The 58,872-nt window shown below is 37.7% G+C and overlaps 2 protein-coding genes across 4 annotated transcripts; both read right to left on the bottom strand.

Annotated features, from left to right (window-relative positions):
• Positions 1-357: 357 nt before the first annotated feature.
• On the bottom strand, positions 358-28,746 carry SLC30A9 (solute carrier family 30 member 9). The gene is given in 20 exon segments (XM_042811855.1): positions 358-3,490; positions 4,900-5,013; positions 7,211-7,340; positions 9,218-9,383; positions 10,670-10,777; positions 11,255-11,326; positions 11,753-11,792; positions 12,149-12,284; positions 13,542-13,597; positions 15,428-15,530; positions 16,405-16,472; positions 17,503-17,561; positions 18,761-18,843; positions 19,232-19,324; positions 20,010-20,109; positions 21,412-21,474; positions 24,554-24,730; positions 26,321-26,526; positions 26,528-26,893; positions 28,673-28,746. Coding segments are annotated over 20 exon segments (2,259 nt in total). The 3' UTR covers positions 358-3,445.
• A 7,323-nt stretch (positions 28,747-36,069) lies between these two features.
• On the bottom strand, positions 36,070-45,147 carry TMEM33 (transmembrane protein 33). Of its 3 annotated transcripts, XM_042812025.1 has the most exons (8): positions 45,130-45,147; positions 44,979-45,043; positions 43,925-44,019; positions 43,290-43,477; positions 42,050-42,117; positions 41,134-41,267; positions 39,419-39,502; positions 36,070-37,855 (listed from the first exon to the last, which is right to left on the bottom strand). In XM_042812025.1, the coding sequence occupies exons 2-8, from the start codon at positions 45,033-45,035 to the stop codon at positions 37,726-37,728; spliced, it is 756 nt and encodes a 251-aa protein (XP_042667959.1). In that variant the 5' UTR covers positions 45,036-45,043; positions 45,130-45,147; the 3' UTR covers positions 36,070-37,725. The 3 variants fall into 3 exon arrangements, with proteins under 3 accessions (XP_042667959.1, XP_042667958.1, XP_042667960.1); XM_042812024.1 differs by lacking the exon at positions 45,130-45,147 and having other exon boundaries at positions 44,979-45,109; XM_042812026.1 differs by lacking the exons at positions 44,979-45,043; positions 45,130-45,147 and adding an exon at positions 44,210-44,827.
• Between the last annotated feature and the right edge of the window lie 13,725 nt (positions 45,148-58,872).

Raw genomic sequence — 58,872 nt, 5'->3', positions numbered from 1 at the left:
ATGCTTTAGAAAACGGAGGCTGTGAGCCACACAAAAAACTGAATTCCACAACATATAAACAATTCAAGCTTTAAACAGATTCATGGGAACAAAGATACGCGCTTCAAAATTTCATCCTTATCTTACTGGAAAACAAATTCTTAAGGAAAACATGTATCAGCATCCAGCCAACTTTGACTTAAAATACATTATGATCACTCAGTATATAGGAATACTAAGACAATCTTTTTCAAATAGCACAGATTTTACAGAATTCTGAGACACAACACAACAACTGAGCGAACTCACAAAGCAGAGGGCAGCAGTGCTTTGAACACAACTTGTAAAAATAAAACCCGTAAAGGCAGCCAAGAAAAATACATTATTTAGAAGACTAAACATTTATTGAAAAAAAACCTAGAATATAACTTTGCTGTAAGCTAAATCCCCACTCCTAAAGTACTGCTTAAAAGCCATCCGAAAGAGTCATCATGTGGTTGTATTTCTGATGATGAAAAAGAAGTCCGCTCCTCCACACTTCACAAGTTTTCTTCAATTCTGAGGATTCCATCATATAAATGCATTCATAAAACATTTTCCACCACAACACTAAGCCAAAAGGAAATTAAGCACTGGACCCACATCCCTCAAACTTGTTTTCTTCAAGTAGTAAAAATAGCAAAAGTTTCAAAAACAGATTGCAAATCATTATATATATATATATATATGAACATAACAACTTGGAATTATCTTATGTTTCCCATCTGGGAAGCTCAATGAATCAATGGTTTCACCCAACTACAAGATATATAAGCTCATAAAGAACTGCCAGAACTTCCCTGCATTTTTGTAGTACAACACCATCCAGATCAGCTTTAAAAAATGGAAATAGATCCTCAAACTATCATCTAACCAGACCATCATGTACTAGGTTCTTAAATTTAACACATTGTGCTCATATATTCAATAACACAACTGGGACAGAAAGACCTGCAAATGGTTCTTGCAATGCAAACAAAAGATGTGTACGTGGCTATGCTTCTGACTCACATAGAGGAATTCAGTTTAAAAACTAATATGAATTACACTCTGATGAATAAGAAAATATTTTTACAAGCTGTTGGAGCAGATGTACCGTAAGAACATAAGCTTATGCGTGCTCTTTAAAAAGATACTGGAATATTTCAGTATTTAGGTAATGTTTACTAACTTAGTGAAATTTCTATAACAAAGTGGCACACTGTAACATTTCTATCCTGCTGGCATCAGTGATGCCAGCATAGAAATCATTTACATCACATTGACTGCCTCCAATAACCTCTCCACAGAAAGATGATTTTCCCAGTTTTAGTCCTCTTCAGGTTTTTAACATTTCTGGAATAACAATTTAAGTGTTTATTCAAATTCAAAATCCAGAGAGATATTCTAGGAAGTAGGAAAGAGGTTATGCATTTATCTGATTTCAGTGCTCCTCATGAATAAGACTAACATCAGCAGAGTGCATAATGAGTTGAGATGAACTTCACACCATAGAGTGAGGAGAAAGGTAAATGATTTAAAATGTGCTAAAGTAAGTAGCATTTACTTGATACGGTACATCTGCAGAATTACCTTTAAAATCTTTCACTAAACATATTTCAAATCATCAGGCTTCAATATACTAATGGGTGCTACAACAGGAGCAAACAGGTAAATGGTGTCTTCTGGATTAGCCATAAGAAGCTAACATGCTACGAAGAAGCCACTGATGAAGAGGAATTATGGGACAGAGATACTAAAGAGACCCTTTACCCACAACTGCTGTATGGGAAGCTTCATCTTTAAATAAGCTCTGGAATGTTATTCTACATAAAATGACCAGCAAGCAAAGTGCTTCCCAGTTGCAGAAAGGTATGCCACTATACATTCTTCTAATTCACTGGTAAATTGCATTTAATATGAAAAAAAATTAAAAGCTTTTAGGCAAATCTCTACTTACTTGTTTCCATGATTATTCTTTACTGCAATGCTTGTAACTTCATCTTAATAAATTGATTTTTAAGGACCTGCTTCCTATCAGCACCTCTCCTCTCAGTCCGTCACTGCTCAGTAACAGAATCAGTAGGAGGCTCTTAATCCCACCTCTCACTCATGAGGAATTCTCAGTTTCCTGAAATATTTTAAAGTGCAGAAAAGATTTTCCTCACTTATTTATACTCAGTTATTTCACTAGTATTTCCATTTGAATGATCACAGCCTCTATTAAACAACCGGTTCTTGAAGAATCTGGTATGACTTGGGTGCCCACTGCAGAAAGCCTTTAAGCTGATTTTGTATACTGCTAGAATTGCAGATTTCAAAGTTATGAAGTCTAGGCACTTATCTCATGACTGTTGAGGACCACTGATGTAATTCTGTCTCAGACAAGCATGGGCAATTCTTAAAAAAAAAAAAAAAAAAACCACCACAAAGTATGTAATTCAGAATTCAGATAATGGAAAATACCTACAAGTAAATAAATAGAAAATACAATGTATTCACGTGTTTAATTATAAATATTTCTAATACACTTTTGACTATTATTACTTCCAAATACATTTCTTACATCTTCTAGCAATGACCATTTTTGGCAATACTGCTTATTGAAAGTAAAAAAAGCCAAAAATGCCAAGTAACTTTCAATATACACTACCGTAAGTGTCTCCCAGATTACATCTGAAGATATTTACAAAAAAAAAAAAAAAAATTGAAGAAGTAGGGGAAAAAAGAACAGAATTTAAACAGAGGAAATTCACTGAAACCTCTACATTTTTTCTTCACAGTAACCCAATATCCTCTGGCTGGCCACATACAGCTGACTCCACCAAGGAGAAAAACCTGATTTGTTTTTTCTGAAGTGCTGTTGGTAATCACAACGGTGGCAAAAAGGTTTCCAGGTCACGGTACTTGAGAGCAGGTCAGTGCCTGTTTGAAGGAATTTATCTCATAGAAAAGAAAAACTGTGAAACAATCACACAGCTGAAATATAACTATTAGTTTAAGGTTGGCAGGTTCCACTGGAACAAACTCATCGTAGCTAATCTTAATATCTCCCAAGAACCTTTAATGATATCTTGAAAGAAACTAAGGAAGTGCAAACTGACTGCAAAGGGACACAAATGGAAAAACTAAGTGTGCTGCATGTTTTCAGGCAGTTACGTTTGCCTATCTAAACTTCAAGTCTGAAGTTCTGAATTGCAGTAAATAGACAGAATCTCCAGCAGAATTTAAGTCAAGCAGCTTTTCAAGTGGATTTGTCATGGAACTTTTTGACTGCAAGTCTAATGCTTTTCCAGAAAAAGAAGCAGTCTAAGGATCTAACAGTCCGGGAAGCCTGCAAACCAAAGCGAGGTATGCTGCTGAGGTCACTGTAATTTCAGAAGCTTTTCAGCCATTTACATGACTTCTTCCCAAATTGCTATCAACTTAAAGATTTCTTCTGCTGAGCTTATAGTATCTCCAAATCCACATGACGAACATCAGGATTTCGTTGCTGAAAATAAAATAAAATTACATTTTTATTGAAAATATTCAACATTTTCACACCTAGATACAAATAATAGATTTCTAAAACGATGCTGGCAACTGGATAACAAATTCCTTTTTCTGGTAACATCAATGATTTTCAATTGAGGAATAGGTTCAACAAATATAATCATTACCAGGAGCTATTCTGAAGACTAGGTCATCTTTTTATTTGATAAATACTTCTAAACTTCACAGCTGAATTAGCTCACGCTTTATAAGATATGAAAGAGCAATTACAATACTTAAAAGGCAATTTGTTTTTACATTAAAAAATCGCCCAAATAAAACATACTTAAAGCAACATACTTACATATAACAAGTAATTTGCAGAACAATGGATAATTGCTGAAATAATTTGTCATATGTCATCAAAGCTATTTGACTCAAAATGCTGTTTCTATTTAGACATATGCATTTTCCAATATTGTGCTTCATTACATGGATTGTATAATCCACGACAGGTACACTGAGAGTCACCAACTTCAAAGCCATGTGAATTCGAAATCCCCAACTATACCAAATCCCAGTATTCATGCTAATAAAATAATTAGTCGTGAGCCTGCCACGCCTTAAAAGCCATGAAGAACTTGATCTGCTGATGCAATTGCATCCCCAAAATATTTTGATTTATAAACAGCACCACTCTTAGGATATAAACTAAAACTAGAATATTAATCAAAAATGATAGACAAAGATAGATACGCTCTTGAGCAGAACCTCCAGATTAAGGGAAAAGATGGCCATAACACTAATGAATATGTCTGGCCATGAGTATACATGCAGCTCTATATTTGTGCCAGAAAAGGTAAAATTAACAACCACAAAATAAGTAGAAACTTAAAAATGGCAACAATTTGTTGCGTTAACCAAAATATACTTAAATCTTAGAATAAAAAAAAGAGATGTAATGATAAGAAAGTTATGACAGGCCTGTAAGAGCAGTAAATACTGTTCAGTTTCAACATGAGCAGAATAAGTTGAGTAATCAGAGCTCTCACCACACAGCTATATCAGTTTCAACAGAACGCTAAGCATCAGATTAAAAATAAAAAATTGAAATTTCCTTCTTTACAACCAAAACAAAATTCACTGCCTGTAAATAACCTGACATTATGAGAATACTCTAGCATTTAAAGGGGCACAGGTCTCACTTTCTGAAAGCTGTGTTCTATAAATAAAACTGAGCCAAATGCAAAACAAAACACAGGTTTGCTGCTGTGCATAATTCAGTGAAACTACAGCAAGACAGTTGGCATTAAAATCAACCACCTCTTTTCCTCTTGTATTTACGTACACAATCCCAAGAAGTAAAAGCAGTGATACTGTTTGAAATATATCAGAATATACATTCTGTACTAAACAGCTAAATTTTACCTTTAGGTCCTTCTCAAGTCTGTCTACTTCAGCTCCCAGTGTGTCAATGATATTCTCACCATGCTTAAGCATGAATGCTTCTAATTCTTCTAGAGTCTTCACTTGCTGAATTTCCTTGCAAGAAATCAAATTCAAGAGGTTGAGTAAAGGGTGGGGGAGTGGTGACAGTGTTAGAAATAACCCTGCAGAGGGTTCTGATATATTCAATAGGAATGAAAATGCTAAAAAAATTAAAAAAAAAAAAAAAAAAAAAAGTGTGTGCCTTTGCTATTTCCTTTCAAAACATCACCTACTGACATATCAAAGGCACAGAAGTATATCTATTTGATGCAAATAGCTGGCTCATCATTACACCTCCATTTGACATATAGTTTTCTTTTCCTCCTTTATTTGCAAACTAAGCCTAGAAAATTTCATTCATTTTCTGGAAGCTTCTGGGGTATCACTTTCTGGCAGAGAATGATACTGTATTTTTTCATTATTTTCATGCATTCCTGCTTATGCATACACTGCTTAGCCTGGGAGTCATATTACCAACTGATCTTCAATCCCACAACAATTGCTGTGAAAGCTGCTGTAAGGAATGCTTCTCAATAATATGAAAAAGAAACTCAAAGACAGCTGACAAGAACTAAGACCAGGAGATCAAGTGTATAACAAACTGAAACAATAAGGTTAAGGAAGACAGGATGTTACACTCCTTGATTTCCTCGGAGGTCTTACAACCAAGAACCAAGCTGACCAGAAGCCATTTGTCCTCTAGTATCTCAGCCACAGAATGGACGATACAGCTGCAGTATAGGACAAGTAGGTGATCTGTAAGACTCAGTAAAAGAGCCAGTTCATCATCTGTATACAACTACAAAACAACAGCTTTGTCTTCAGTTTTAGAGTAATGGGACAGAAGAGACTAATAATGTACCAGAACAAGCTTAAAAAATATCCCCCAATCCCACTGATGTTGGACTATCACACGGGCAAGTCTAACAAGCAAAAGAAGTGAGATTAACCTGAGTGACAGCACTTCAACTGATAAATTTTACTACTTCAGAATAAGCAGTGTTGACACCATTACAGGATAAGCTAATAATTCAAAGAAACACAGACAAAAAGGCAAGCATTATGTCTGCCCTTGATTATGGATGACTGAGTCCTACTGAAAGTGGCTATCTTTTAATGATGTTTTCACAGCTGACACAAGGGTGCTACTGAACAGCCGTAAGAGCAACACAAACCAACTCAGACTTGGCAATATAAAAATCAAGCAAGCCTGTGTTACCTGTTGCACAAATCTGATAGCTCTCTTCCTTCCAAAAAGTATATTAAATTGAAATCCAATACATGAACAGATCCCTTATTGCTCGCTCTCTAAACATACACACACATACACTTTTATTGTTATTAAAGGGCAGTATGTTTTAAAACTTGAGACACGGACTAATGGCTTAAACATTTGCACTAATTACACACAAACTCAGACAACTGCTAAGTCATCTTTAATGGACACACATACAATGTAGACCTCAAACTTTCATTTTGAAAGGACAGCAGAGAAAAATCTGATAGCTACACAAGTAAATGCATATAATAAATAGTTACTTGTGAAAATAGATGTGTCAGCAGATTTTGCCTACTTAAAATTCTCCCTATAGTTTAGATAGATTATTCTTTACTACAGACTTCATAGCTTTACTATGCAAAATTAACCCTAACTCAGTGGGGTTTTGCATTTCAATACTGAAGGGAGGGATTTAAAAAAGCTTTCTGAACAACTCTAGAATCAGAGACATCAAGGATGGTTAATTGATGAATGCGAATGCTGTCAAAATGCTGAATCACATCATGCAAACAATCCATATTCAAGTCTAGCCTGAAAGGCAAGATATATACAGCCATTGCATCTTTAGCACCCAAGGCAAATACCTGTGCCAAAAAGCATGCTTTTGCTTAGCTGACAGCCTTCTAGCGCTGCCTGAAGTTGTTGTAATTTTAAAAAAAAAAAACCATTTATTTGATGAGCTGCATTCTCACCAGAACAATTTTAGACAGATCTGCATTTTTCTAAGTTGATTTAAAAATCTGCCCTCCTTTTTACTCAAGCCCTGCTAAGCCCAGAAATGGGTCTATCTCAGCAGCACGTTATTACAATTCTGCATACAGATACACTAACACAAAGTAAAGACATCTGCAAACGTTCAAAACGAAGAAGTCATTTCAACATCTCATCTACTTGAAAAAATTTTAAGTATACTTGAAGCTGCAAAGCAAAATCAAATGCTGGAAGTAACAAAATCACTTTGTTTAAACATACTTGTAGCAGCTGTTCAATGTCCTGTTTTTCCAGGTAAGAACGTGTAACAACCCGTCCATCAAAGTCTACTTCTGCCTTGAATCTCACTTTGCTCATTCCCATGTCTGTGGCTTTAACATCGTGAATTGCTCTGAAACCATAATTTTTAAATTTGAAATTACTGAAATCATGTTGTCATCACGCACTTCCATCAAATACTGGTTTACATTTAACTAGTTAGATCACTCCCACAGGTACCTGCTACGCCAACACAAGCATCCCCACCTATTAAAGGGATGGCTACAACAAAAGGCAGACTGCAAGAAGCATGGTAGACTCAGAACTACATTTGTAGTATTTGAGAAAGAATTTTAAAATAACCTTTTAGCTTTTAAGTACAACTTATTTGATACCACATGGAAGGTTTTGTGCTTTCTACCACTCTGAAACATAATTCATTTTGGAATTAAAAAAAACATACATGCAGCTACTTAAAAAATCTTTAAGTACCCTCAATTCTGAGGTAAGGAACAATGAGCTGATTCATCACAGTAGTTACTGGAAGGACTCATTGCAATTACAGAAATGCACTTTCCTAGCTAAATGCACAATTTGTAAGGGTGTGATTTGGAGAGTTTTCTATTCCAAGCTACATTTAACACAAGAAAAAGTACTGGATGTTGTGTCTGGAACTCATTTTTGATCATACTGAATAATTGATCATGACTAATCACAGTACAGCTGTTTGTAATTGGTGACAATATTTATTTATTCAAAGGTCCTTAAAAGATGCTTCAAGATAAATGTTGCAACATTTTGGACAACTGAATCCTTCTGATTTTTTATTGTATAGCTTCACTCAAGTTTGTTAAGTAAGTTCCATGATGCACAAATAGAAGCAATAACCAAAAAGCCCTATAATTTTCAGGGATAGGATACAAATAAACTTCAGATCGAGACACACTGTAGTTCACTTCAGCAGTTCAATACTTTAATATAATAATAATGAAACTCTTTTACCTTTATGTCCTTAGTTAGATTAACAAAAACTTACTTTATCCTTAACACAAGTAGAAATTAAAATTGTCACTGCATATTAAGTTTCCACATTTTTCCATCCAGGCCAGAAAAAAGCAGACTAAAATACGGATTGAATATGAATTGCAGAACATTCAAATTTCTGAAATTTGTTCAGACATTTCTGAAACATTCCTGACAATGCAGGACTTAAAAGACAGGAATAGCTGAAAGAAATGAAAGGTCTTTTTTTGTTTGTTTTCCTTCAGACCTTGGAACTGACTACAAATAAATAAATAAATACCCTAAAATATTGTAGCTGATTTACTCAGAAGCATATTCACAACTAAAGATCAATAAGAAAACCAGAAGTGTTTTGCTTCTAAATTAAGGCTAATAGGGTTGAAGAAATCCAAAATAGCTCCTTAAAAACCATTTATTCAAGATTTCTGAATTACAATGAGCTCTAAGTTTGCTATTTCCAATTGCAAATCTCCAAAGAAAGAGAAATTAGCATCGTGTTCATTCTGTAAGCACCTAACGTGCAGAATCTATTATACCACAGCATTACTGCAGCACTACAGTGGCAGCTGCTACTGAGCTCCAGACACTGAATATTAACAGTAACACAGAATTAAAACAGTTAAGCCTGATAAGCTATAAAAGCAACATGGCAGCATCATTTCTGTGCTAGTATTTCATGTATTTGAAGTCACTTCTAAATTTGTCACAGCCTTCTCAATTAAGTCATGTGGAAATTCTGGGAATTAATGTAGCTGTTGTTACACACATGCAGTTTCCTTTCAGCTGTGGAACATCTGGGAGGTAGAAGCATTCACTTATTACATTTTTAGCACAGAAGTCAGTAACAACTAACATTCCAAAATCTCAATACAGAAGATCGCACCTTAAAACCAGAAGACTTTTCTTAAGTGCTCTAATGATTTTCCCATAACGTTATTTTCCTGCTTTTGCTGCTCAGTAGAATTTTTGAGTTGCAAGGATTCTCACCTTACTACAGGATCACTTTCCAGTAACTCAGTAAGTCGCTGCAGTTGTTCAGGTTGAATAGATCGTCCCAGCAGGGCTTCAGTGTTAGTGTAGATCAGAAATGCTGACACAGTTCCTAGCAAAGTTCCAACGCCAAGAGACCCCACGCTGTCATAGTATGGGTTTCCTAAACAACACATCTCAAATTAGTTTATGGTACATTTCTAAAATGTATCAGGTAATTCAGATTTCCCACTGAAAGGAGCTCTCAGTTTGTTTGGGTATGCATTTTTGTTTTGGGGATTAGCAATTCTTTACTACCAATCAACAAGAGGAAGCTAGAAGAAAAAAGTTATCGTTAAGATAAAGCCTTAAATCCCTCCCTTCTCCCAGATAAAAAATATCATATATTCCTTTCTACTACAATACTGATAAATGAGCATGCTGTTCGGTTATTTGGGTTTCTGGGTGCAGATTTAAGTTTATACATTTAAACATATGTAACAGCACAACCAAACATCTTTGTTCTTCTATCAGTGAAGCAGAATGCTTTATGAAGTTAATTATATAGCTATAATTTTGATGGAAAACAAAACAGATTTCCTGCATGATCTTTCCTATCAACTCAAATGTTCTCAAGTATTAACCATTTCTGGAACACAGTATTTATATAATGGATATTAAACGTATTCAAATTGGTAGAAACATCATTGTGTTTGAAATTTACAAAAGAAACTAGACTTGGAATTAAAAAAAAAAAAAAAAGACTTCTCCATAACAAATTTGAACTTGCAACTTATTCGTTAAAAGCCACACACACAAAATTGCTGTACATTTTTTAAACGATTATTTTAAAAAGTCAAAGCCTTTAAAAGGGGTAAATAAATAACATTCCCTCAATACATTTTAACTGTGCAAAGACACATTTTGAACCAGTTGCTATACAGATCATGCACGATTTGGGTCTGCCACATTGCTCGAGAACACTTATTACAATCAGAATATAATACTAACACCATTACATATCAAAAGGAAGGAAAGAACTGCTTCCTTAAATCCCACTCCAACGCGCTCATGCAGCTGAATACCACTGATTACAGCAGCGCTAATTATGTAGAATACGTAATTTAAATATATGACTATAACGAGCATATTTCTAAAATATCTTAGCTTGTCCACAAAAACAGCTCAAGAGAAAGTTAGATCCATTCGTGGACACATACTTTTTCAAGCCTAATCCCTTTAATAACAAACATAAGGAAAAACAGACTTAATTTATTTTTTTTTTTTAAATACTTTTAACTCAAATTACTGGAAACCAGCACAAATTTCTGAAAGCCCACATAAGTTCAGGGACCAGAGAAGAGTAGAGCTGTATTTAAGTCAATCAACGCAAGCCAAATACTCTGTGTTCATATAATTAACGGGAAGAAATTCATACTCAGTTTGCCTCAATTTGAGGCAGAATTTTACCTGTTAAAGAAGTCAGACCCATGCACGTAGCAGCTACAGCCACACTCAGAACTGCTGCAGCATCTTCCAGTAACACCACATTGGTACTTGGATCACGACTCTGCACAACTGCATACACAAAAAAAATTAGACTGCTTTGGAAATCTTAGGTTTACAGCATTCTGCATAGTATTCTATGAACAATGTTAACATATCAAATTAGACAAAAAGATTCCTTCACTAAATAGTTGTAAACTGTGAATTCTATACACTTTCACAAAGCATTCACAAATGAAGAGAACAAACCCAGTGCATATCATGGAAGCAACTGTGGAAGATTCTCCTGAACATTTCAAAAGTGTACAGCAGAATTTATTAAAAAAAAAAAAAAAAAAAAGTACTTCAGTAAGAGTATTTAAGTACTGCAACTTAAATCAACAGGTTATCATCTAATTTGTAAAATGTCCTTCTTACTAGAATAGAAAACAAACCAATAAAGCAGGGGTAAATTGGAAGTGAAGGGACAAAATTATTTCTATATGCAAATGGAAACAAATAGGTTCTGTTTTAAATAATCACATACCTTACTGCTACAAGGACACATACCATATTGATAAAATGACAGACCCTTGGCTCGAGCGCTCCTGCGGATTTCATTTATAGCAACAAGAAGGGTAGCTGAAACAAGACCAAAGTAGCTGCTGAAAAAATTAGAGGCAAAAAAAAAGTGTTCATTTTGAAAAGGGGGGACTCTCCTTCGTATCATCACAACAGATCATCAAGAAAGAAATCTGACTATTTATTGATTGTCTGATAAAGCAGAAAGTATCCTTTTCTACACACGCCTCCCCGTACACATCATCAGTTAATCTACATGCATAGTTAAATATCAAAAAGGCATTTAGATATACTTTCAAATGATGCATTTTTCAACTTCTTATTACAAATAGATAAGCAAAGTTTTCCATTTCTTTTGTTTAGCACAGCTGTCACCAACAGAGTTCAAAACTTTACTGCTGTGTAAGTAAGGACTACGTATAAGCAATTACTCAGAATAGAGCGTCAGACATTATTCTAATAGAAATACTGCTTGGAGCTACATACCTCCTTCAGATACCAGTGACCCTGCCAAAATGCAGTATGCCTGTATGGGGTGGGGACAAAAAAAAGAAATCTGAGTTAATGTCTATTGATCTCTTCACCACAGACTACCCTAAAGCTGCATTCCAGAATGTCATTAGACACCTTGCCACATAGTTGTTCATAAACAGAAAAACAAAAGTGATCTTGCAACCAACAATACTTGAAATAAACAATATATTGTAAAATAGAAAAGGATCCCAGGAGGCGAAACCTCAAAACACGGTCATTAAGGATGGTTTCAGTTAAGTGTGCTGGGATTCAAAATGACTCAAGAAGTGAATTTCAGAGGGTGCCATTACTTCCTATTAAGTCAGCAGTACCATGTACAGATATGATAAGAAAACAAGATTAGCTTACCCAGAGTAGAGATTCTATAGGATGAGGGTGGAGTAAACCCATGATCCCATGATACCAAGAAAGTCCTGCACCCATCATGAAAATGCCCACCCCACTAATCAGGGAGGCAATATAGCGCATGTTTGTGAAACCATACCTAGAGATAAAGAAAGAAAGTGATTTAGGAAAATAAGTTACCACATCTCCGCAAACACGTCTACAAGCTTTCTCTGTGACCACGCAAACAACATTATCAAGTACATACTAAGACATCAAGCATAATCTAATTCCTTTATAACAAACTATACTAGCTGTACTAGGTCTTAGAGACTGTTTTTTTTTCTAACTACTGTAAAAAAGAAAAAATCATGTCACTTTTACATTATATTGAAATGCTACTTCTAAACAAAAACCTCTAACCTTATAGGCAGTTAGTCTACACATTTTTTTAATGCTAATGAAAAGGGAAGAAAACTTTGACACTTTTATTTCAGAAACCTTTAAAGCTTGCAGTCTTTATGAGCAGAGGGAAGAGGCAATGCAATATCACAGTGTGCCTTTATTCCTTATACTAACTGCTACTGCAAACAGTACATCTCTCAGTGACATTTAAATAGCAGTGCATAACACCAACACGGAAAAATGTGATTGCTGAAACATTCTTGGCATCTCTTTCCAGTAAGTTACTTAATTAAGATTAAATTTCTTCAAATTACTTGAAGCTCTTAATGGTGAAAAAATGAAGCTATTACGTAAATGAGACATATATTAAACATATATTAAAATATATATATAGACATATATTAAAATTGTTTACAATTAAAACTGACTTGCTCAAATATGTAAACTGTAAAGCATGCAAAGACCAAGAAACCAATCATGGAGATGGTAGCTTCAGATGTTCATGAAGAAAGGTAAGAATGTACCACTAAAACCTGTTACTTAGCTAAGAGCAAACAGTAATTTGAGTCAAACACCTCTTCTTGAAATACAAGTACGCTTGCAAAAAAACAGAAAACACTCTGTTGGGGCTTGGGTGGTTTTTTTTGTTGTTGTTGTTTGTATTTTAAATGTTAATGTTAGTGTAATATGTAAAAACAACAAATCTAACCACTGGTAGAGGCAGAAGAGTTCAGAACAGCTTAAAAGGAATAAAGCCAATTAAAACAGTGCACATCAAAACACGTATTAACCCAACAAAAAGCATTAAATATAATACGTATCAAGCCACCGAAGCTAGAACTCCTGCAGTTTGGCAGAAATCTTTTTGCTTTTATTTTTTCCTCATGTTAAAAATAACAAGCATTTCAGGAATGATACAAAAATGGCACATATAAAAAGAATAAAAACTGCACAAAGCTGATCTTACTCCTACATATGATTATTGAAACCACTATTTACTCCAAAAGCTTACGGATGACTAGGGTCAGGTGTCCTTGCAGACTGACTGATGCCCAAAGCTAGCAATGCCTATTTAAGACAAAATTTAAAAAAAATACATTAATTGAAGAAAATATCAGCACAAAACCATGACAATTAGTAATATTCTGTTTCATGCGAACTTGACAGAGAAATAAAAGCAAATGTAATATGCTGATTTGCATCTATGTTTTTGTTCTTCGTGTTTTATTAGAACTGGAGCATAACCTTTAGTAACTGTTAATCAAATGTAACCTTTTTCCCCCCCACAAAATATTGTTAATTATAACTGTAAGAGATTTCAGAATTGTAACCTGAAGTGAACACCACATGTAATCACAAGTGTTGTCATTCTGCTTCAATGTGAAGAAGCACGGATTTTCAGGAAACAAAACCACTTAAATAGATCTCTTTTGAAGAGGAATTATACAGAGACTATGGCAATGGAATATAATTTTAAAGCAATAATTTCATAATTCTCAGCATTATTTTACCAAGCAATGACTAAGCAAACTCTATCTTTCTATTTCCATACCTGACGTGAAACGTTTTTCTACTTAACATTCAGATAAAATAATAAAGAGGTATTCTTTGTACACCAGCTTTGTTTCATGTCTCACTGACGACACATTAACTAGATGAATACAGTTCTAATTACTGTAACTCCTCTTTCAACTTACTTCTAAATAAACTTTCAGAATTCACATTCTGACTTGTCTCATTCTTACATTAACAGAGATTAAAATTTAACTGCTGAAGTATGAGGACATGCATGCAATAAAAATTAAGATGATTAATATATCATGCTTGTCCAGGATGAGCAGAGATCAAGGCAGAGAGGGGTGATCACATACACTAAAATTCAGGTATTTGGCTCTGATTCTGCTTCCAAAAGGTAAGACTGGTTACATTATGCATATGCATAGTGACAAACAAGATGAGGAATAAGTCCCAGGACAATCTGTGACTAACATTTTAACCTGTATAAACTTTGTCAGTGTACTTTCATCCTATTATCTGAAGAAAAATTAAGTAGCAACTGAAATAAGAATGATGAATCATATGAAAAAAGTAACAGCTTAGAAGGCTGAAAGTAATCACGGGAGAGGTAAAATAATATGTATATATACTACAAACAGAATTATCAGAACATAAACACTAGCCCAAATATTAAAATGGGTTTTTATTTATAATCAGAGATAAATCTTTCTAGACTCTGCAAATACGGGCTCTGGGTCTTATTGACTTGGTCAATTACTCCACTGCTGGTTTATGAACACTCTGCCAAATTACAGACGTTAGTGTAAAGAATAGGAGAGCAGCCAGATAAGCCTGCAGCAATCACTGTATTTGACAAGCGAACGTGCAACAGAGTAGCAACAACACTGCACTCAGACTGCAGAACAGCAGGAAGAGCCCTGGGTTTTGCAATGTTTCTGAAGTAACCAGCATTTCCGACAAAACGTGCCCTCATCAGCCTACAATTTGGTAAGAACTATACACAGTAACAGTATGTTTTATGTGATACTCCCCCTTGCCTCCAGAAAACTAAAAATGCACTTATTTATGACTCATATGCAGTGAAGAGTGCTCCTCCTGCATGTGTGCATGCATAGCTTGTCACACCATGGGCAGGCTTCGTAATCTGAATGATTTAAATCAAAATGTATTTAATCATTGAGAAGAACACAAAAAACACGCTCTCTCAGATGTAACTGACTAGTCAAATAAAAACTAAGACGACTTCAAATGGCCTTTAGACTAAATACTAACTAGTACACTGAATAACTGCTTTCCAGGATGATAAAAAGTACTTACTTTTGTTCTTAAAAAAAATAATTACAAACACTAAATGAAGCAGCATGAAAAAAAAAACCTCACCTGGTTGCATGTGTCTGCTAAAGAATGTATAGCTTCTGAAAACATACTTGCAGAACCCGTGTAAACCCAAGCAAGTAGCTTAAAGAAAAAATTCAACCCATTTCTGAAAATGAAGAGAAGAAATAAGCTAACAAACATCTGAATATTTGGTCTTTAACATTTTCAGCAAAACTAGAAGCAGTGTATAATCATGCAATCCCACTTCCCACTTACTAGAGGAATGTCCAGGAAGGACATTCAATCAACTAAAATTCTTGAGGCAAAAAGGCATGTCATTTCAAAAGAAAACTAAAATAGCTAAACAAGTATCTTTGCATAAGTTTCCATTTTGCTCCTTTGTATTAACAATGTCTTAGTAAAGAAATAATTCATTTTAAATATATATTTTACAGATGTACAGGTCTTATGAGATATGAACGGTAGCCACCATTAAGCCACACTTAGGAAAACTTCACATATTTTCATGTATGATGCCAGACACTCTCTATGTTCATTTCCTTTAAAACTGGATTATCAGTGCCATTTTTTTGCACTCCGACTTTTAAGACACAGTAGTGAGTAACAGCAGAAAGAGAAAACGGTGTCACTTGCTGCTGTCATATGAAAGATCTTGAAAATGTACCTGAAATGATCTTTAAAACAAAAGCTTCCTATCACAAGGGAACAAGGACGAACAACTTTAAACATCTGCCTCTGCATGCCCTTCATAATCTTGGTTTTAGCTTTAATAAATCACTTAATCATCTTCAAAAAAATCTGCTCTTCTCTGATCAGAGAGATACTTTCTGTCTTATCTCCACACATTGATGAATGTATTTACTGAACGTCTTTCTCACCAACAAGAAATAAACAAGTCTATTAACTCCAGTTACAGAGACAAAGGTATCTCCAGCACACAGAATGTTCCCCTTTCCAGGATAATAAAAACCAATGTTTTTCATCTTCGCACAAACAAAACTTTTCCTTTTTAAACTTACATGCAAATAGCTACCATTACCACTTTCCCTGGTCCCTTGAAAAACATAGCTGATGCACTGGAGCGTGGCTGTAAAATTAAATAAGTGAATATTAAAACAAGTTACTAAAACAAAGCAGACAAATCTTGAAGAGGATCTCTGAAAGTATTTGCTGAACAAATTACTCAATAACATCTTAGTCCTCAAAAAGTGAAACTGCAGGCCTTGAAGACTATTAATTTACTACTGAATGTTCACTGAGCTGCAGTGAGGTCTTACACATTACAACAAATAGAGGGCTATAAAAAAGATAAACAGCCAACAGAGCCTCCAGTCTCCACCAGGGGCCACTGCAACCATAACAGCAGAGCCAGCTGTTCAGCAGGAAAGTGAAGAAATCAGTCCACCATGATGGAGTACCTGGATCTAGGGAAAATATCTGCCTAAGCAAAGAGGCAGCCAAGAGTAATGCAAGAACTGGTGTGATGGCTTTTTTCCCTTAAGAAGCCCATTGCATTTTCTCAAATTAACAGCGTATTTACTATACTACACATTTATAGACCATAGGTCAAACACATCCAACTCACAGCCCACTTTTTAACAATACATGCTTTTTGCATCTGTGAACAATTATCGTCAAGGATGAAGTGCAGGAAGTCATATTCCAACCAAAATCTCTGATGAAGACCATAAGAGCACACTAAGGTTTGCAACCACTTCCATCAAACCAGGCATTACTTTCACAAAAACAGGGTCAAATATCCCATTGTTTTATGTTTTTTATGCACTCTGTTTTTTAAGCTTTAATAAAAATACACAAAAAAAGTTTCATTACTTATATACATTAACTATGGTACATTTTATATAAGGCCTGAGACACTTGTGGTTTGCTCAGTGAGGAGCAGGCAAGCCAAAATGTTGGACACTCAATGATGTAGGTAAAATCCAAAAAGACACAATTGTGTTACCAAGAAGGCAACTGACAAAAAAGAAAGAAAAACTTACACTTACAATAATATTTAGTTTATGAAACTGTTTCACAACCTTTTTCCCCTTTAAAAACTGTCATAGTACATCCCATGATATTTTTCTAGTGAAAAACATTAAAACAACACTTACCTTAGTATTTCCAAAGAACTCCCTGTATTCCTTCAATAGCCTTTGGTTTCTAAATAAATCTGCAGCACAAAATTGTTACCATGAGTACTTTCTAGTTATTAGATGTTTCGGGAATTTAAGGTTGTGTGGATTTGTTCCTTCCCCCTCTCCATATAGCAGCTGAGTTCTAATAAAAGCTAGATAGTCTTACCCAATTAACATCTCCTAAAGGGATTTTTGTTTGTGAAAAACTGCCCCCAGTATTGTTAATCAGAAATAAATATTATGACCTTACACGAAATGCTGAATAAAATCTGCTACGATCCCATACGTTGTCACCATTTCCACCAACAAAGGATCACATACAGAGAGAAAAACTCAAAATACAGTTTTTGCTTTCCTTCCTTTGCCTTTATGTTAAAAAACAAAACAAAAAAAAAACCCCCAAAACAAACAAAAAATAAATGCCAACACTCCATAACTGAATCCAGGGGTTCTACACTCCCAATCCTTTTTGCCACAAAAGGGGAGAAGAGAGGGTGCTTCATTGCATGACTCTTAACTTCTGTATTTTTTCCCACCCACTAATGTGGTTTGTTAACTTCAAAGTAAATATTCCAGAGGCAACATTGTTTCAACAATATTTAAAAAAAATTCTGATTTTAAAGTAAACTAAAGTAAAGTAAAACTCTGATTTTAAAGTACTTACAGGAGGAAGTACTTTGAAGAGGTATTACCTCTCATGAGATTTAACTGACCAGATGGATCCAAATCCATTACAAGCTATACTGATTTAACTGTAGCTGCAATTGATAATACCAATACAACAATAATTTTAAGGAAAAAGATTATTTTAGTATATTTTTACCCGTTCTGAAGCAGAAGGGCACTGAAGTTATTTCAGAAGAAAAATAAAGCAAAAATTCAATTTAAAGATTCAGATGAGTTTTACATCTTTGGAATACTGTCAGTAAGAAAAATCCCAAGCCTTTTTTATCATCCAGAAATGAAAACTCCCCACTAGAAACAAAGTATGACAACAGATTTCAACTGAATATACGTTCTTGTTATACCACATGATTAATAAACTATAAGATAGTAACAGAATATTACCATTTAGGTAGTAATGAGTTGCACTAACAATATTCCATAAAATCTTACTCGGTAATTGTCCAAATTTGTACATTCTCAACGAAATAACAAATACATTGCCCATTCTAGTGGATTTCCAATCATACTTTGTTGTTTACTTACATTAATTTGAAAACTCTGTACTTACTTTCTCTGTACTTGATCTCTGCTTCTTTGCGCCGTTTTCTCTCTCTAGCAAGAGCCTCTGGACTACCCCAAACTTCAAGAGACCTGTGCAGAATAGAAGCTTCTTAACAATGGTTCTATTTATGCAAGTAACACTCAATGCAACAGCAGACCTGTAACTGCTTTTTAGTTTAACTACGTTACAAATGACTTTCCTAAAAACAGAAAATCACATCATTCCCTCTGACAAGAAGTCGTGTATTACTTTGCAGAACAAAAAACTGGGAGAGAGGCAGCAGGGGAGAAGAATTTCACCATTGAACACATGAAACATAGCATCCATGAAATCAGTTACAGCTACAAAAATTAAGAAATAAAATGTAATTCAAATAGAAAATGGAAAATATTGTCGTCCTTTCACACTTTTAAAAGCTCTCTCTCATACAATCCATTTTAAATGAGCCAAACATTTCCTTTACAAAAATTCTCTTACTTTGCCTCCACATCCGATCTCAGGTACACGGTGAAAGTCTCAATGTCATCATGGGGGCTTCGTCGTTTGATTTTCCGCAGTTGATCCAAATCACTGAGGAAAGCGGACAGTTTAGTGAAGCTTGTATTATTTTAAGCCTAAATTTTGATCTGAGTGCATTTTCACAGTCAAAAGTCCAGATTATGTAGTCACACTATGAAAATACAATACATTGAAGACGAAGTAATAAAACGTTTCCAATGAATGATCTGCATGTAACTGACTGTATACAAGTGCTGTATAAGAGTGTTCACAGCTTAGTCACCACCATTTAGAAATATTATGCTGAAAAAATAGTATTTTTTAGCTGAGAATTTCCTCTATCAAACAACGTAATTCTGTTCTTTGTATCTGTTGTAATTTCCTTGGAAACAAATAGGAGGCATTACTTTTGGAGTTAGGCTGCAGAGAAGCAGATCATATTTTACTTCAAATTACAGACCTCACACAACATGAAGTTTTCAGTGATTAGCTGCTCTACACTCCTCAGCCAACTTTAGGGTCATATAAATACAAGTAAATTAATTTAGGTAACCATTACAGAGACATGCAAACTAAGTTCAGATTCCTAATGCACTGCAATGGTAAGTAAACAAGAGCTCACGTTAGCCACTTAGCACTATATACACTGCAAAAATGCTCAGAAAAAGTTGCTGTGCTGAGTCACTCTAGAATAATTCATTATTACTTTTGATGCAAAAGTATTCACTATTTAAATTTCAACCCAAACCCACCTTACCTGGATTTGAGACAAAACTCATTAATTGCTCTGACTCCAGTAATGAAGTTGTTCTGGGTATATTTTGGTCCATACTCTCTTTTTTTGAGGACTGCTTTCACTTAAAAACAAAAAGAGGTAAGATTGAAGCAGAAATTGCAAAATGCAATTCAATTTGATATCAAATTGTGATACCTCTAAGAGGAGATCCACTTGTGGGTGAGGCATAAGATGTGTAAGAAAAGACAGGAACGTTCACACTTTGGAAACAAGTAGCAGTAGGATCATTCTATCTCCAAAAATGTTACTTGACTAGTTCAATGATCTCAAACATCCTACACAATTAATGGTTGCTGTCAGCTATATATCCAACAAGTTCAATGTCAGAAATGCTGTCTGGCTGCTAATACAGCATTCAAGTACAGCAGTTTGGAAAGCCTTGTTCTGACAAATGAAATGGCATCAAAGAACTCTGTTTTTTTCCCCATCACCTAACAATTCCAAATTCTGTAGGTAAGATCTGTAATCTTTGCAGACTGCACAGGACCTCACCTTGCTAGCGAGGAGCACTGTAATCTGATGGGTTTTGTTTTTTGGGGTTTTTTTTGTTTTTTTTTAACTGGGAAAAGACAGGAAGGACTGTGGATAGAATTTGTGTTCTCAGTTAGCTTCTCTGCAGAAATACTTAATTTGAAGGAGTTTAAAGAGAAATTTCTGTTTTAAACAAGTTCTTTTCCAGGAGCTGATAGCATAACTCACAACAACATAATAAAAACTTAAAATACAGATAGAGAGAAAGCAAGCATGACAAATTAAAATGATGAAAGAAAGATATGCCTTTATTTTATCCAGTTATGTTTTTAAACAACGTAAAGACAAAAGACTATTTACTACAAGCAGAAATCAGAACACTACGGAACTCAGATTAGGCAGTTCATGTGGTCAAGATATATTTAGAAACCACACTGATTAGATTAACTCAGCAATAAGAAGGAAAGGAGGAAGACTTAGAATAAGGACTTGGGGAAGATCAAGTATTTCAAGTATTCGGCTCAGCTGCACTAAATCTGAAATGGTGAATGGACATGCCTAAAAAGATACAAGGAGGACAGACTGTCATAGCAGGTGAGAAAAGTTCATTTTTTTCCCTGACAAGTTCATTAGCTTGAAATCAGTAATTAAAAAAAAAAAAAAAAAATTTATAGACAAGGGAATAATTAGAAGTAATACTCCTGTGCTCTACTTTTTCAGGAGTCATTTTCAAACAACTGGGTAGCAAACAAATCTGATATACGAGTATTTTTAAAATGTTATTCACACTAGTTTTAATGTAACTGAAGAGAAGACAGCTTCCCCACAGACATCTTTATTTTGACCACTAGTTGACAGCAGTAAAGTTACATTACATGAAGTATTTCTTTACCTTTCACTTGGATGGGCTCTTTAAGGAAAGTCTGCTTTTGATCTGTATTGCCAGTATCTCGTCCTGTAAAATAAAAAAATAAAGCTCACTGCAAATGTGGAAACAACTAGAGTCTTCTTTTTTTTTTGTATAATAGTTTGTTCAACATAAGAACATAGCTTAACATTGCTCTCCATAATGATAATTTGTAAAAAATCCTGGACTTTCAACATTTAAAACTCTCAAAACATGAAGCACGAATAGCAAAACATTCAATAAAACAGAAGACATTTAACATAGTACTGATCAGTAAACTCTTACCAGCTTGAAAAAGAGCACATACATGTAACATATAGCAGAATATATCTTGATTTTTTAAAAAATATTTTAAGAGTGTACTTACAGTTTGGGGCAATTTTAATACAAAACTTTAGACTACTAAGCACAACTTCGATACAGCTTAAAACTGCTGATTAACGTGCAGTCAAATTTTAAGGGACTGAAACTTTGAACTAGCAAAAAGCCCTTGCTATTTAAACTAAATAATATTTAAACTAAAGGCCACAACTTTGGTGTCACAAATTGGAGTTATATTACCACCAAGTATTTTAGCTCTTTCAGAAGTTTGAAGTGATGACTCTAGAAGAAAACAATAAAATATAATTTGCAATACTGTGAAGTGAATCTTATTACATGGAAATTAATAAATTCCAGTAATTTAAGTGATTTTTTTAAGAAGAAATTTGAAGTACTACATAAAAATTTACAAAAATACTGCATCTTTATCTCATACCTCTTGACATAGCTTTCAGAAAAATAATCTGACGATTCTGATACCTTGAAGCAATGAGATACTCCTATCTTGATGTGATACTCAAATTATGCAGAGGTCAGATATTCTTAAAGCTTAGACTACAAAACTGTCTTTTCATCAGACAGTTACTTATTGCCCTACTAGCAACTAACGACTAATGCTATTATACTTAGTAAATTATGAGTAAGGAAAACAGAAATTTAGGAAACCAGTCTTATTACATAACAAACAATGTTGGACCATAAACAAATAGCATTCTTAGAACAGCCAACTCTATTAGTTATTGTTTGACTTGAAAACAAAAGCGAAAGTGCTTTCATTTCTATTCCTATCTGGTTTAAAACAGCAGGCAGCTGACAAATTAATAATTATTATAAGCTTCAGCTAAGATTGCTTACAAGAAACTGAATAGAAGTATGGCAGCTATCCACGAGAATTTTAGTAACTCTGCATGAAAGTGTTTACCTCATTAAACACATCCTACCAGCACTAACAATAGGCAGATTCATAAAATTCCAGGGGAAAAATAATAATTTATACTCAAGCACAGAGATCTCATCAGTTACCCTCTTACACTTCACAGCCTTGGCCTAGAGACTGGAAAAAAACACCACAGTAGATCAATTAAAAAATATACATCAAATACTTCAATTCACTTTGACTGTTTTGCAAGCAAGCAGAGCTTGATGATGGCAGTACTTTCAAGATGAATACATTCTCTTTTTTTTATTTTACATATCCTATTAACAGAAAAAGTAATTCACAACTTTACTGATTAAGAAACTGAGGCCAATGAAAGATCCATTATTTGGCAAACATCTAAGTTACTGGAAAATTATGGCAACTGTTATATACAGAACACTATCTTTGGAGAATTGTATCAAAAAGTAATGCTACTTTTAAAACAAATAGTGGTAACATAACCATAATGCAGAATGAATTTCCCTCCTCTAGGCCCCAGAAAACACTCCCTATATGAAATGTGACTGTAACAATATGCATTCCAAAGTGAACTTCAAAGCAAAACATGGACATAATATCTCTATGGGGCGGTTTCAGGTGCACTCACCCTCAGCAACAGGTGAGTCTTACAGTGGCCATATGGCGCAGCTACCCTGAGGCTCAGGAGGATTTAAGGCCATGCTACCACCAAGAGCAATGTCTCCTCCAGATCATGCAGAGACAATGTGCAGGATCAGCTCATCGATCAACCTGAACCTCCACAGAACAAGAAAGCAACTAATTGTATACAAAACCAGCCTGAACATCATTAATGACAGCACAGTCAGAGGGACAGGACACTCGTTTGGACAACAGTCACCAATTACATAAGTTCACAGCAATCACAAAAGCAATAGAGCTGGACTAAATTCCACGTGTCCAACTTCCAAGAACACCAATAGCTGCATATTAAGAACCCAGAAGACACCAACAACTATCACTGACTCTACAACATTTTCCTGTATTTCAGCAGATGTTTTAGCAAGATTTTCATCCTTCAGCAACCATCTTCAGATCAAGATATTCCAAAAAACATAAATGGGAGAAGTATTATCCTATTCTAAAATTTGATTACAAACTTTGGAAACAATATCTAATTGTTACACTTATAACAGCATCTAAGACCTACTTCTGTAGTTCCAAGCATTAGAAAAATAATACTCTTAGCAGACTACGCTTACTAGCTTTTCAAGACCACTGCAAAGCCTCAGGAATTTACAAGTTACTAAAATAAGAACTAATACCTGCTAACATGACATATGTGATGCTATGGCAGAGAAAGCACAAGACTCTGCTGAATTTCTCAAGTACCTAACTAGCACAAGACTGAAAAGTAAGCAGGGTCAAGGCATGTCTGTTACATCAAGTGTTTAATGTGAACGCTGCAGGTGTGACAGCTGCAAGATCAGAGAGCTTTAACATATGAAACAGCTCCAATCACCTATGCCCTGATCTGGCGAAGTCCCAGTGTGCAATATTTACAATCACCCAATCTGCATTACTAGACCATTTCACACAGCAAGCCTGCAATAGTATAGAAAAAAAACAAACACGCAAAGCGGCCAAAGAAAATTCATATATTCCATTTGTTACCCAATCCCTGCTGATATTCACATTTTAATTTTGATTACTCTGAACCTAAATCCTTTAAATATTGCAAGGATAAAGGAGTAAATTTCAGCATTCCTTACCATTTACATATTTGAAACTTCTATATAGATTCCCAGAAGAAACAAATACTAGAATTCTGCAGCTCTAGTATCACAGTGGAATAAAAAGAATCAGTTTTTACACACAATTTTTTTTTTCCCATTTATATAAATGTTTTTTATTTCAACCCAGTACTACCTGTTCCAGCTTTGCGCACAGCGTCTTCAGGGGTAGATACATTTCTATCTTCTGATCCGAGATCTTTTTTCTGACCATTGGAGGTATAAACTCTGACTTGACTCATCAGCTGCACAGGCAGACGATTGCACGGCAAAGCACAAAACAGGCTCCCACTTTTCATTGAAGCTTGCCGTCCTGACAGAGGGAGGAGAAAATGATGTTTCAGACAACAATTTTTAAAGGAAAACGGTCCGTATATACCAACATAGGCTATGGGAAATTAGCTTAGAAGTACTGATTTGTGCTTATTTTACTAACGCTTAGGATTCATAAAACAGAAGAACACCACAATTTCCTCACCCCTCTTCAACACCCCTTTTAAATTCCAGTCAAATACTTGTTTGTGTTTCCCTATACGCTCTGGCAAGTACCTCTAGATGAAGTTGGGACTCAGATACAAAGTTATTATAGAAGACTGGCTCACTGACGCATTAAGTCCTGGTTCCAGCCATACTGCTTCAAAGTCTTAACAAACAAATGAAGAAAAAACCCACCAGTAATAGTAAACGAACAAAGGCAGACCACTACAAAACTATTAGCCAGTGCTATCACTGTGTACACGCTCTGTATAAACTGTACATTACCAATTAACGTGTTACATAGCTCAACTGAAGAGCAACATGCTAATGAAATCACCTGCGAAAGCGTATTATGTTTTATAAAAAGCCTTAGTGAAAAAAAATCTTCAATTCCACAGTATTTACAACAGACAAATTACAATACAAACATGCAAACAGCCAATAAGAAGCCACGCTGGTGGGCAGCCTTCAGGCTGCCTGCATTAGCAACAGATTGGCTGAGGCAGCAGAAAGGGCACAGCGTTCCTGTGGAAAAAATGCATCAAAGGAATAAATAATTTCACAGAACGAAAATAGTCAAGCAGTGCTGGTAAATCAGGTCGTGCAAAGTACGATCAACCATGCATGAATAACACACCTTGCAATACAATGACCATTTCATAGAACTGTGTATTCCATAAAAGTACCAACAACTTCACTCTTACTTTTACCCTCTATAGCACACACTTGACCATGCGTGTGTGCACTGACTTGAACGTTGCAGAAAAAAATACCAAAATTGTCAAATAAGCTCTCATTCTCTCTTAGATGTTGCAAGTGTACAAAAGCCTACAAAAGCCCAGGAAATGAAACTCAGTGACCTTACTGATAACAGCTTTTAGAAGACTGCAGCAAATACGTGACATAACGCAGGCAGTGCCGCCGCTCCCTATGCTCCTATGAAACAGGATTGCTCAGAAACTGTTTGGTACGTTTAGATGGTAGCCTTCTTTGCTGTATGCACACACCATCCCAAAACGGTTCGCAGACACAGCCGCTACAGAAGAAGGCCTGTGTTGCAATACAGCCCTAAGTAACAGTAAGAAAGCTGCTAAGAATTTCAACCTTGCAGAATCTGCGGCCCAAATGGAAGGCCTGGCCTTGGTTTACAGACTAATACGGCCCTGTAAGTCCGCGCTTTAGCTCATGAAATGACGGTAAACAAACCACGCGCTACGTTTTTGCGGGAGGCCGACGATGCGCTGGGAGACACACGCTTGTCACGTACCGTCCCAGCGAACACAGCAGCACCCCGGGCACACCTTACTGCAAAGCCCCAGGGTCGGCCGCAGCCCCAGCCCTGCCTCAGCAGCACCCGACCTTGCTCTCTTTCGCCCCCAGCCCCACGCAGGGTCACGCCGCGCTCCCGGACAGGCCAAGCACTCACCGTGGCAGGCGCGGCGCAGCGGGGCCGCCTGGCACCGCACGTACAGCCGGTACAGGCTGCGGCAGCCCCGCCGCGGGGCGGACAGGGCCGGCATCATGGCGGCGACCTCGGACGGAGCGCGGCCGCTCCCCGCCGCACGCCAGCGGCCACCGAACGGGCGGCGACGCGCATCGGAGAAGCCCGGCCCGGCGGCGCGGCACCCCCCCGACCGCGGGCGGCAGCCGGCGGTGGGCGGCGCCGCGGCACCCGGATGTGCGCCGAGCCCAGGGAGCGCCCGGCGGCCTCCGCTGACTCACGGGCCGCTCCCGAACGACCGCCGCGCATGCGCCGCGCGCGGGTGAGAGCCGTCGCTTTTCGCCGCTTCTCCCACAGGTGGCGGCTTCCGCAGGTAGGCGCGGCCGTGGGCTCGGGCTGAGGCGCGAGTCGGGATGTAGTAACGTCTCCTTCCTTCGCCGGCGGCGGGCGGTGAGTGCCCCACTGCCGGCCTCCCGGCGTGACACCGCCTGTGCTGCGCCCCCAGCGCCGCGCCTGATCTGCCTCGGCGCAGGCGGTGCCACGGCGGCGCCTTGCACGCTGTTATAAAAAGCGCGTTGGCAACTTGAAGCTTTCCAGGATAGCTTAGGTAATCTCTCCCCCGGATTTGTTTGTGCGCTGTGAGAAGCGTGGGAATGCACCAGAAGCTCGGTTGGCAGGGAACGCGGATAATTAATGTGTCTGATCATCCACCAAGCGTTTGATCACTTAGGAAAATGACTGCGGTGCCAGTCTTTAACATACCCGATGAGATTTTCCAACAAGGTTTATTGGCACGTAACTTCTTTAACAGTCATACACTGATTAGCAGCGCCAGTGTGTGTCTGTATGCCCAGTGGAGGCAGATGGGAGTGAAATGCTGTGTGAAATGATTAAACCAACATCTCACTCCCCATAGTCCTATCACGGCTGTGCCAGGTGAATGAGGAGCACTGCAGCAGATGCCGTGTCATTAACCAACAGATGGACAGCACTGGAGTTAAATACTTAAGTACTGCAAGTTGTGAAGTCATAAAGATGTGATCTGATTTTAATAGGGCCGTAACATTCACCTGATGGATGTTTTGCTGGCCCCTTGGTGTTTCAGCATGGGATTTTAAAAAGTAAACAGTAATTTAAATATATATATGTAAAATCATGAGGTTAAAGTTCTCATTTTTCTCCCCAAGAGATACCTGAAAAAAAATACAGGTAGAAATACTAGAAATCCTGAAGGCAGAAATACTAGAATCCTGAAGGGTCCACACTATGCTCCATAGAAAAGGTGCCAACTGTTGCATTATTTCTAAAAATCTTTTTTGTTAGGGTTATCATTTACTATCCAAAACCAAATTGAATATCATCACTGAATAATGTCACATTTTTTAATTCAACTGAATTTGCCTTGTCTGCTTTTGTTGTAAATATGAAACAGGAAGGAAAATAACATCACTGGAACAGCACAGACCAAGTCACAGATGTTACTGGGCTGGTGGTCAGCCAGGATTTACATGAGCAAGGGCTCTGCATGAACCTTTGCTGATAATGCTGACACCTGCAGAATGAGGCAAAGAACCACCAAAAATTCAGTGGCAACTTGCTCAGTGTGGAGGAGCTGGGTGCACTGAGCAATCACTGACAAATCACCATGTCTCATGGTGTGTGCCCACAGCATCTCAAGTCAGAGTCCTGAATCCTTAGACATAACATCACAGTTGTTAGTTGTCAATCACTAGTAGTGAATTTGCCTGTGACAAAAGGCTATGTATAGCCATAGTGATCCAGTGAGATACTGTTTCTCCCTGAATAGCAATATTTCTATGGTCAGAACTGCAACCTAATGTTCCACAATGAATAATGGTTATTCATTAAGCTAATTCAGGCCCTTATCTCATGAAATCAATCTATTTTAAGAAAAAAATATATAAAAATCTAATTCACTTTCAATTTGCTACACTCTGACCTGATAATAAAAATGTTTTTTAAAAAAATCTCTTCACAGATCTCCACAATGAGGGAGGGAAGCAGAGAGCAGATTGTTTTCCTCAATAATCCCTTACAGGACTTTCTATCTGTTAACGTTTGATGTTGCAGAGCTGTTGTATATTAGTAAATCTGATGGAGGCCTGTGAGCCATTGGAGCAGAACTCCCCGGCCAAAGTTACGTGCTGCATATGGAGCACCATTGCCTTGCTTTAGCAGGGGGCTTCTGGTGAGGAGACATGGCAGGTTGCAGGCTGCACCACACAGCTGCCATGTGCTACCTGCAAAGACAGTTGGGGCCAGTCCTGCCCAGCATGCCATCCGTGGGGATGTTTGCCCTTCCCTTTGCTAACATACCTATCACATGAAGGTTTTGGTGTATTGCTTAGCAGAAGGCGGCAGGCTGGCTCTGACTCTGGCATTGGAGTCATTTCCTCAGGCTTTCCTTTGGCAGAAAACAAGAAAAAAAGAAAAAAAAGCATGCCACAATGTTAGAACCCTGTTGTTTAAAGCTTATAACCTTTTCAGTAAAGACTTCTAAGGCCTTTAAGTTGGCAACTTCAAGTCACATGCTATTCCAGATCTGTAATAATTTCACAGCCACCAAATCAAAGTTCAAAATAAACTAGAAGTTAGTATCTTTAGTTTTCAGTGTGTGGGCAAGAGTTTAATTATTCACATGCAGTTCATTTACCTGAATGCCCACCGAGTCATTTCCGGCTTCTTGAACAGCACGCAGCTGCGCTTCCCTGTCCTTTTGCACCCAGCAGCAATCGGGAGTTTCCTGTCTGCTCCTAGGTTGTCTTACTGCTAAGGAAAACCAGACTCCTCACAGCACACAGTGGTAACCTCATCAGTTCCTTGGGACTGATTTTCTGGGAAGCTGAGTAGGCATCAGTACTGCAGAACTGGTTGAAACGGGAATGCAAAGGTAGGGTGGGGGTAAAGTAGGCTCTAAGAGAGAGGGTTTAACAACAGGAGATTGGGCAGGCAAAGAAAGAAGACAGGAGAAAGATGGGTTAATACTTGGGAGCTAGAGATTGACAGCAAACATGGAGGCAGGTGTATTATTTGGACCTTCAAGACACCACTGGAATCTTCACAGTTTGGGAGCCTGCAGTGCAGCCCCACTGATTCCATCAGATGAGCCTGGGGCAGATCTGATGGGGTATTTTGCTGGTAAATGAGAACAGGTGGATTTGCATCAAAACCTCTGATTGGCTCTGATTTAGCATACCAGTGCAGGCATTCATTTTAACTTTAATGCTTTTTAAATACTGTTTTCCTAAAGGAAGATTTTACACTTCTGAAGAATTTGCTTTCTCCCTTGAGGAATTACTTGCATGTCTGAACAAAAATCAGTGAGAATTATACTGAGATGTATGCAGCTGCAATCAAATTAGGGAAAGGGGAAAGATTCATGCAGCTGCACACCCATCATGATACAAGTACATCCAAAAGCGTGCACTTAATGGTTATGTGGGAAAAGGGGGGGGATAGAAAGATCATTCTTTTTGTATCAATAATCCTACACCTATACATGCAAGAAGTGACTTCAATGCTATGGAATTATTCAAAACTCACCCAGATGCAATCCTGTGTAACAAGCTCTGGGCTACCCTCCTAGAGCAGGGGTTGGACCAGATGATCTCCAGCAGTCCTTTCCAACCTCAGCCATTCCATGCATCTCTGTGAATCTGGATTTGTGCTACTGTAATTATTATGACTTACAACTGAAATGATTTGACAAAGGTTTTAAAATCTTTACTATGAGATGCTCTCAAGATCATGGGGTCTTTTAGCTTCATAACAGTTGTGACAAACATTATGGCCAGTGAGTAATTATTTAGCTAAAGAAACCTTAACCAGAAAACTGCTTTTTCTTCAATTTACTTTCTAATGCATAGGACAGGTAGATGTTTGTAAAACCAAACTACAATAACTCACAAAAAGACATTATTCTCAAATTTAGGAGGAAAAAGGTTCTAGTGTAGACAATATACATCCAGGTGTACATAAAGTTAAAGTACATTGCTTCACAGATGCAAGTCATCCACTAGAAGTCATTGGTTTGGAATAAAACTAGCACACAAAAGAGAAATTCCATTTAGATTCATCTGACCAAGTCCTAGGTAGTTTCCAACTTTAATGGAAAAATAACTTGCAAGGGTAACAACAGTCACTTCCATCCTAAATCAGAAAGCTAGCTAAAACTCTTAAAAAATAGTGCTACACACATGCTCTCTTGAAGCAACTACTTTCAACATGAACAGTAATATGCAGTCATGTGTAGAAACATGAAACTGGAAGAAGCCTCTGGTACCGTTAGATCAAGTCTGCTGCTCCATCTGTCATACAATCTTACGTGAACAAACTACGCCCCAAATTAAAAGCAGCTTGGCTCTTTTGCCCCCCCAAATTTTTTTTTTTTATTTAAGGAATGTGAAGTCAGTTTGCCTCCTGCTTTTGAAGTGTACAATGGCAAGACATTAAAAGCACCTATTCAGTGCAAGTTTTTTTTTTAAAGTATTCTTCCCTTACAAATGTGTGATGTTTGGCAAACAGAGAAGACTGGCAGAAGGCAGGGAGAGACTATTAAAAAAAAAAATCAAACACTTTCAAATGAGAAGCAAAAAAATAAGATGTAATATTTTGATATTTAAGCCATTTATCTGGTGCTGTAAGTATTCGTATACAACATCAATCCCCAACATGTACAATGGAGTGGAGGTAAGCAGGCCATTTGGCTGCATCAAAGCAATGTTAAAGCTGAAATAATTAGAGTTGGGAATAGGACCACTGGGTAATTAAGAAATGCATACTAAACTGATATGTGCTGCTCTAACTATACTCACTTCTCAAAATTCCTTTGTATTATGCCCCCTTGTCAGTACTGCACCAATAAACACACTAGAATTTAGAAATGTGTTTTAAGTCAACTTCCCATTTCCATATATTAAAAAATTGTTAATAATGGCTTTGATTTAAACTTTCTGCTATTTTCACAATAGTTTTGTTCTGCTTTAGTCAGACCCTAACTGAAGCTGCTATAACAAAAAGCACATGGAAAGGAATTGCAATAGGCAAGTGTTATTTCAAAACAGCGGTCAGATTTTCTAGAGAACAAAAATACAATTCTCAGTCTGTCATTTCACAAAACCCATGCAGGTGCACATATGGTATCTTCTCCTACACTGCTAACATAAAAGGTAACAAAACAATATGAAAAGGAAAAAAAAGCTTAACAAATATACCATGAAACCCAGTAGCAGTACAGGCCGTAGTAAAGCTTTATTTCTTTTCCACTACAGGAGTCTCAAACATTATGGACAAAACCACATAATCCCACAACAGCTTTATTTTTCCCTCCAGGTAGATTGAGACCAGCCTGTCTGCTCTTGTACAGCATAGTGGCACCTAAAAATTCCAATTCATTTTCATACAGAATAAAGTAGCAATAACTTAGAACTAGAAAATTCAAATGCTGACCAAAAGATACCGATATCGCAAAATCATGGACGGTAAATTGGGGTTTGTGGAAGCTTATAGTATACCATAGAATTTCCATACCTAAGAGCTGAATTCTTCCTCATTTTCCTTTTTTCTCCCCAGTCTTTTCTGTTTCTCCCTTCATGAAAACTGCAGCTGACATTAACTCCTGCTAATAATCTAGCCCTGCACCTTCACCTCTGCTTTTCAGCTTCATTATCCTGTAAAATGTTGACTAGCTGATGCATCATCTCCACGCAACATACTCTTCATTTTTTGGCACTACCAAAGTGCATAAGTGAACATTCACAGGGGCACACACTGCAAGTTAAAATATAATGACCCTTTTCAAGAAAACTACTTTCTCCTCCTTAGGCAGGAGTCCGGGCTGCTCGAGATGCGAGTCAAGCATGTGGAACTCCAGGTAAAGGGAAATTAACTCCTATTAACCATTTTCTTTAAAGAGTAATATCTTTTGTGACTCCTTAGAACATAATTCATGCTATTGCTTCTCCAGAAGCAATGTAGGCCTGCAACTCTGTGGTAGCAGTCAACAGTGACAGAACAAAGCCTGTATGATTTGAGCTGGGGTTGAACAGAAGCACTTAAATATGCCATCACTAACGAGCTAAGCCCATAAGAGGAGGATAACACAAGATCACATTTTTTAAACCATACTGGTTTGTGATTTTGCTTACTTCTTACAAAAGAAAATATTACACAGATATAAATTCCAAGCAGTAAGTGCTAGCTAAGACCATTTTTTCAGATCAGCAATTGCTCTTATGTAGCTATGTGACTATGATTACATCACACAAAGTAACCCATCCGAAGATTCACAGGACAGGACTACTGCCAAAAGAGATACAGTTAACCCCCTCTACTAAAGATCTGCAAGGAAATCCAACAGTAAACTGAGCACATGGTTACATTTTCACAGAAGATGTTATTACAAACACTAGGTATAAAGCAGAATGGTTCCAATGACTGAAAAAACAGGGATCAGCTTTTCATTCTAATATGCAGCTTAATGTTTTTTATCTAGAAAAGCAAACAGGAAGCAGTAGCTCAGCATTCCCTGCATTATTCTAAACAAAACCAATAAAAACCAAAACAACAGACACTTAAGACATTCAGCTTATAAAGATTTTGGTCAGGAACACAAACTGAAACCTAAACTTACACAAGCGCTGTTTTGCAATGTAACATTGATAGTATTTTACATCCAGAAAAAAATACATATACAATTTGATTTCAAGAACATCAACAAAACCATAGCTGTATCAATACAGAAAACAATTTAATTTGTTTCAAAATAAATATTTGACATACAAAGCACATACAGTGAGAAGGGTCACAATAAATTACTAACGGAGTTACTTGCTCATTCACTGAGAAAAGCCCTTGGTATTTCCAATTTCATACCATCAGATTTATCATTCTTGCTGATTTAAGCACAGCAGTAAACAAATATGGATCCCAATGCTTTCCTTCACAGGTACTGGCATGGATAATTTACTGCAGTGATCCAATTTGAAAATCAGTAGGGACCAGTAAATTGCTGCATAAAAGAGCAAGCGAATGAGGTGCTTTTTCCTTAGTGTCAGCAGCCTGTGATTATTATGTTTATTAGATTTTCTTGAAAGGGCTTCACATTTTCTCAAATATGCAGGAGAACTATATTTCCCTTCTGAGCCTTACATTAGCATATTGTGCCTCAGTCCTTGAATGCAAGTAAAAAATGAATTTCTCAATTCATTTGAGAAGTTTGTACCATCTGGATGGCACACAGCTAAGCAATGAAACTCCCTTACTTGGGCAATATCTCCCATTATCACAGAGCTGGCTTTTGCAAAAAGTTTAATAAGTAATGCTAGCAGTTCATTAAAAAGATATTTCTGAATCCACGTTTAAGATTAAATTCAATTAGATGATCCATACTGAGAACGTATCTTTGGAATAAAGGATAGCTTGAGAATCTGTAAGTTTGACTTTCCTGGGATTTTTTAAGAAACTTACATCACATTAAAAGTTCTATTACAGAGATAATAATTTCAGTATACTTTAACCACAAATATATGCAGCAATTATAGACAACTGCAACAGATCAGCACAGCCTATTAAAATCTTGCACAGGAAATGCCACTGTCACATATTTCTTCCCTCAACAGAAAGACACCAGAGCCATACCTAGCTCTTGCAGGTAGGAAGCAGTTTTTGAGAACATTTTAAAAGAGCATGCTCTTCTAGCTCTATGGTCTTTGCCAGCCTTAATCTGAGCACTGCAAGATACAGCACTTTTTGGAAATAGGACCAAATCATACGTAACATAGCAACAAATCACCAGAATGATTGCCTCCAATGCCCAATTTTTGTTTTTCCCTCCCACTGTTTCCTCCACTAGAGTTCTTACATCACCTCAGAAGATGAACCTTTCCTCCCACACCTCAATTCTTATCTGTAAAATGGACAAGAACTATACTTGCTTAATTAGAGATTGCACAGCAAACATGGCAATATGGGAGCCTAGTGATAAAAAGGTCCAACATGGACTGTGCAAAGCAACCAACTAAATTATTTGTTTGGACATTACTAGCACAAAATTAACAGCTCAGAAGGTTTCAGAACAAACAGCAGCTCATGATTATAATTTAAAAAAAAAAATCACTAACATGGAACTTAACATATTGCAATATATTGACCAATATTGCTCCCTTTGAACATCCATCATAGAACAATTAGCATTTCAGTTATGAAGCAAAGAAAACATAAGACTGACAGCACAAAACTAATAATGAAAAGACGAAAATTAAAACACAATAAAGGAAAAGATGGATGCACATTAGTGGATTACTGTGTGTGCAAGAAATCCCAAATGGCAATAGCTGCTCCCAACAGACCCAATTGGTCCTGATGTTTTATTCCTCTACAGGTGAGAACAGAACAGGTTATCCTAGAATATCACATCTATAGCAGACTTGTGCACAGCAAGGGGTGCATCTACCCAAAAATTTATCCAACAGCACTTTAACTTATGGAAGTTTAGACAATAAGAACAATTACCAGTGTGATTCATACCAATGGAAACAATAACGCTACCTAGTAGGTAACCATTCTCCATGACAAGAGCTATTCTGCTTCATATTTGGGGTTCACATTTTTACAGTCAGTTTCAACATCTCTCCGCTATCACAGACTTCTGTTATAGCGAACTGCTGACAGTGAAGTAATATGAGTAGTAGCAGTTATTAAGGAAGTAGGCACATGAGCAGAATGTTTTTTGTTAGCATTGAGACAGCTTGCTTTTACCAGGAAGGCAGCATAAGGCTACAATAAATAAAAACAAAGTTGATACAGTGTACACGTAAGCTGCCTCATTTATTTTGCTTGGAAATTATGCTTATCCCTTTATACCATACTTTTGAGGCACTCCTCTAAGTTTTAACAGGCCACAACAAAATCCAGGCCTCAGTTTTGTCAAACAGCTCTTGACAAAGCCAAGAGCACAGCACTACCCAAATCAAGCTCCTTTTATGACAAAATATTTCTCCACAACCCATTTTTAATACTACTCGTCAGAAAAAATGTTTAAGTTTCACATCCACATTTAGACTTGTACCGTAACCTCATTCACTTATTCCTTTTAACCAGCCTTCCCCTTTCACTGAGCTGGATCTCAGATTCAGCATCCTTCAGTTACAGCTGCAATATATCAGTTCCAACTCACTCAAATTTAATAAGAGCATATAGTTAAAGAACAGCAGACCACATTCACAACAGTTTTCTTAGACCAGAAGAACTCGCTCACAAGAAACATGTTATTATCCTTACACTAACTACCAAAGCATTTATTTGCTTTCCATTACTGGGATGGGGGATGAACTTAGATGACCTATTCAAAAGTGAAGAGCTGAACAGAGCCTGATGTCACCAGTCAAAAACAGTCAAAAACAGTCAAAAAGGTCTAGAACAGTGCTGAAGAGTTGCAATGGTAAGAAGTAGGTCTAGATTTCTCCTCTGAGATCATTGCTGTAGTGCCTACTCTTGGGTTAAGTTTTGAAGGAAAGAGTAATAAATCTTTGCATTGTAGAAGGCAAAAATTTCTGTAATATGACTTAGAGATGCACAAGATACTAAGTTGTCCCATTTCAAGAGCTGCAGTGGCAAGTGTGCACACATATAAGCACAAGACTGCGTTCTGCTCAACTTCCAGGTTCAAGTATCAGCACATTCCGTTAAAAAGAAAGCTTGAAGAGCCTAGCAAATTACATTTAACACTCATTTTATTGTAGTAGAAATTTTAGGTTTTATAAAATCCTCAAGTTACAGGATATACACATAGTGAATCTTGTTGCAAGTATTAGCAGCAGTAGAGCAGTACTGCATGCAGTTGCTTATGCAGTATGCAAGTGTTCTATAAATAACTAATCATGTTCAGAAAGCAAGATGCAAAGTCAAAGAGTATCATATTTGATTACCAAAAACAGGTCTTTATCAGTACCAAGAGGTTGGGCAAAAAATTAAGTGTGTAAATACACAGCTCTAAAATAGCAAGCTAAAACAACTGAAAAGGCCAAATAACATCCGCATTGCAAACAAGATAACTCAGTAGTTACATACTTTGCTCTGAGACTGTTTTCAGAAGTGTTTCACATTTCTCTGACTAAGGAAGAAGAGCACAGTACCTTAGGATTTTTACAAAAGGCCAATTATCCCATTTAATTTTATGCAATTAGAACATTAATATTAGCTACAGAAGATAAGGCAAATACTTTGCCTTGAACTCATGGAAAGATATTACATGCGGGCAGATAACACTCTTTTTCTATGACCTACCTTTCAGCTGCTGGGTGAATACATAATCAGCACTCAATTTAATATTCACTTCTGTAGTCATGATACTGCCTTCAGATCAGTCATAAGATGGATTTATGCCAAAAAATCCTACAGCAATTTGTTTCAATAGCTGCCTGAACAGGTGCAATCCTTTATGCAAATTTCCCATTACAATGAGAGTCTCAGAAACTGGAATAACAATTTATATAGAGCTAGCTACAGATTAATCTTCTAAAAAGCAGACATGCTTGAATTACTGCAGTCTCACATTTGTGTAGACACAAGAACATATCCGCAATGATTCTCCAAAAGTTACAACATTTACATTGATTAGTTCACTTAAGAGATGGTTAAAAGTTTAAGCATTGCATCTTTGTCTGAAAAGCCTCCAGGTCAGCAGTTTGGCTTGGTAAAACATCCTGTTTTGACAAGACAACTGAATTCTCCATGGTCAGAGCCTTGAGATTTCTCCCAGCAACCAAACAGAAGGCTTCATCATAACTCTTCTGAGCTTTTACCTTATCTTTAAATGACATTAGCAGAAATAGGCTCTCCTGAAAAGGTGTTACCTATACCAGCTTGATACCCTTTAAATTTTGTTAAATTAAAGGTGGGCAATGTTTTTCACTGAATATAGTGATTTGGACAATAATTCTACATATATTTAGTAAGCAGAAGAATACTGTCCAACATGTACTGCCTAGGTGTATGTACCAATGCTACCTGCTAGAGACACCCTACCATAGCAATGGTTCCAGCTAGTATAAACCTATTATGCACAGGCTCTTAAAGAGTTTTAATCAGCATCCAACAACTAATGATTTCTAAAAAACAATTCTGCAGGACTGGGTACGTTTAGGATAGAATGCAGCTACTTTTTTTCCACCAATTACCAATATAGCACAGTAATTTTGAAGTTTCCATGACTTGCTTTTGATATGCTAAATTTTATATTATCTCCAAGAAAAGCAAAGACACATTTTTATACAGCCTGGAGTGAGATCAGTGTAAAACCAGAAATTTAATCATCAGCAGAAGTGCCAGCTGCTCACAATGTTCACAATAGACGCGTGTCTGAAATTTGGCTATGCAGCAGTTGGTGCCAATCTGCTTATAAAGGAAATGCTGCTGAGACACAGTCTTCTTACAAAAACAGGGCATGAGGGCTTCATTATTAAATGTTCAACAACAATTCTCAACTCAGTGAAGAGAGTCCTGGGGGGAAAAAAAAAAAAGATTTAAATACAGAATAAAAATCACATAGCATTCACCAGAAGCAACTAATATCTAAATCACCCTTTTCATTCATTTATTTTCTAAATAAAATAATTTTAAAAAAATTTACTACAACAACACACACTAATTCTAGTTAGCAAGTTCTTTAGATTAACTCAGCGTTGCAGCATCCTGCAAGAATTTCAGAATTCTTATTCTCTAAATGTTAATATTTTTTAATCACCTTTAACTTAGTGAAGGACATAAAGACAGCAGAAAAATTCCACATTCAAGCAGGAAAAAAACCAACAAAAACCAAACACCATAAAGAAATCAGAACACCCACTGCAGGTAGGCCGGAAAGAAGAGTGATAATTTCTTATAAATAGCATAAGAATTCAGGAGGCAAGAAAAAGTGGAGTGCTTGTGTTGCTTCTCATTAGAATGCAAACAACCCTGTATTCTAGATTCAGCTTTTAAAAAGAAACACTTAAGAAATAAAACCTGAAACACTAGCAGGACTTGAAATTACAAAAAGACAAGAAACTGGTCTTATTAGAAGTTTGTTTTCATGCACTTTTTTTTTTTTTTTTTTACATAAAAAAGTATCTTCACTTTTAATACATGTAATAGGATTGATCGATTTCTTACAAAATAAGAGGAAAATTGAGGCAATAAAATTTGTGATTCTAAAACCAGTCTTTGCATATCATGGCAGCCAAAGCTGCTGCTCTGGTATTTTATCAAACATTTTCCTAATTAGATAGTGATCAGATAAGAAAGTGAAATCTTACACTATACAAAAGCTTGACATGAGAGAAATCTCAAAAGAGCATTCTCCTGAGCAAATCCTAGAAATATTTACAGTTTCAAGGTTTAAAGCACTAAAAGTTGTTCAAGTCAATGCAGAACAAAATCAATAATGCTCTATTTCACTTATAATAAACCTTACTTATAAATTTAAAGGAGGTAATGAGTATGTTTGAGATCATACACGGACTTTTTCTCTCCAGCTGACATTACACAAGTTCACACATATCTGTTCATGTACGTGTTTAGCCTTAGAGAGACCAAGAATCTAAAAATATCTTTATGATAAATGGTTGCAGAACAATTAAAAGACTCTTCTCCTAAAGCATACTTTTTAATTATGCAAACATGTTCTGAAAGCTCTCATTCAAGGACAGCACTTTAGTTGACTTCAGTTACATGAAATAAACGTTACTTTAAAGGACTGTGGCAAGTTTTTTTTATTTAAAACAAACATACATACACACCCACATATATTTCACATTCTATCATTACCACTCGCACAGGTTGTGGATTCTCCTCCTCTGGAGATAAAGACCCATACCTGGATGCCTACCTATGCAGCCTGCAGTAGGGGGCCTGCTTTGCAGGGGGGTTGGACTCAACCATGTCTGGGGGTCCCTTCCAACCCCTACAATTCCGTGATTCTGTGATTTGGTATTATGTGTTATGTATCCATTACAGAATGAAAAATGTCTGTATTTAAACACTACACTGTTAAACACTAACTTCCAAAATCAATGTGGTTATTACCTGCAGTACGGGTTTCGCCGAGAAGAGTAGCGTAATGTTAGAAACCTATAGTAAATGAATGGCTGGAGCAGACTCCCTTGACCACTGAAAGAGAACAGAGAAGCAGAGGTTAATGCTGATTTACATAAATAAAAGAGAGTCAGGACTTTCCCTAAGAAAACCTAGGAAACTATCCCAGCTCAAAAAAGCCAGACTGGGGTGGTATTTGTTCAGACAATCCAGATCTGACAGCATAAAACATACATAACCATGCCTTTACAAAGGCAGAAACTTTAAGAAATGTAGTATAACTGCATCTGATGATGGGTAAAGAATCACAGAAGTGACAGCACAGAGTAGTTTGGTATTAAGGAAAAGCTTGCTGGACAAGCATGAAAACTGACTGATCTGAGTAGTCCAGTTACACTGAGCTTTTTCAGCTCACAGCATGGTTCATGTTATAGAAGCACTATACTTACAGTACCTTTTGAAAAAAATCTTAGAACATAACGGAGACTATTATTTATGTATTCATATATTAACACTAATTAAACTGTTTCAGTTACTCTGAAATGAGATTTTTGTACTTCTCAAAGCTGCTGTTCTATGTGACAGAGCTGCAAACCAAGACACAGCAAAGCACAGAAACATCTTGAGCTTATTTGACTGAAGCTTCTTTATATAATGTAATATTAAAAATCTGTGTCACCATAGCATAGTTCCAGAGTGGAAAAAGCAAAGTCTTGCATCTGTATGGTATTTACAAGCAATTTAACAGGCTTCAACAGTTTGTTCTCTAAACTTCCACCACAGTTTCATTTAACCTCTATACTGTTTTTACACTTGGTATATCATCTGTTACAAGTTTCTGCTAGATGACTTATCAACTAGCTCCATTCCACACACTGAATTCTGCATAGAGAGGAAAAACACAAAGATCTTCGCCCCAAAGTTTTAGAGCAATCAAATGTTTCAGATGCTGGATACAAATAGTATCCATCAGTTGCTAAGTGGCCTTTGAAGGAAATACAATCCATCGGGGCTTACGCATTTAAGTGTTCAGCTGCCCTACTGTAAGATAGAGACAAATGATGCATTCTATCATCTTGTAAGAAAATAAAGCTTCTCTTCTACTGCCTTTGAGACCACTCAAGACAAATGCTCTCACTGCGCTATGACATGCATAATGCAAATATTCCATCTTCAAGTATTGAAAGGAAGCAACTCAAACTTCAGTCATTGGCAGACTGTTATGTCTATGTGACTTCAGTAGGATTCCAACATGTACATTCTTAAGATCCCCAAAATGAAAACAGGCTGCACATGAACAAAGCAGGCAAACCCAGATGGAATAAATACGGGTTTGTGGTCAGAAGTAACATGGGAGAGGACATAACCTGCTCCTCCTTGCACTTTTCAAGCACCATGCAATTCCATGCCACTTAAACTTTTGGGATCTAAAACTAGAAGCAAGAGTAAACAGATGCTTTTCAGTAGGGCTAAAGATCAATATTCTGTTACACTGTCCAAAATTTAACATACTGAATGCTATGAAAGGGAGAGCTGTTTTGTTTTGTTTTTTCTTCCGTGCCCAACTATACCAGAATGAATGCTGTTTGATTTCATGATGCACAGACAACTATACACAGAGATCCCTGTAACCCACAGAATTAACTACAAAAAATAATCTCATGCACAAAATTCCTAATTCTGAAAATATTAATGATAATTCTTACCTGAAGAGCATAAAAACTGTGGCTGGCATCAGAAAAATTTCATTGCAAGCAATGAATTTTAGAATATTCTGTTGATTAGCATTCAGTTTCTCTAGAAGATTTCTCAGAAAGGGCAGGCTATTTGAGCCTCGTGCCTTAAAGAAAAGAAAAAAACCACCATATCATTTCTTCAGCATAAAGTAGTATTAACATCTACCATTTATGAGTCATTTCAGCAAGTGATTGAAATTAATACTGCAAAGAATACTTTCAAGAAGTGTGGAGCCCCCACCAGAATAACCATTAATAATCTCAGGAACCATAGGCACATAAAGCTTAATTAAAAATAAAGCGTGCTGTAAATTCCCCATGCACACATTCTATGTTTAAGTGCACAGGGCTGGCCAGAAGCCTTATTCTGTCCACTAGGATGAAGTGCCTACAGCAGCAAGACGGCCTGGGCAGGATGTACTGGATGTTGGAGATGCATTAAGCTGTAGAAAACTGTATATTGAGCAGATGGTTCACTTGACAATTTTATTTTATTTTATTTTATTTTATTTTTTGCTTCTTAGCTTCACCCTGAGGTTTGTTATTCCACCACTGAAATGGAACATTTGACTTCATAGCATATGGTTTAGCCTGAAAAGACAGGTCAGAAGTTTGAACCCCACTGTTACACACTAGTGGCCTCCTTCAAAGAGAACCGTTTCAAGAGAAATAATTGGTGTCAGCTTCAGCATATTACTGAGTTATAACAGAATAAGAAAAACAAACTAGAAGACCTCTCAGATTCTGTGCCAAGATTCCATACTACAGTTTCACTCTAACTCCTCTAACGTAGCTGAAGGAAACCACAGCTGCAACTCCCAAACTTGCTTATAAATCCCACGTGCACCAAGGGTATTAATCACGTTGTATACTATGCCATACTTACATCAAGAACTTTCTTTGTGTATGTAGCAGCATGAAGCAAAGAGAACAGCAGAACTGGGAAAATGCTCACTGAAGCAAGAATAAGGAAAATAAAAGACTGAAGAAGTGTATCATTTCCTCACGATATTATGCAAGAGGTCAGCTGGAATGAGCAATACTCGAGTAAGACACATTTATAGCTGTTCCATTTTCTCCTTACATCTTTCTTTGCTATGCATTTTTCTTATTTAAAATCAGTGTATACATATGTATGCAGAAGTAGAACATACACCATGATTACACACCTGCCTGCTTCTAATGAAATGCATTCTTTCTACATGAAAGACATGTAAGGTTACTACTTAAAATCCACCATGTACACATAGCACAGTTTTATAAACAGATGCTACAAAATGCATTTTATCACCAAAGAACATGCAATTTCCAGCAGTTCAGAGAGCAAGGACATAGACATTCCTCTGCCAGGGGCATTCTAAGAGTAGGACATCAAGCATACACACAACACAGCATGAAGAAGAGCTACTTCAATATCAGCTTTGACGAGCCACAGGAATAAGCCCTTTTTGCAGAATGTTTAGTTACTTATCCAGAACAGCTATTACAGAATAATTGCATCTCGACATATGTTTTACTTCTAGAGAAGTTATATATAAACTTGCTCCAGTCATAAATGTCATAAATGAAAGTTATCAGTTTTTCTTAAAGGATCATTTAAGATTGGTTATAGAATTCTCCGAATTTAAGTTTCAGGAAGAGAAAATAAGATAAGGATCAGAGACTGCAGTGCATTATGTACAGAGGTGATTAACCTGAACATGGATCAATTCTACTTTACATAGAGTATGTTTTGTGAATAGTAAACATACTTTATTTTTTTTTTAAGTCACAGAATCACAGAATGGTCTGGGTTGGAAGGGACCTCATGGATCATGGATCTCTAACTCCCCTACCACGGGCAAGGCCACCAACCTCCCCATTTAATACTTGACCAGGCTGTCCAGGGCCAATCTGGACTTGAACACCTCCAGGGACAGGGCATCCACAACCTCTGTGGGCAACCTGTTCCAGCACCCTGCTACTCTCATAGTAAAGAACTTCCCCCTGACAGCCAACCTAAATCTTCCTCCTTCAGCTTAAAAGCACTTCCCCTTGTCCTGCCAGGGATGTGGCATGGGTGATGAAAAGAATCAAGTTTTTAAGATATTTAAAAATGTTACCAAGACAACCCAAGCAAAGGATACTTGTGACAGGGTAGGAGTTCACAAAGATAAGAGAGTACAGCAGGTAGTGGCAGCTGTCCTCCAGCAAAGCCTGGGCCAGAAAGGCCCTGCTAAGCTGGAAGTGTGGTAGCCTTTGGTGTAGTCGGAGAGCACTAGTGAGAGCATTTGCCAGCAAGGCGCGCTGATAGAAGCTTGCTGCTTCATGTAACCTGCAAATCATCAGAGGAGACGTTACCATATGAACCAAGCCCCTGTTCAGAAGCCTTTCACCCCTGAGAATTGCATCACAATTGTGCAGTACTTTCCATATTTCTGTTATCATACATAAGCACTGTTACCAAAATACACTTAGAAACTGGTAACAGTGACTTAATGCAGATGTTGAAGGTAAAAATAACTCAATATATTATTTATTCCATAACTACATCAAAATATGAGTATTTGCCAGTACTCGACAATTGCTGAGCATTTTCTAAACACACCAACAAATGCTTAAAGCCAATCTTAAATAAGTAAATTAGTAAAATCTTTTCTCACAAACCAACCCAACAAACTAAATAATAGAAAGTTACCCTTACTTGGGAAACTACTCTATGAAAACAGAATGTAGTCACTTATAAATTTTTAATGTTGTTTCACAATGTTAAAATACATACCCTAGAAGAGGCAGGACAAATAAAGCAGAGCAGTAAACTGTGAACAAGCGGGAAATCCACATTGCTGTATCCAACTTGTTAGCCATCAGAAATTGCTACATTAAAAGATAACAATAACAAAAACACAACCCCAAATAAGTTGGTATCTTAATATTTGCATACAAGGAACATTCTTCCTTCAGTATTAAATGGCAGCCTTGACTAGGATCAAACTATTGCCTGAAGAAAAGGGAGTATTTTCATCGTGCATGATACTAGATACATACGATGTTTCAACGTACTAACCAGATTGCAAATGGAGCCTTTTCACTCTGAGGCAGCCTTCTGTATCCTACAAGGAAACACAGCACCGAGATCCTCTGTAGAGGCAGTGAGTGTCTCTACACAGACCAATCTCATTGGGTAGCCACCTTCAAGAACTTCTCACACAACCTCTTCAGACCAAACTGGCTGCGGTATCTATCACTCCAGGGCTCATTTTAAATGAAACTGCAAGCAGCTCGGCCTAGGATCACCACACTTCTTATGCAAGAGAAGAAAGAAGTAGCAAACTGAAGCTGACATGACTGCTTCCAAGGGAAAAGGTCATGGATTCAAACAAATAAATGGAATTCCCAACACTCCAGCACTTCTCCTGTTTTTCAACACTGCTTAACCACGGTCCCCTTCCCTGGTTTACACAGCCCCAGCACCAGGAAGGCTGTAACAAACCACGGCACGCTTTCAGTTACACACATCATCAGAACGCTGCCCTCCTTCCAGCCGCACTCCTCGTGGGTTATCCGTCCTGCTCCCACATTCGCGTGCTTCACTTTGTGTTTGACTTCAGCCAGGACCTCCTTTTTTTTTCCTTTTCTTTTTTTTTTTTATTTTTTTGCCCGCTCTCGCCTCCCGCTCTCCCAGGTTCTTTGCACTCCTCCTCCCCGACCTCGGCCGAGCGGCACCTCCCTCCCGGCACCGGGGCCGCGGGGTCACCGAGGACAGCCGGCCCCGCTCCGTGCCCCCATCCTCCCCGCACAGCCGGGCCTGCTCTGCCCGGCCCGGCGCTGCTCACCACGGCTCCGCCGCCGGCTCCGCCTTGCACGGGTCCGTTCTGCGTAGAGTCCGCCATGGCCGCACCTGCGGAGAGAGAAGCGCCTCAGCCGGGTCTGGGATCGGGACGGCCTCCGCTTCCCACCTTCCGCTCCCGGCCCTGCGGGACGCACCGCGAGCGCCGCCGGCCCCGATCCCACGCGCCGCTAGGCCCTGCCCCGGATGCGGCCTGATGTCATTTCCAGCGCCCCGTGCGGCCTGCCGGGCAATGTAGGCTCGCTGACGTCACGCTGCCCGGCTCGTGACGTCACAAGGCCTCGCCGGGAGCCGCGGCGGCGTTGGGTTCCGAGCCCTGCGCCCCACGGGTGCCCTGAGGCGGGGCGGGACGCGGTGCCCGCCTGCGGCCCTGAGCTGCTTCGCCTGTGCAATGACATCACCGCACGCGGCGCATCAGCACGGCGGAGGGCATTCATCCTCTCTTACGGCACCTCCGGCTCTGCCGCTCCCTCCAGGCCTGGTGCTCATTTCCCTGCTTGCTCTGCGTGCTCCCCATAGAGCTGGTGCTGCGTGAACCACATCAGCAAGGCTGTTGTGAAGCCAGAGCTGGACGACACAAGGCACAACTCTCCCGCTCACTCTGTAATGTGTAGCATGTGCCATCTGAAAGGCCTCGGAAGTGATTAATACTCCTTTCATTGATACGTTCTTTGTCTTAATATTGATTTTTTAATTGATCTGAGCCACGCGTGATTTTATTCTTGGTTAGAGTTTCCATGAATGGAGCACAATTCCACTCAAGCAACTATCTAGCAAAAGAAGACAAAAAACCTTGAGATGGAAGCCTTTGCCTTCTGGCTTGGTCTGAGCTCTGGGGTTTCTCTCAGGGATGTGCTACAGGTTCCCCCTCCTGGTGACAGATTCCAGAAATGCAAGCCACCTGCTCAAGGTTCTAATCATTCCCAGATGCTTTTAATTACTCTTCAGCAGGAAGAAAAAAATTAAAAAAAAAAAAAAGAAAGAAAGAAAGAAAGAAAAAGACATCCTTTGGGAAAGGAGGCTGTTGGAACGATCAGCCACAATCAGTTTCTGGCTTGTGATGATTAAACTTAAAGATTGATTGGAACAGACTCAGGAAGGCACCAGGAGAATGCATAATGAAATACGTTGACAGGGAAGGAGCAAAAGAAGTCAGCTGATAGGGTCTCAAATATCATAACCATTACAAGCAAGTTAAGACTTTGTGCTAATTAACACATTTTAAAGTGAAAATGCAGAATGTGATTTTTCACTTGTTTTCCAAACCACTCATTTCTTACAGTGCTGCAAAGCAGTCATGAGAACTGCTTGCTATTTTGGGGCAACTCCTCAGGTGAAGAAGATTCTGGGATAAACAGCACCTGAGAATTGGAGCATTCCATGTGTCTACTGCATGTTCTCAAATGTGCAGTTAAAAGACTGATAAACACTTATGTTAAACTGAAATTAAGGCTGTGAGCACAGCCCCTGTAAATTAAGTTTAACCATTACCAGATTGTTTTCTTTCTTACAAAATAAAATATTAACTTACCTAGATTTGCATCTTTAGATAAAAGTGCAGTGTAGAAATACACCTTAGAAAACCAGAGATTTAATTAAGCCAAATGTAAATGTCACAAGGGGAATAACAAAATAAAAATACTGTTTAGAAAAAAAGCCTCCTGATGAATCTTCAATATTATATATTTCATAAATAGCCCTGGGATGACAAACACTCCTGTCAACAACATGCCTTTATTTAGCCCTTAGCATTTGTAATTTACAAACAATTGAATGCACACACGCACAGAACATTGACTTCTAGAGTCTGGTTTGTTGTTTGTCAGTCATAACATTTTAACATTACTGGATGTGGCTCTGGGCAGCCTGGTCTAGTAGTTGGCAACCCTGCCCACAACAGGGGGCTTGAAACTAGGTGATCTTGAAGGTCCTTTTCAATCCAGGCCATTCTATGATTCCATGATTGTGCGTTTTCTTCTTGTAAAAGTTGTCATTCACAGATTGGCCTTAATTTTATTTAAATAGAATGCTATTCTATTGTTTATTCCTAAAATTTAACTTAGAAAACTTAACTAGGAATTAGGAGAACGTTATCAGGAAGATCAGACTTGGGTCTTTACTGCTGAGAAGTTGTCATTTTTTATATATTGATTTTCTTTTCCTGACATTCCCCATCACTTTCATTCTCCATCTATTGTTACTTCTTGTTCGATATCGTCTCCTGTGGAGCAATTTGGACCTCAGTACTGTTCACTTCAACTTGAGAAAAAAACATTAAGTCATATCTCCAGAAATTAAGTTCCAGCTATTGGCTTCTCCCATTCCCAATTCTTCTCTGCTATAATGTTGCTGATTGAGCAGAGAGGAGAAGCAGAAATTGATTCCTATGTTATTAATGATTTGGTTTTGACAGCTGTAAGGGGTTCTTTTGTACCATCAAGGCACCAGTTTGCTTACTTCTGCTACCACTGATGATTGATTCAGAGATGTAGAAGAGTATTGTTGTAATTGCCAAGGACTTATCTATCTCATTAGCAATCCAGTCCCATTTCTCCTCTGTGGCAGTCCAACACAATCAGCACAGACATATCTGAAATCATAACTAACACATCTCTCTGTTTAACCCCAGTACATTTATAAGCCCATAGAGAATTATTGGCACTTAAGGTACTTAGGATCAGCTTTCTTAATTAAAGAAATTATGGACACTAGGAGGTACATTTTGACATTTCAGGCCCAGACATCTACTTCCACTGAACCACTTTGAAGCCCCAAGGAAAAAAGTAAAACACATGTATTGTCTGTAAAATATTTAATATATTTAAGACAATATGAATGCTTGGCATTTGATTAGCTCAGGCTGAGTCTCCAGACAGTCACAATATCAGTGTGAGTTAGATATTACATGGAGAGTTTAGGTCAGAAATGCTAGTAATTTGTGTACATATGCAAAAGCAGTGCCATAGCTGGGCTGAAAAGGGAATTCACTGTTCCTGAGTCCCCATTGCCACTTTCTTTCTGAGACCCTCTGTGTTTCCAGATGCAATCATCTGCAACTCCATACATAATTTGAAGACAGTTTGCATATCTAAAGACTAGGGAGGCTTTTGTTGTGTTTCAGATTAATTTCTAAGAACCTCATTACAGACACTGTGGAACTATTTTATGAACTAAAATCATTATTGAATAAATTTGGAAAATGATAGTAAAAAATGCACTGAACTTTACATGTTGTCTTAAAATTGGACATTTTACTGCTTTTCTAATAGTGTCACAACCAGTATCATACAGTTGCTGTGGTCTTCAGCAGCCTCAATTACCAATTATTATAAAAAAGTTGGTGTGTCGTTGTTTAAATGTTGTTCAGCACCTTGCAGCAAAGAGCATTTGAAGTTCAGATAACGATTTATCTAATTTGTACTTCTTGACTTGTTGCTAACATCTGCTTACAGTTTTTAATTTATTTCTATTTACCTCTAATAAAAGAGAGACCATTCTTATTAAGCCAATAGGATTGCAATTCTTCGTGGCCAAGCCAGCTCCATTGGCTCCATTATTTGTATCCATAGTGTGTAACGCAAAGATAAAGTAAGTTTTTATGCAAAGCTGTAATGAACAATTTGGTTCTTGTTTGTGGTTATCTCAAGCTGGCTGTCCAAATTTCAAGAAACAATAAAGGACACTGGGTCAATCAATGCCTGTTACATTTTTCAGAAGCAGAAACAGAAGTCTTCTGTCTCTCTCTACAAGATTGCTGTGTGTTTTTTTGCTTGATGGTCTGTACCAATATCAAATGTGGTTTTATTTCTTTACCCTCACTGCTGGAATTTCCATTTACTCACCCTTCCAGGAAGGATTAGCCTTTTAATTATTAAGTCCCTGCCAAAGAAGCAAAAGAGAGAAGCCACAACCTTGTTGAAGACGTGGAAAATAGGAAGATAGTCCTCTCTTTTGCTTTCTATATTTTTGTAATTTCCAGTGTTTTCATATATTCCTACCTTATTGAGATGGATGACACAGAAGCTACAAGTGTAAGCTGAAAATGTTACAAAGAAGTACGATAAATGGATGTATATTTTGTTAAGAGCAGAGATGTGTCCTTGGCATGTAGCTGAATCAGAAAGCATTGTTACCTGTGTATTTCATTTGCAACGTATATGAAAAATATGGGACAATTGGGAATGGAAAGAAAGATGGGCAAGAGTTCTTTTAATAAATACAAAGAAGATTTTTGAATTCTGCAGCAAGAGAACATATCAACAAATGGAAGAATACACTGGATTATAGATGTGAGCTTTCAACTACCTGTTCTGATTAGAAATGCTGCTGCGGGAAAAACTGATAAGTATCCTCTTGTGTGCCTGGAAAAATTCTGGAGGTGTAGTGATTAATGCTGATTGCTGAACTGAATATTGGGTTCATTGACAAAAAAAAGTTGCCCTTCCCCTGCTAGCCATGGACTACAACAAGCCAGTATAAATATAGGGCAAGAACAAATCCCACGTTGTGAAGTTTCCCAATGAAAACTTCTGTTCATGGTACAAGGAACATTAGCTGTATGTATGCACAAAAATATGAGAAGAAACATTCCCTTTCTAAAATATTGCCCTGAGTAAAACTGAGCCAAAAACCTGCATATCTTGGCAAGAGCAGCACTTGACATGGTACTGCCACAATGAGCTGAAGACCAATATCACTATCATTTGCAGTCCAGCGATCTTCAGCAGATACATTTGTGAAGAGGATAATGTTTCTGCCATCCATTCAGCATAAACAGATGTTTGCAGATAAATAATAAGGACTGCAAGCCATGTAAGTTGATTTAATATGAACCACCAAGAAGTTTTCTGCTTCTACCCGAGGCTAACATTTTCATTCAAAACGGCTGTGTCAGCCAAAATACAGGAAATCCCACTCCATTCACATACAAAGCCTTTGTTACAACTGCAGCAAATGCAGGGACCGCACAGTTTTTGTTCTTTGCACCTCTAAAACTGACTCTGAATTCGTCCACCGACATCTTTAGATTTTTATTCCACATCTGTCAGTATTGTCTGCACTCTTAAGATTGCTACAAAAGTACCTGGGAAGTAGATGTTCTATCTGATAAGACTAGAGGAGGCTTCAAGGAGAAGCTTTTGATTTTTGACATTTTTTTTTACTGAATCCTACATGGTTTCCTAACCAGTGTAGGTCTGAGTCATTTTGTTTATTCTATTTTCTAAATTGCTCTTGATCTTTTATCACATACTCCAAAGCTGAGTTTTCAAAAGAACCTTGAGGTGAAAATAAACTACAAAATCAGTAACTTCCTGCATTCTTTGTGAGATCCAAATCAGAAATACATAGCCAAAGAAAACTGGAGGAACAATTAAGTGACAGGAACACTTGGAGATGTTTTTAACATGTTACATTAAATTGTTTAAGCCCACTGGAGTGACATGTCTCCTTTAGTTAAGTGGTTGCTAATTTTTGGTTGTGGGCAGCAGTGATATTTTTACTCATCATTATTTGTTCATTTAATAAACAAGAAACAGATGTTTCAAGGGTACCAGTTTATATAATTAATCTATCTATTTTTTATTTTATTCCATATAATTTAATTAGATTAATCAAGGTTTATAATCATTACCAAAAAGATATGTGCATATTTTATCCAATAGTTTTTTTTGTAGCCGCTGGTAATCAATAAGAGCTCAGAACTTAGGAAAGATAAAGAATACATGGAAAGACAATCAGGTTAATTAGATTTGTCCTTCCAAACAGTCATAGGTAAAGTCCATCCATTTAAATCTGATCTAATCGTGTGCTGAAGTGGCCTGAAATTGAATGAATCAAGCTGTCCATATCCTAGAAGTGTTCTTACTGAGATATTAAGATCCTCAAGGATACCAATTAGTCAGATAGTCTGCTGATAAGAATAAGCTTCTCACTGTTTTAATGCTTCTGATTTATATATACACCATGGTGACTAGTAACAGAAACATTCTTAGAGGCTTGAAACTTCTTATTGAATTCAGCGTTCCATGTTATGTATTTCACAGTAATGAACTTCTGTTTCTTATTTGGCAATCCAGGGTTGCTTATATATAGACACCAATGATTACTTTATTGGGAAGCTAAGATACAGCGGAATTAGGGTTCAAGGGAGATATCTGGCATTATGAAAAGAAGTACTCAAGCAACTTAAAGAGGCACGTATACAAAATGAAGAGCTTAACACAGAGCAAGTTGAATGAGATTACAGTTTCTGAAAGGTAACAGCTAGTGGTGTATCAGACGGTGGCATGTGGAGCAGGCAGAAAGAGAAGCACAGGGAATCCAGGGACAGGCTGCAGAAAACTATCTGAACTCACTGCTTGCCTCTTCATAGAGGCTTAATGAGGATTTTGACAAATTTCTGTAAATCAAGCAAATGCCCTTAATCTCATTTTCCTAATAAAAAATAGAAAAGTGGCTTTTTTGTCATAGATTGTCCTACATTACAATTTGTCCAAGACTACCATCAATAATTATTTGGTAAGATAACTGTATAATCAAAGGATATCAAGATGTTACAATCACAAAATAAACAAGAGAGTTAGGCAAAGTGGACTACGATAACAAGAGAGAATAAATGGAAGGCTTACCCTTATGCTAGGCTCACCACAAAACACCAGAAGGAGGGATGTCCAAAAGAGATCCTTCCCCACTGGTAGCCAGCTCTTAAATAGGCCTAGGAGGGCGGGGAGCCTGGCTCCCCCCCTTCCGGCAGCACAGGTGAATTGCCTTCACTTGTGCTCCTCTGGCTGACTCATGGCTCGCCTCAGGTGATCAATCAGAGGTTCAGGCTGTGATTCAGCAGTTCCCATACAGACAACATATCCTCTACCTTTGTTTTAATATTTTCTAGGGTGAGGGTCTTCATAAAGCCTTGAAATTTGAAAAATATGACATGCTTCTCATGTGGTTCCTTCAGAAGTGTTTGTCTGCTGAGAGGAGCAACATGTAAAGGTTAGAAGAATTCTGATAGGAACAGGCAAAGAGATCCAGTTCACACAACATGAAAAAATCCACACTGCTACAACTGCATGGTTAATTAATAACCTGGGAGAGATGCTTGAAGAGAAAGGAGCCCAGTCAATCATAATTCCTCTGATGTCTCATTAGGGAAACAGCAGCTGTGAGAAGATGTCCTCAATATATGATTTCCCAGTGGGTGAGGTGGGAAAGATGCAATGATGTTTGACCATTTAAAGTCATTTGCACTAAGGATTTTTAAGTGGCACTCTAGATTTAAGACTGACAGACTGGGTAAAAAGATGAATGGGGAAAAAAGATTTAAAGGGAGAAGTGTGACGTGATGCGCACACCGATTTTAGCACAAATAGAAAAAAATCATAAAAATAGACGTATAAAGGACCATCAGTCAGATGAAAGTTGAAGCATTTAAGAAGAAAGCTGAAAGTAGTGTCCTTCATGAAAGGAACGTTCTTGAGGAATTGGAAATTAACAGTAAGAAATGAGGGAATTACTAACATGCAGCAGGATTTTGCTTAGAGAGGAATCTGTGTCCTTGGATAATTTCATGGCTCAGCTAAAAAAAAACCCACAGGTGACTTGATTTAACATTGGATACGGTTCTACTTTAAGAGGAAGGAGGGACCAGCTGGCCCCTGGGGTCTGTTCCAATCAACATTTATACATTTTATGAAAAGTGAGGGGTTGAAGCGGCAAAGCTAAAGAAACTGGAACAACCAGTAATGGGCGTGACATCCATCATTGTAAGGATAACAAATACATGATGGAAGAGCAGTCATGGATGTTACATGGGTACTGAAGAATAAGGACTCTTAAGGAGTCATAGAAATTAAAGTGAAGGGAAGAGTAACAAAGCAAGTTAATAACAGGATAAATATTCTCAGGAAATGCATCATTATGAAAAAAAAAAAGTTGATTTCTAAGGTATAGATAAAAGAACACAGTTTATTAGTAACCATATAGTGCAGCTCTTCTTAGATGTTACAGCTCACAGACTTTCTCATCAATAACACATTAACAACCTGGGATGCTACCTCCATCTTTTTCTTTTTTTGAAGTAATCGTGAAAAGAACCCTGGAGTGAGGAATTGTGAGTTCTAAACTGAACAATTAAAAAAGTACATTTATCTAAGCCTTTTATATTATACAAAGAGGTATAGCAAGAAATTAAGTAAGCAGTTAATGAGTTCATCTGTACAGAAGAATACAAGTAAAAGTAGCAAAAAGATAATAAAAAATGATGTATGCTATAGCAAAATGTCTGTTATTCCTTCCCTAGTCTCTTACAATGGCCAGGAAGAAAAAATCTCCACCCCTACATAGATCTGAATGAATACGTACTTCAGGAAAGATATTGGAAAAACATGTGAGGGAATAAGACTTGTTAGTATACCAAATATAAAGATAGCAAAGATTAAAAGGGGAAGACTGAAGGGTAGTTACTGATGTAGCTCCTGATAAATGATAAATTGCAAAATTGAACTTGTTCAGTGCACTCGTGACTGTATAATGACATAGATATTAGTATGTAGATAGGGTTACCTGCAGTGCTACAGATACAAAAAGATTGCTTTGTCATGCAGGAAAAAAAGTCTGCATAGCTTCAAGGTCCTGAATAAAAGAAGCAAGACCAATTTAGTAGTAGCAGACACCAAATAATAATTATGTGGTCTCAACAAAAGCCTGCTAGGAGAAAGGAGAATCACAGGTGGAGTTGAAGGTGCCAGACTATCCAAGTGCGAATTGGAATTGCCAACATGGTAGGCAATCTGAGAGATAAATGGAATCCTCTGTACAATAAAAAGAAATAAGGAAATATTATTTCCACTGTACATGACACAGATGGAACTTCATCTAAAAGGCATTGCACTCTTCTGGCCATGTAAGTTCCAGGGTAAGGAACTGAAAAAGAAGTGTGGGAAGTGCATAGAGGAGAACAGCCAATTTCACTACCGAACAGTAGAAGAGAATTGCTGTGTTTTAATTAAGTAACACCATGGCATGTATGCTGTCATTTAAGTTAAAGTTTGTGCCAAAAAAAAAAAAAAGATAGGTACAAAGTTTTGTTCATTTATTTTGACTGGATACAAGAAAAAAGAAAGCTCCTAACCAAACACTCAGAAACGCTAATGGTCTTTCCAGATTCTATTGGATCTTCCCTTCAAATTCCTTTTGGTTTCACTTTGGACTTATTTTGGATGCCATTCAAACCACAAAAGCCAGAATATTGTTCATCAATTGTAATTCCAAGATAAGCTTTTCCTCAGTACCATCTGATTCCTTGAACTAAGACAGAGCTACCATCTGAAATATAAACAGAAAACAGATTATGGAGCCTGCCCTCTCTAAATCCACTACAAAAATAACACAGTTTGGGTTGGGTTGGGTTTTTCTTGTTTCGTTTTTTTTTTTTCAGAACAGAGTATTATCCACCCAACGAAGATGGTACCAACTCCATAGAGTTGTCCATGGCCAAGATGAGGATGCTGACTGCCAAAATTAACTACCAGCCCACTACTATCTACTAAACCACTGCCTCAGGAAACATTTCCTTTGCAAATGCTTTTTCGAAGATGTTGGTTTAAAATAAGCAAATAAAACATGTTTAACTGGTTTATCTATGTGTTTGTTTGTCTGTGTGTTTGTTTGTTTTCCCAGAACAAAGATGAATAATGGTAACAGTTTCAAGCCTAATGGCATTTTTATCCTGTCATGTCAATGTACACTTCTAAAGACTACATGGGATCAGGTTATTTTACAACAGTTTTAAACCAGAAGCATCAGTGATAACATTTAATTAATTCTGCCTGTGGTCATCAACTCATGCAATACTGTAAGAATTCTGTCAGCCTAGTATTTGTCTTAGCTCTTTGTAGTGCTTATCAGAGGATTTATCAGCTAGCGGTGAAACTGGAAAATTGTCATTCAGTAGTCAAATAGGGATGAGATAAAGAAGAAGATAACGCATAGCTTTCTCTTCTAGCTGTAATTTCAGATAAATGTTAAATTCACAACACTGAATCATCAAGCAAATGTATTTCTATTGCTGAAGTCTTTTTACTTCTGACATGAATATAATTTAACGTAGGCACTTGATAGTAGAAAAAATATTCAGGAAAACAAATGTTTTTTGTATTCATTAATTGGTGTCCACCACAACTATGCAAACGTGTTTATATTAATCCTCTTAACAGGTTAATATTGTGTTTTCCAGTGCACAGTCCACAGAAGGGATTAAACACTGCATGCCTAAAAAAAAAAGGAAAGCAGTTGACCAAATAATAGCTAAGGGAAAAGGCATAATTAGTGCTTAGATACTTTACATTATGGTGAAAGAATGAGTGGTTTCTCATCTCTTCTGAAGATACCTTGTTCCACAGGAGAGCTCGTTTGCAAGACAGATCTGTTTCCATTACCTCCCTTTTCCCACTGGAAAAAAAATTGTTAGAGATTTTATTGATAAGATATTGATAAGAACATTTTATCAGATGCAATTCACATCTTCCTCTCACTAATTAGTGAATTAGGGTGAATTAACAAAGCCAGGAGCAAAAACTCAGTGACAAGGTAGAAATTCACTAGTAAACTTATTTCTGAAGTACCTTTAGAAATTCTGGAATTGTGAAGAATTTTCTGTTACCTGGCAAGTGGGTGAAGAAATATGGGTCAATCCCCACTTTCTACAGTTTACTCAAGGTTTTATTTAAGGATGATTTAAAGCATTGTGATCTGATAGTTTGTATTCCATTTATACTGGTATAACAACTTCCCATATTGCCCTTCAGGTCAATCTGTTCATGGTAATACAGTTTTCTAGTTATCCAGAAACTGGATTGTGGCTACTCCTTGTTCTTGGAAACTAAATTAGGCACTACATTTGTTTTCTGTTTGTTTGTTTGTTTGCTTGTTTGCTTTCCAGTGAGCACTTACAGGTATGTGTTACATTGTTGATACGACCCCTCTTATTCCAGACAAAGCCTCAGTCTGCAAAAGCCCAGGAAAAAATATAATATGTATTTGAACAACTGTAGCATTCAGCAAAGTCTCCATAGTCTCCCTCATTTGAGGCCTTTAGAGGTAATGATAACAAAAGCAGTAATGCACAAATGATGATGATCACAAAATAGTAGCGGTAAGTTTTGTTCATAATTTATTGCATAATGTTCTTGTAAGATTTCATTGGTGACCCTCTCATTAAGACCCTCCTTGTTCAGTGTATAAACCCATGTGGCATCTAACACTGAAAAAAAGGCCAGTAGAAATGAATAGTGAATGATCTCTGGGACAAGAAGGGTAGTTAGAAGTATTTAATACATTGAAGGACTTTTTCAGTGGTGTTGGCATCACAGTGTTTCTGGCATCTGCAGATGTATAGTTGCATGATATCTTGAAGGAATGGTATTTCTCAAAGAACAGCAAAGTTTGCTAGGAACCAGAAATAGTGTGGGGGATTTCTTCTTAAACTCTTAAGGGGACTTTCATGCTATTTATCTATTCTTTTGAAAATGGAACACTCATGCCATCTAATCACGACTTCCTTGGATTCTGAAAGTCCAGTAAAATGGACACATTGATACCCAGTGAATAGAAAGACAGTATTGCATTTTGGATTTGATCTGTTCTGTGTGTTCTTTATATTCAACCCATACTGTTCAAAAGTTGTTTTCATGAACCTAGCTTATTCAGTTGCTAGTCATCTGATTTCATTCTGCTCTGTGGATCTGTGTGAATAATCTGTCTTTCCTACTGGAGTGCTGAGCACCAGGCTGTTAAACTTGAGAAATTCTTTAAATGATATCTGCCATGTGTATTTGTCATACTCAAATAGAGAAGCACTTCAGTTTCCATTGGTTGCCCTGTGTGTCATCACAGCTGCTGCTGAGACTGATGAAGCAACTCCTTACAAAATGCTTTGGTGGCCTTAGTGCAAAGTTTCTGCCGTAAAGAGATGTCTTGAGCTCCTGACATCTCTCCAAGTCCTCCTTGCAGTCTGATATGCACATACATGGACAAGGTGTGTTAGAGGGAACGTCCTTGGCAACGTGATGTGCACCTTGGACAGTTACAGGCTGTAAATATAAATGGTGAAGAGTCATGTGATGACTCTACACCTCCATTTCTCATTGCAACAGAAATCCAGGGTAGTTGGGTGATACAGAGGCATTTAAATTTTTTAAGTGATATGATCTAGAAGGTGAAATCAGCAATTTTGACAGACCTTCCATGCCACCACCTCCCACTTCTCTCACTGTCTCTGCTTCGGATTGCTCTGATTGACTTTTTCCAAAGCAGATCCCTAAAGGAGCCAGAAAGCATCACGGGCACAAGTCAGTTGGCCATTTGGCTTCAGCCATAACACACTATCCTCAGTCCTTTTGTGTTCAGCAGCACAGAATAATCTGCGAGTTACCATTTGACAGATCACAGACAGCCACCTTCCAACTGGCTCTGGGCACACTCAGTTCTTGCCCATTGCTGAAACAGAAGCTGTAGAGATAATGCAGACACTACGTTCTGGCTTTATCTGTGGGACATTTTATCCAAAGAAATAAACTGTGCAATTCCTGCTGGTTGTGGCAGAAATCTTTCATCTTAAGAGAAATGTCCTCCCCAGGATCCTATCTGTTGTTCTTGATATCTTAATTATTAATTTATTAAATATGGTTCAAGCGCAAGAGATATTGAAACCAAAGGAAATCTCATGCATACGCTGCACTCTGATTTTATCAGAGCAGAATTTGCTCCTCCTGGAGGTTTGACTGCATTGCAGGAAAATGCTTAGCCCAAGGCTTTTGCACAGTAAGCTCTCAAGATCCAGTCAAAATGACACAACCAGCACAGGAAGGACTCACTCCTTATTGCAGGTATTTATGAAAGATTATATGAGAAAGTGAAGATAGATAAATAAATAACCAACAGAAATGGGTAATAAAATGGGACAGGGTAAATGGGTAAATGTATTGGGTCTATTCTCTCAGCTTGGAATAAAAAAATGCAGCTGCTCTCAGTACATTCTGCCAACACTGTGTACTGGGAACAGTCCCCACCGGGAACACTTTCCCCACAAACTCGTCCTGACCCTGGGAAAAGGCCCCAAAGCTGCCAACAAGCACCACATCAAACAGGTTCGGGCAAGTACAGGCCACTCAGACACGAAAATTGTTCTGAATGTTATTCAAACCTAACTAAAATCACAGGCAATTGCAGTGTTTGGTCTTTAATCCTTACCATCAGTCTGGCTATCGCCACACACAGGGACCAGCCATATCCTGCCATCAAGCTGTCCGCAAGCTCCTTTTACCAGAGGAAAAAAGATGTATGAGCAGATCTATTTCCCTGGGAGACCGCACAGTACGCAGCCATATAATTGCATTATAGCACAGCTCCTGACTGTAAGCACTGAGCCTGGCAAGGCAGGGCTCTGGGCTAACCGTCCTAATGGGCCATTGCAGCTGTTTGTTTTCAATAATAACCTCCTGCATTACATGCCGAGATTTAGAGTCCTTAGAGAAAGTTGTTAGGCCGGATGTGTCTGTTCCAGCAGCAGCAGGCTTACGTGGCATGGCACGTTTTGAACTAAAGGTGGAATATGTCAGTCTCACATCTCAGATATTTGCACACTTCCATTAAAAGCATCCATCTGTAGTGTGCTGCAGAACATGGCTGAGATAAATGCTGTGTGGTGGGAGGAGGAGAGCCCCATGTTTTTAGAAGAAAACGTGCACAGTTTGCCCTTTCCATGTATTGTTGATACATTGATATTGGTTTAGTGTGGAAGGGTTTCTTTCCTGGATAGCTAAGAAAATGTTGGCCTGCAAACTGGACATACGCAGTCCACTGGGTACCGTCTCCCTCCATAC

This window comes from Centrocercus urophasianus, unplaced genomic scaffold (genome assembly GCF_019232065.1).
Source record: "Centrocercus urophasianus isolate 14NV4802_14NV808 unplaced genomic scaffold, USGS_Curo_1.0 seq_13, whole genome shotgun sequence".
In the NCBI taxonomy this organism is placed as follows: Eukaryota; Metazoa; Chordata; class Aves; order Galliformes; family Phasianidae; genus Centrocercus; species Centrocercus urophasianus.
This window is presented reverse-complemented; position numbering and strand designations above follow the sequence as displayed.

Bases quoted from the DNA above. Each gene is read 5' to 3' on its own strand.
- TMEM33 (XM_042812025.1), bottom strand. From the start codon at position 45,035: ATGGCGGACTCTACGCAGAACGGACCCGTGCAAGGCGGAGCCGGCGGC. The intron at 44,020-44,978 runs GTGAGCAGCGCC...CTTTTAATGTAG, and splicing joins GAGCCGGCGGCGGAGCCGTG to CAATTTCTGATGGCTAACAA. The intron at 41,268-42,049 runs GTAAGTATGGCA...CTTTTCTTTAAG, and splicing joins ACACAAAGAAAGTTCTTGAT to GCACGAGGCTCAAATAGCCT.